The 71,384-nt window shown below is 43.6% G+C and overlaps 4 protein-coding genes and 1 pseudogene across 6 annotated transcripts; 3 read left to right on the plus strand and 2 right to left on the minus strand.

Annotated features, from left to right (window-relative positions):
- The first annotated feature begins 504 nt into the window (after positions 1-504).
- Positions 505-9,981, plus strand: smarcc2 (SWI/SNF related BAF chromatin remodeling complex subunit C2). 2 transcript variants are annotated; one of them, XM_084173714.1, is made up of 25 exons: positions 505-627; positions 1,477-1,596; positions 1,690-1,775; positions 2,000-2,081; positions 2,177-2,269; positions 2,475-2,544; positions 2,727-2,796; positions 3,494-3,569; positions 3,993-4,240; positions 4,442-4,566; positions 4,803-4,862; positions 5,013-5,181; positions 5,252-5,323; positions 5,477-5,590; positions 5,702-5,855; positions 5,949-6,068; positions 6,176-6,238; positions 6,452-6,710; positions 6,939-7,100; positions 7,253-7,314; positions 7,471-7,597; positions 7,725-7,879; positions 8,548-8,682; positions 8,807-9,191; positions 9,357-9,981. In XM_084173714.1, exons 1-25 carry the CDS (start codon positions 517-519, stop codon positions 9,419-9,421), a joined length of 3,183 nt encoding a protein of 1,060 aa, XP_084029840.1. In that variant the 5' UTR covers positions 505-516; the 3' UTR covers positions 9,422-9,981. The 2 variants fall into 2 exon arrangements, with proteins under 2 accessions (XP_084029840.1, XP_084029839.1); XM_084173713.1 differs by having other exon boundaries at positions 515-627; positions 5,702-6,068.
- Positions 9,982-15,881: 5,900 nt separating this feature from the next.
- LOC311138983 (myosin light polypeptide 6) lies at positions 15,882-23,464 on the minus strand. The gene is made up of 6 exons (XM_084173797.1): positions 23,195-23,464; positions 22,893-22,920; positions 21,283-21,426; positions 20,158-20,331; positions 18,458-18,535; positions 15,882-16,462 (listed from the first exon to the last, which is right to left on the minus strand). The coding sequence occupies exons 1-6, from the start codon at positions 23,195-23,197 to the stop codon at positions 16,434-16,436; spliced, it is 456 nt and encodes a 151-aa protein (XP_084029923.1). The 5' UTR covers positions 23,198-23,464; the 3' UTR covers positions 15,882-16,433.
- Positions 23,465-23,667: 203 nt separating this feature from the next.
- On the minus strand, positions 23,668-26,092 carry tsfm (Ts translation elongation factor, mitochondrial). The gene is made up of 6 exons (XM_084172443.1): positions 25,936-26,092; positions 25,433-25,585; positions 25,006-25,134; positions 24,685-24,807; positions 24,506-24,587; positions 23,668-24,296 (listed from the first exon to the last, which is right to left on the minus strand). The coding sequence occupies exons 1-6, from the start codon at positions 25,981-25,983 to the stop codon at positions 23,902-23,904; spliced, it is 930 nt and encodes a 309-aa protein (XP_084028569.1). The 5' UTR covers positions 25,984-26,092; the 3' UTR covers positions 23,668-23,901.
- Positions 26,093-48,537: 22,445 nt separating this feature from the next.
- Positions 48,538-53,194, plus strand: LOC311138801 (uridylate-specific endoribonuclease-like; annotated as a pseudogene). Its single transcript has 7 exons — positions 48,538-48,595; positions 49,332-49,454; positions 50,023-50,132; positions 50,525-50,687; positions 50,830-51,035; positions 52,866-53,013; positions 53,080-53,194. The product of its transcript is annotated as a uridylate-specific endoribonuclease-like (transcript).
- An 8,125-nt stretch (positions 53,195-61,319) lies between these two features.
- Positions 61,320-62,312, plus strand: LOC311137843 (neurogenic differentiation factor 4-like; the record flags this gene model as incomplete). The annotated part of the gene is made up of 1 exon (XM_084172444.1): positions 61,320-62,312. The coding sequence occupies one exon, from the start codon at positions 61,320-61,322 to the stop codon at positions 62,310-62,312; it is 993 nt and encodes a 330-aa protein (XP_084028570.1).
- Positions 62,313-71,384: the final 9,072 nt, after the last annotated feature.

Raw genomic sequence — 71,384 nt, forward strand, 5'->3', positions numbered from 1 at the left:
CCTGCTTGTCCCTCTAGTCCAGGGGTCTCCAACAGGTCGATCACGAGCTACCAGTAGCTCGCAGCCCACCTATGAGTAGCTCACCAAACAATTCTGAAAGTACATGCAATTTTCTATGGGCTAAAAAACCTAAATAAAAAAACTTTAGCTGTATTGAGCTAGTTGATCTGGACATTTCTGACAAGTTATAAATAGCTCTCTAAGGTATACAATGACTAACATGACAAGAGGAACTGATGATGACTAACCAATTTCGAAATTGCACCTTGTGCATTCTAGTATTACAACTTTCAGGAGTAAGTATAAAGCAGGACTGAGTTCAACCACTGTCCCTCTAGTCCAGTGGTTCCCAAACTGCTTTGCTGTCTAAAAGCCCTTTACACTGTACTTTCTTTATACAACGACACCACTTGCTGTACATTTACTGCAACTACAGCGGTATTAATGGGCCCATCGACTGCAAAGTCATATTTCCACCACGAGGCGGCGGTCGAAGTCGACATTCTGCAGACAAAGATGGCGGTGCGGAAGAAAGACGGCGGCCCGAATGTAAAATATTTCGAAGCGTCTGATACCGTCTCGCAGTTCGACAATGTCCGCGTTTGGTTGGGCAAGAATTATAAAAAGGTACTGCTGTTTTTTGTTAACGTAATGAATAAACTCATTCATATGATCATAAATGAAAGAGGGCAATCTTAACAGTTGAAGGAGTGGGCAGGCGAGGGAGGGTGTGATGAGATGGGTTGCAGGATAGTCCAGCTGTTTAACACACACATTCACGAGACGAAAACAAAAAGATGCTGAGAAACGTCTTGGCAAGTGCCGCGTTGCAAATTATTGACATTTGATATGTTTCAAGTGCATGTTTCTACACCCATTTAGTAGAGGGAATGAATGGCCTGTGTTGCGGGTTGTTGTTCGGAAGGGGGGGGGGGGGAACCTAAGCTAGCTAGCTAGCTAACGGTAATTTCATGGATTGCAGATGACTACTCCGGCCAGCGCAAATCCAGATGTTGGGCTGTCTTTTACTGGCGCTTTCGGTTTTCTCTTTCACCCCATTGCACTCCATGGTCTTTTAGGGCAATATATGGGCCTTGAGTTTCATGTACCGGCCCCTTTTACCCCCTCCCAGATGGTGTGCAGGATTTTATAGTGTTGCCAAAAAGGCCATGTCTATTGTCTCAGAGCAAGCGCTCAACCCCACCATTCTCAACCTGGGCCAGAGAAAGAATACAAAGATTCACATAGAGGAACCTGTAGTTTCTTTCACCATCAAATTACCTCTATTTTTGTTAATTGTACTATTCAAACTATCAAAGATCTATCTAAGATCCACTCACTCACTCACACTATACTTGCATATTTGGGACAATATCCAAATAATAATACCAGAATAATGATGATGTGCATGTCAACTTAGTTACAATGTATATTTATCCTGATATTTTCATGTAAATCCTCTCTCTCGTCCCTCAGTACATCCAGGCAGAGCCCCCCACCAACAAGTCTCTATCTAGCCTGGTGGTCCAGCTGCTGCAGTTTCAGGAGGAGGTGTTCGGACGACATGTCAGCAACCCACCTCTCACCAGGCTGCTGGTGAGAAAACGCGCGCACGCACACAATTTGCTATTGTGCTTCCCCTATTACACTATTCTAATAGTGTATCTAACCCTATGTCTTTCTGTTCAGATGAAGAGTTTCCTGGACTTTAAGTCTGGCGGGGCTCTCTGCCACATTCTGGCTGCAGCCTACAAGTTTAAGAGCGATCAGGGCTGGTAAGAGTTTCATTCTAACCTGCAGATTTTTGTTTGGCTCACTACACTTACACTCCCATCAAATGAATTTAACCCACAAAGTTGTATGGTTGAGAAGTTCTGATTTAAGATTAAACAAAATAGATTGATCCTTGAGACGTTTTCATTTTCACAATGATGCATTTTTATTGAAATATTTGATGAGGTTCTGTGAGATTTTTGACTCCTGTCTGTCTTCATGGCAGGCGCAGGTTTGACTTTCAGAATCCTTCTCGGATGGACCGCAATGTGGAGATGTTCATGACTATCGAGAAATCTCTGGTACAGGTCCGTCTGCCCTTGTCTTCTTTGGAGAACTATTGTCTTTGTCTGTGTCGCTCTCTTTCTTATTTACCCTCTCTTTCTCTCCATCTGTCCATCAGAACAACTGTCTGAGTCGACCAGTGATCTACCTGAGCTCTGACATTGAGGCCAAGCTGCTGGGGAAACTGAAGGACATCATCAAAAGGCACCAGGTAGGCTTGTCTTCACTGACCTAATGATGAAACTATATGAGGAGTACACAATACAGTACAGCTTCATACAAAACAATACAGCACAATACAGTACAGCACAATACAATTCAATACAGTACAGCACAATACAATTCAATACAGTACAGCACAATATAATACAATACAATACAACACAGTTAAGCAGAGTGTTTGCTGTCTCCTGCAGGGCTCAGTGACTGAAGACAAGACATCCAGCTCCCATGTGGTGGTTCCCATCCCTGCCAGTCTGGAGGAGGGTTAGTCAGTCTAACATTATGGATCAAACATTATCTAGTGGCCAGAATGTCTGTTCTGAATTTATACCTGTAAAGTGAATTGGTCTAGTAGCTAACTAGACTAATGGATTGATCATAGACAAAAAAAATCTCTCTCTCTCTCTCTCTCCCCCCCCCCCCCCCTCCCCTCCCGGTTGGTTCAGAGGAGTGGGTGCGTCCGGTAATGAAGAGAGACAAGCAGGTGCTGCTCCACTGGGGATACTATCCTGACAGGTAGGTACTGTCCATACTGGGGCCTCAGCCTGACACAGTCAACACAACCTTTGGATAAAGCCTTGTGCAGAACAGGGTGCTCTAACACCATGGACACTCAGAATAATAATAATGATTGATTGGATTTATATAGCGCCTTTCTACATTGGTACTGAAAGCGCTTTACATAATAAGGGGGAAATACACCTCGTCCACCACAAATGTTTGCCAGGACACCCCTACTCTTGCGATAAGTGCCATGGGACCTTTAATGACCACAAAGAGTCAGGACACCCATTATCCCATCCGAAAGACGTCACTCTACGCAGGGCCATGTCCCTTTCACTTTCCTGGGGCATTGGGATTCGATCTTAAGAGTAGAGAGAAGTGTGCCTCCTACTGGCCCTCCAACACCACTTCCAGCAGCATCTGGTCTCCCATCCAGGACTGACCCTGCTTAGCTTCAGAGGCAAGCCATCAGTGGGATGCAGGGTGGTATGCTGCTGGCCGAATGGCACCATGTGTCTCAAATGGCACCATTTGGGGTGCAGACACATTGAAAGTACACTAACATGGTCTCTAACCCATACCCACATCTCATTTAACATTGAGTTCCACACTGTTTTCTCAGCCTGTGTTATAGCACCATGTTTTGACATGTAGTGCACTAGACACATTAGTCTAGTCTAACCTCTGACCTCTGTCCCCTGCTGCTCAGCTATGACACCTGGATCTCAGCCAGTGAGGTGGAGGCTGCTGTGGAAGAACCGCCTAGCCCAGAGAAACCCAGGAAGGTCAGCACACACATCCTTCCTTGTTCTCTTTCTGTGTCTTTCTGTGTGAGCTGATAATCAGATAAGGGGACGGCGCTGTACCATAATGAACAAATGGCGGGAAACAACGCAATTGTGCATTAGATGACACATTGTCAGTATGGGTGAGCCTAGTATGTTGATATTTGTTGCTTACTGCATACATTTTTACTAAACAGTACGTTCTAAATAGTATGTAGTACATTGAGTACACAGAATGTCGTTTTAGTAAGTAGTAGGCAAGACAGATTTCGGACACGTCCTCTCTCGCTCTCCTCCCCTCACTTTCTTTAAGTCTCTATCTTTCTCTCGCTCTTTCTCCCTCTCTCCTCTCTTTGTGTTTCATATAGCCAACATATAACATTTTACTACATTAAATTAACATCATATAAACTGTGTCTTCAGGTCCATGCCAAGTGGATCCTGGACCTGGACCAGTTTAATGAGTGGATGAATGAGGAGGACTATGAGGTGGGGGAGGGGGCCCCCAAGAGGAAGAGGATCTCAGCCAAGACCCTGACTGATGAGGTCACCACCCCAGGGGACGAGCGCCGTGACAAGAAGCCCGGCAGCGCCAAGAAGAGGAAGCGCTCGCCCTCCCCCTCGCCCACCCCACCACCCCAGGAGACCAAGAAGAAGAACACAAAGAAAGGGTGTGTTACCCTTTGTTTACTACTGTATAATGCCCTTTGTAAAAGGTGTCATTGGGAAATCTGTAGATTGCTGACACACGCCATGATTAAGAAATATAAGCCTTAAGATGCTATACACAGTATGACTAACTTTGTGTGTGTGTGTGTGTGCCTGTGCGTTTGCGTGTGTGCGTACGTGTTTGTGTATGTGTGCGTGTGTAGGCCCACCACCCCGTACACTAAGTCTAAGCGAGGCCAAAGAGAGGAGGAGTCGGAGGATCTGACTAAAGATCTGGATGAACCATTACCTGTACCTGCAGTGGAGGAGGTCACCCTACCTAAGACAGGTACACACATTCACACACATATATGTACTGTATATATACACTTTATTATCTAAGATTTAGACTCAGCCCATTGGCTTATCCTCCTGATATTTACATTGGTTGAAACATTAGTATTCATCATCATTGTGACTGAAAGTCAGGGGTTGAACTAAAGTGTTGTGTCACAGGAAATGCAACTCTCTCCCCCCACACCCCTCTTTCTCTCTCTCTCTTTCTCTTTCCATCTCTCTCTGTAGCCAACACTAAGAAAGACTCTGAGTCGACACCAGTGAAGGGAGGTACCATGACAGACCTGGGTGAGTTCCCTGAACAACTTAATCAATAACTTCTCAGTGTATACACTGTCTGCAGGATGAGGTCACTACTCACTATATTTTAGCTTACTCCATCCTTTATCTGTCCCCTGATCTGTATTTTCATTCTCTCCTCTTTTATCTCTTGAACAGATGAGCAAGAGGATGAATCCATGGAAACTGCAGGAAAGGAGGAGGAGGAGGGCTCTCCGAGTGTGAAGGGAGAGCCGGTGAAAGGGTCGGACCTCCATGAGGACAACGTGACCGAGCAGACCCACCACATCATCATCCCCAGCTATGCTGCCTGGTTCGACTACAACAGGTAGGCTACAGATCTACACGTCTCTCCCGACGATCAATGATGTATGTTAACCTCTTTCTATGTTTTCCAGTGTCCATGCTATCGAGCGTAGAGCCCTCCCAGAGTTTTTCAACGGCAAGAACAAATCCAAAACCCCTGAGATGTGAGTAAACACATGCTACCATTAGATCATTACACATACCTAGCGTAATACACATGTACACTCCTCTGTGTTATACAGAGACCAACAGCTTTGGAGTTTGGAGTAACCTAACTGCATATTCACTGACAAGAATCTCTCTCTTTCTCTTCACAGTTACCTGGCCTACAGGAACTTCATGATTGACACTTATAGACTGAACCCGCAGGAGTACCTCACCTCCACCGCCTGTCGTAGGAACCTGGCCGGAGATGTGTGCGCCATCATGAGGTCAGGAGGACTCAATGCACACAGGACATTTACAACAGTCGCATTTTCATCTACTTCATGCAGTAATATTTACCTCCTCCATTTATCCCTTTCTCCTCCTCCTCTCCTCAGGGTGCATGCGTTCCTTGAGCAGTGGGGTCTGATCAACTACCAGGTGGACTCAGAGAGCCGGCCCACCCCCATGGGCCCCCCGCCCACCTCCCACTTCCACGTCCTGGCTGACACCCCCTCCAGCCTGGTGCCCCTTCAGCCCAAGGCCTCCCAGGTACACACAGATTGTATCTATATTTTGGTTCTAGATGTCACTCTTTTTGACTGCAGCTTCACTCCACTTATGTTCTCTCTCTGTCCCCTCCAGACTCCGGCCGCCCAGCAGATTCTGTCCTTCCCAGACAAGGTGAAGGAGAAGCAGCCAGCCGACCTGCAGAACTTTGGCCTTAGGACAGACATGTACAGCAAGAAGACTGGGCCTCCTAAGGTATGGATCACAACACTGCATGACTGATGAGGATCATAGTGCACTGTATAGCTAACTATTAAGAGTAGTGAGGTGTGTTACGGGGATGCTACTTCTTCTGTCTGCAGAGTAAGAGTGCTGCCAGCGCCATGCGAGACTGGACCGAACAGGAGACACTACTGCTGCTAGAGGTAACTTACAGCACAACTCTGTCTCATCCACTTTATTACCATTCAACAGAAAGCCCTTTAAATCCAAATAAACTTGAAACTTTAACTTGAAACAGTGTTGAGAGGATCGACAACAAAAACACACAAAGCACTTATCTGGAAATGTAACCTAGGGCTTAATATAACACCCTTATTAATATCAATCATCAAATCATCCCTCCCCTTTCCTCTCAGGGTCTAGAGATGTACAAGGATGACTGGAACAAGGTGTCGGAGCACGTGGGCTCACGTACCCAGGACGAGTGTATCCTGCACTTCCTGCGTCTGCCCATTGAGGACCCCTACCTGGAGGACACGTCCTCGTCCCTGGGCCCCCTGGCCTACCAGCCCGTCCCCTTCAGCCAGGCAGGCAACCCTGTCATGAGCACCGTGGCCTTCCTGGCCTCCGTGGTGGACCCTCGCGTGGCCTCCGCAGCCGCCAAGTCTGCCCTGGGTGAGAGGTCAACTCACTAACTAACCGTCGGTCAGATCACACAGAGTACAGGCTGGTCTGATTTGTGTCAGAGAGCTTTATAGTTAACCTTCATTTACCAGGAAGTGTCTTGAAGTTTGGATATTATTTTCTCGAGATACTTTTTAGAGGTGGCGTGTGTATTTTTTTCTCCTCCATTCATTAACTCTCTTTTCCTTCCTCCCTCCCCCCTCTCGCTCTCCCTCTCAGAGGAGTTTTCCCGTATGAAGGAGGAGGTCCCAGCAGCACTGGTAGAGGCCCATGTGAGGAGGGTGGAAGAGGCGGCGCGGGCCAGTGGCAGACAAGACCCCCTCTACGGCCTGGAGGGCAGCGGCATCGCAGGCACCAGCCTGGAGGAGGGAGAAAAACCTGGTACTGCTTCCATCTACTATTATCTAAAACTATAGTTGTCTTTGGTCATATTTCCATGTACTGTATGTCAATAAAGAGAAATTAGTTGCCGGTGGGGTACACATAAAACACTAGGCTTGCTGACAATTCACCTGTCTTTTCTCTGCCTCCAGAAGAGAGCAGTGAGGAGAGTAAAAGTGACAGCCAATCCAGTGAGGAGAAGAGGGAGACCAAGGTATGGTGTCTGTTTGGACTTCTACTGTACATGTGTTTGTGTGGTCGAGTCTTCTGGCAAACCAGTTACGGTCTAGGTCTGAATGGTCTAGGTTGTGATGATTTATACTCAAGTATTGGTAAGAAGCTGACCATGTTGTCCACATGGTGATAACAGGAGAACAAAGAGGGAGCCATGGAAGAGGGGGAGAAGCAAGGAGAAAATGGGAAGAAGGAGGAGGAGAGAGGGAGAGATGGAGAAGGAGAGGGAGAACAAGAGGCTGAGAAGACCGACTCGGAGATGGGTAATGTTTATGTCTATGACTGAATTTGAATGCATCTCTGTGAACTTTGTAAAATAGTCAAGTCTGTCTCTCTTGTCTTTTACAGACACTTAATTATGTGACTTCTATGTTTCCCTCTCTGCATTAGGTGATGGAGAGAAGGGGAAGGAGGGCTTGGAGGAGGGCCAGAGAGAAGGCGAGAGCGAGGGAGAGAGGAAGGCTAAGGTGGAACGGGATATGGGAGAGGGGAACCTGGCTACTGCTGCTGCCTCCGCCCTGGCTGCTGCTGCCGTCAAAGCCAAGGTCTGACCTCTGACCCTTGTTTAGCATGATCCCCCTAACCACAGATCTAGGATGAAGGGCTGTATGTATCAAGCTTCTCAGAGTAGGAGTGCTGATCTACAGGTGTAGGATCTTAATTTGATCACTCTTGTGTTGCTGAGGATTTTATTGCACAGCACTGTGTTTGAGGTTTAAAAAAGCATCTAAAGTTTGTAATTTCCACTTGAAAATGTAAGACTTGATTTGCCTTAAAGAAAAATACACCAACCCCTACAAAAAAGGTCAATTAATTATAATCGCATTTCCTGTTGCTGCAGGATTATTTTCCTGCTGTAGCAAACTGGCTCAAATTAAGATCCTATATCTGTAGGATCAGTTTTGCCTTTGGGATCATAATGAATAAGATTACATTAGGATGCACCTGATTCTAGATCAGCTATCCTAGCCAACCCCCAGGGGTTAAAACATATCTGACCCTGTATCAGTGTTTAGGGACAACTTCTATTATCTCAGTTTCTCATACTGATTATCAACCAGGGATTGTTCAATATGTCTGTGCCATTTCACATAAAAAGATGACACATCCATACTTCTCTCTTTCTCTATCTCCCCTATACATTTTCTCTTCCTCTCCGTCTCCATTTCTATCTCCCCTCTCGCTCCATCCTTCTCTCTCTTTCTCTCCATAGCACCTGGCTGCAGTGGAGGAGAGGAAGATCAAGTCTTTGGTGGCTCTGCTGGTGGAGACTCAGATGAAGAAGCTGGAGATCAAACTGAGACACTTTGAAGAGCTGGAGACCATCATGGACCGAGAGAGGGAGGCTGTGAGTCAGGGAGAAGTGAAGGATTATGGGGGATGTAATTTAAGTAGACTTGTTGGTTTTGCTTTGTTGGTTGGAGTGTGCATATACATGTTCTTACCCTTTCTGTGTGTGTGTGTGTGTGTAGTTGGAGTACCAGAGGCAGCAGCTGCTGGCAGACCGTCAGTCATTCCACATGGAGCAGCTGAAGTATGCAGAGATGAGGGCGCGTCAGCAGCACTTCCAACAGATCCAGCACCAGCAGCACAACCAGACTGGAGGCCCACACCCCGCCCCGGCCCCCACGGGCCCCCCACCCCCACCCCAGGGCCCCTCAGCCACCCAGTCCCAGCCGGTCCCCAGTACCCCTGCACCACAGCCAGCTCCCAGCCCAGCACCCCCTACCACCTCCATCCCCTCCTCTGCCCAGCCCGCTGAGCCCCAGCCGCCCCCCAGTGGTCCTCACACCTCTCCTCCCCGCCCGCCAGGCCAGCCCCCCACGGCCCACTCCAGCGCCACCCCAACACTCCACGGTGAGTCACACTTTGTGTTATCCAACTGTGAATTCAGTATTTAGCTAATACTGTACAAAAGTAATCATGTGAGCCACTGGAATTAACTTCAACTTTACTGTGAAATGTTTTTGCAGTATGTGTGTGTTTTACACATCTTATACTCTTCTCTTTTCTTGAACCCAGAGCCTAGCGCCCCTCTACCTGGGGATACACTCCACTCCTCAGCCCCAGTTCCCCCTCCACAGTGAAAAGAAAGAAAGGGAGGGAGGGAGGGAGGGAGAGGAGAGAGAGAAAGGGTCCTGGCAAACTGAATGACATTGACCACTTTGCACCTATGAATCCTGCCTGTGTCATTAAAAATGAAGAAGTCAAACTGAAGGACATATAAGAAACTTTGATCATGTTTAACATTTGGACGATTTACATGAGAAAGAAAAGCAAAACGAAAACATCTTACCTTACCAGAGTGAATATAAAGAACTCCCTCAACTAAACAAGAAAATACCAATTAAGAACTTTGTCGGTTTTCAAACTAACAGTCCCCCAGTCATTCTTTCAGACATAAGTTGCTTAATTACTTTCACCTTTCACATCAGAGCCCAAGGTTAAATCAAGAGAGTATGGTCATGTAAATACGCCACTTGACCTGAGGATATAAAGAGAACTAAAGGACTCTTGTCTGAGCAGTCCTTTGACCAGTGGTGCTTTCGTTTCCTGCTATAGTTTCTGAAGTCAGATGTCCTACCATGTTCCCAGAGGTACCTACCTACCTACCTATTCACCCAAGGTACCCCTGGTAGGAATTTATAAAAGAGAAAAAAAGATTTGCACTATGAAAATATGTTTCCATGGCGGCCATATCTAGAGATATGAAGCATTATTAATGGCTCTTTTCAATCCGTATCGCGGAAGTTCAGCGTTACAGCGTGATTGAAATTTAAAGGCAATGTTCCCGCGTTAGCGGAGACTGCATTCACAGTAAATGCTGCATATGTCGGCTCAATCAGAAATTACCTTTATATTTCTATCGCGCAATCTGTAACGCTTCAGCTTTACAGATTGAATAGAGCCCTAACTCAATTGACCTGAAGCACTTGGCTGCTCTCTTGTTTTGAACTTTTACTACGATGTCATAGTTTCCAAATATGACATTCTCAATTCTAAGTCACCTTATTTAATTTGATTGGATGCTTGTTGCTCTATGTGTGTGAATGTGCTGTTACAGAGCGTTGGGGTTGGTCTGTTGGTTAGACGTATCCTAAACTAAAAAAGTATGTGTTAGGGCAATGAAAACGGATGAACGAATGGTATTACTCTTTTGTAAGGATATGTATTCCACTTGGAAACCGTCTCATCTTGCCCTACTGCCATTTGTTATTAAGACTATGTACTGTAAACTGGATTTTCTGTTACAAATGTTTCACTCCAATTTGAACAGAATAATCCCTCTATGACTGAGCATTAGAAACCACTTAAAGTATTTATGAAGGGCCACACCCCCAGAGTCAGAGTGCCCTCCAGGACCCAAAAGGACCAGGTCACAATGTCCTAAAAGGCCTTATTTTAACTGTATTTTGGGCTCTATTCAATCCGTATAGCAGAAGTTTAGCGTTACAGCGTGATGTAAATGTAAAGGCAATGTTCCAGCGTTAGCGGAGACTGCATTCACGGTAAACACTGCATATGTCAGCTCAATCGGAAATTACCTTACATTTCTATCGCGCAATTCTTTAACGCTTCAGCGATACAGATTGAATAGAGCCCTTTGTTTTTTAACATTAAGATCTGAAGCACTTATGAAACAGTTGGGCATGCTCAGAGCAGAGCATAATCATAAGCCTAGCAGTAACTGCACAAATAAGATGGTGTTTGTCAGCATGTCCAGTATGGCTAGTCAGTATCGGTGAATCATACCATTGTAGAGATTATACTCTAAAGAAATGACTGGAAATAGCTCCAGAAGAACCTTATTGGCAACTTCAAAGATAACAGACATCACCATCACAACTCTGATCATTGATCAACCAAAATATTTTTCTTTTTATATTTGTAATTTTCTCCATATTAGTTAATGGGGTGAAACCAGAGGTGTGGACATTTGGAAATCCAGATTTTTATAGTTTGTTTGTGTTTTCCAATGACAGGTCCAACTCGCATGAAGCTGTTAGTATGTGATGGAAGTGGCTTTAATGTTACAAAATAACTGTATAAGTCAAGGGATCTCAAAAGTCCGTTCAGCTTACAGAGGAGAATTCTGTAACAATATCTTCTCTATGTATCCTATCTATTTTTATATTTTTTGACTGTCAGGTTTTCCATTTTTGTTTCTTTGATATTACTGTTTGCATTTTATTGCTGTATTTTATTATCTTTGTAACCTCTAATCCCCTCCCTCATTGTCATGTGCATGATCCTGATAGGCCTCCATGACCTGTCAATCAGTGCGTCTGTGAGCATGGGTGTGTTTTCCCCAGTGTTCCTTCAGTTCAGTTCCATCTAACCCCCCTGTGCCATTGTTTTGAGTTGTTACAAAGGCTGAGGAATTGGGATGCTCATTGTTCTCATACAGAAGTACAAAATGATGACACAGCAGCACATCACACAAACTCACTCTTCCAACAGTGTCGTACATATACTCAGATAATGAAACTTGTGTCCAGATAGCCAGTGTTAGAAACTTCACTACAGTCGTGACCATGGATGGACTGCTTTGGTCTCTGTGTTATTACATTGTGTGGATTTTGTGATATGAAATATGTGTGTCTGTTCAGTTTCTTGTTTTTGTTTGTTTTTCATGATTGCTAACGATAGCAATGATTGCATTGATTATACAGTAGAAATGAACCTTTCCTCAGTCAAACTGTTGCCAAATTAGTGTCAACAGTTGCTCTGCAGTTTGTATTGAATGAAAAAAAAAAAAAATATGCGAAGGTTTTACTTACAATTTTTTTGGGAAAGTCAAATAAATGAAGATGATGTGATGTGTATAGTTTGGTCATTGTTGCTACAGTGGGGTTCGCAATTATTGTCACCCTGGATAAAGATGAGCAAAAATGACTATAAAATAAATAATTAAAACTGAGCTATATTGTATGCAATATATTTGTTTTTAATTATATTATTTTATACTAATACAATTGCTCAAAGAAAGAGATTTTGTTTAAAGGCCTGTGCAGTCAAAAATGTGATTTTCCTGTGTTTTATATTTCCACATTGAGGTTGGAAAAATACTGTAAAACTGTGGAAATGGTGATAATGCGTATTTTAGTCTAAGAGTGGTTTGAAAAGAGTGCCTGAAATTTCAGCCTGTTTTGGTTGGATGGAGTTTTGCACTGCCTGGTGACATCCCCAGGTGGTAAATGATTTAATAGACCAATAAGAAAGATTTCCAAACCTCTGTACCAATAACAGCTAGCTTTCAGTTTTTACCTCCCCACTCAGACCACTCCCAGACAGTCCTAGCGTAACAGGGTTGGTTATGTTTCCACTTGCCACTGCAGAACTATGTATTCAATGTTTATGTATTCCTATTGGTTGGTTGAATTTACATATCAATAAAGTGTTATGCCATTGGTTACACTTGCAGCTAGGGGGAGATAGATCACGAATGTCAATTCTTCCCAGTCTGATATTGACATGCAAGCGGTAGGTCACGTTCTGAAATAGTGCATTCTATTTTCATATTTACAATGTGTACGAGTTCACTATGTACATGTCCTGATGTGTATATACACTGAGTATACCAAACATTAGGAACATGCCCTCAAAACAGCCTAAATTCATCGAAAGCGTTCCACAGGGATGCTGGCCAATGTTGACTCCAATGCTTCCCACAGTTGTGTCAAGTTGGCTGGATGTCCTTTGGGTGGTGGACCATTCTTGATACGCATGGGAAACTGGCAGTGTGCAAAACCCAGCAGCGTTGCAGTTCTTGACACAAACCGGTGCGCCTGGCACCTACTACCATGCCCCGTTCAAAGGCACTTATGTCTCAAGGCTTAAAAATCCTTCTTTAACCTGTCTCCTCCCCTTCATCTACACTGATCGAAGTGGATTTAACAAGTGACATCAATAAGGGATCATAGCTTTCACCTGGTCAGTCTATGTCATGAAAAGAGAAGGTGTTCCTAATGTTTTGTATACTCAGTGTATATGTGTACGGTACCTGTTAGATATTGGGGGCATCATGGGGTGTGCTTTTGTATGTTATTGCTGTAAGAGTGAGTTAGCTAGCATGTTCTAATTCTAATGGTCACATTAGCTCCCTGCTAATTGACAGTTATTTCCATGCGAACAGATTAATCACGAATCTACAGCCATCAACGTACTGTTGTCTTGCACATCTAATGTGCTTCCCTTTGTCTATCGCCAGGCACTTTCATTTATTGTATTTTGTACTATTTTTGTCATTATTATGTTTAATTACAAAATACCCAGTGTTATATTGACATGCAAGCGACGAATCACGAATATACTGCCATCAACATACTGTTGTCCTGCACATCTAATGTGCTTCTACGTGTCAATCGTCAGAATAAACACCAATCAACTGGAATCGCTGGCTGGGCAGTCCTTTCTTAAAAACACAACGCAAGAGAGTTACGAAGTACTACCACATCTGTTACACTATCAAAATTCTTGCGTGAGAAATTGCTCTTAGCTAATAAGCTATTTTTGTTTATTTTTGACCATTTAATTGAAAGCAATCACAGTAAGGTACCTCATTGTTACCCAGAAATGATTTTATATTGAGATTTTAAAAAACTGTTTTCAATACCTCACCTGCAAGGATAACAGCGCTGAGCCTTTTTCTGAAATGTTTGGGATTGGAGAACACATTGGGAGAGATCTTAGACCATTCCTCTATACAGAATCTTTCCAGATCCTTGATATCTTCCGTCTGCGCTTATTCAAACCACAGGTTTTCAATGGGGTTCAAGTCCGGACTGTTGATTTTGTGGTCAATTAATTAATTGGTCTCAGTGGATTTTGAAGTGTGCTTGGTGTTATTGTCTTGCTGGAAGATCCACATATTGCCAAGTTTCAGCTTCCTGGCAGAGGCAACCAGGTTTTTGGCTAAAATGTCCTGGTACTGAGAAAAGTTCATGATGCCGTTGATCTTAACAAGGGCCCCTGGACCAGTGGATGCAAAATAGCCCCTTTTCTGCATATGCATCTTTCTTGCAACGCTAAACCCAGTACTGGTGTGCATGGCCAGAGAGTTCTATTCTCATGTCATCTGACCATAGCACTGGTTCCAATCCAAGTGACAATGTTGTTTAGGAAACTCCAGGTGTTTACATTTGTTGGATGACATGCTATTTGGCCACGCACACCAGTGGTGGGTTTTGTGTCGAAAGAAAGATGCATTTGCAGAAAATAACCCCATACCCTTTTGCAATGGCCATCTCAGTCTCCAGACATGAATCCCATTGAAAATCTGTGGTTTGAATCGGAAGGCAGTCCATAACCGCAGATGAAAAATATCAAGGATCTGGAAGGTTTCTGTATGGAGCAATGGTCTAATATCTCTCCCAGTGTTCTCCAAGCTCATAAAACATTTTAGAAAAAGGCTCAGTGCCGTTATCCCCGCAAGGTGAAGTATTGAAAGATATTGAAAAAAGGGGTTTCAATAATTTTGACCCCTACCTTTGAGAAAAAAAACAATTACTTCGTAATCAAAACCCCTTCTCTGAGCAATTGTATTACTATAAAATAAATATAATATAATTTTAGCATACAATTTAGCTCAGTATTTGAATTTGATGCAGTCATTCTTGCTCATCTTTATCAAGTGTCAATAATTTTGGAACTCACTGTATCTTGTCTGTTCCATTGCAATCTAGACATCTGACAATATTCTTCAGTCAGGCTGTAGTTCACCAACAGTATAATTTTTCGTAGTATGACTTAGGTCTCCATCTATTCCTTTACAGAACTTTTATATAAAGGAATAGATGAGGATCTTTCACTTTTTTTCTTGTGACATTAAGCCTATATGGAAATAATCCTACTGTCAGTGTCTGCTGCAGGCACCACTGTGTGTGTCATCTTCCTTACAGAACCCCCCCCCCATTTCAAATTTTCCATTGAACTATCACCTACTACTAAACAGACACTGCAGACTACAGAGACCACAAATGACCCAGTGGGAAAATATCTCACCTTACCATACAGGGCCTACTGCCTCAGAGCAAATAGACTCATACCTGCATTACCATACAAGGGCTGGTGTAAGTACTGGAACTACATCATAGAGAACCATACAGGGCCACTGCAATAGAAGAAACATACCCATCTTACCATAAAGGACTACTGCAAAAAAGATACTATGACAAAGTTGAATAGGCCTTACATTAAGCAAAGAATAAAGGCCCTATACAGCTCTGTTGAAAAATATTCAAATGACCTTTACATTTATGAGAGAAAGCTAGCACAGAGAAGCTTGTTCAGTTAAATTATCAAATGGATAAACTCTGCTATTTGAATACCACTTCCTAGATTTCATTACATGGTGTCAACTCATAACGCATGCATTCTCGTAGCCATCTCGGATGCGTAGCCAGAATGGCTAGGTATCCGGACAATCCCGGACACTAGGCCAAAATGGTCCAGTAAGTGATGTATCCATTTGTATATTACTGCACTGCTGCTTTATTAGAATCCCACTGACGTCTGTTAAACTAAATGAAGAATGGTGCTTCAAAACATCTCCGCCATTGTTTTATTAAAAAAGATTAAGAAGAAAAAAAAACATTACTTTTCAGAAACTGGGGATTTTTATTAAATACCATTCATTATAACATATACATGAGACAATAAATCTATAATTTCATGATTGGTTGGTTAGCCTGGTAAAACCCACATTACAGCTAGTCTCAGCCAATGAACATGCATCTCCCCCGTATAAAAACACAGCTATTGGGCAATGGGGCTGACACGGGTTGAGTGACAGGGTGGGCGATGGGAATGTATAATCAAGGGAATGTTATTGCCGATTCTGTCCACGAGCCAGACATGATAGCATGCGCCTCTGTGGCTGGATGATATTTTGAAGTGAAATGAAAAGGGGCGATTTCAACTCAGACACAGAAAAGGCACTTCTGAAAGAAAAACTTTTTTTTTTTATGACAAAACGATGGCAAACAAGAGTTGGTTGGGGAATGACACAGGGTGGATGGGGGCGAAACAGACATTACGTATATAATAGAAGAAAAAAACATTTGGGAATAAAATGAACTGGTTGTGTTCTTGAAATCTTCAACCACTCATCACCATCCGGACGAGTTCTGAGGGAGAGAAGAAAAAAAACATCAGCAGCATGCTTGGTCATCAGTGTCTGAGAAGAGCCTAGAGCAAACTCCACCTCCAGCATCTGCCAGCAGTACTACAGCCTCCCATCTCTCCCAAATAGCCTCAGACTCCCTATCAAGATTGAGGGCATTATTTTGACTTTATACTGTGACTCATTACTGAATGGTTCAATATGAATTGGCTTGTTTATCTGAGAAGAATCTACGGAGGGGCTTTACATGCAAAAAATTGATTTGACCAAAAGCCTTCCTAAGCATTATCCCACCAAGATGTCGTTGTCAAAACACACTCAGGATGTCACAGCCTACAGACACCTATACATTTAAAAATCACAATGAGACAAATTAAATGAATCATCAACAGAGAGGTAAGTACACTTAGTGACATGCTCCCACATGGTTCTCTAGGAGGTGTTTTCCTCCCCAACATGAGCACTGCTCTCAGCTGGATGCTGAAGCCTGAATCTGATCCACAGAGACTCCATGTGTCAATCAGACAGAAGAGAGAATCGGCATTAAAGTTTGAGCATTAGAGGCAGAAGCGAGGGATGAGAGAGAGAGAGGGTGAACTATAGAGGGAGGGACTCGGAGAGAAGCTCCATCTCCTAGAGAGCCAGAACAGCCAAGGATTTGCTCAGCCAGGCCTCAGGACCTGGAATGTGTTAGGATTAGCAACCCCCCTCCTTATTTGGGCTGTTCTAACAGAGGAAAACAAGGACAGGGGGAGGAAGGAGGAGGAGCGAAGGATCTGGCAGAAAGGGAGGAAAATAAACAAAAATCAAGGGTCTAGCACGCCTACAGTACCAGCTTCCATGGGGAGAAGGGAACAGAAGTCACCAGCCAAGGAAATGGAGCAACTCACTGCAATAGTAGGAAATCATTATAGTAGAGAGGACGATAGTTCAACCCTTGAGAAAGACTTATTGTACACCACTTTATCCAAACCACCCTCCCACCTACTCCTATACATTCAGAGTTGAACAGTCGCCCCTCTAGTCTAACTAACAGACCCCCTGTCAGTATCCTGCCCTCCTCCAGTTGGAGAGTCAGTGTCCATGGGGGTAATTTAGAGGAGCCACCTAGACACATGCAGAGACGCTACATGCAGGCTACAGCCAGGGGAGGGTGGGAGAGGCGAGGGAGCTGGGCAGGAGAAGGGCTCTGCAAGAGAGAAAGTTAAAGAGAACAGAGATCAAACCATAAATTCAAACCGCTGACTCCACCACAGGAACCCAGCAGCCTCTGACAACACCATCATGGCACAGAGAGATGTCCTACTCGATTAGTATCATAGCTTTTACTACGCATCTCTTCAGTAGCTCGCCATTTTTTAGGTGAGTGTGTTAGAGTAGGAGCACCCGGTCCCCCACACACAACCCGAACCAAGTATCATTTTAAAGAGTAAACTGCTAGTTATTACTCGCTTAAATACATCTGTGGTATCAGTAGCTAGGAGTAGGGGCATTCTGTGCAGTGATGGGCTGACGAGAGGGCCCCCTCCCCCCTACACACAAGTCCCCCAGAGCAGGTGAGAGCCCACTGCTGGGGCAGGTGCCGACAGAGAGAGAGAGGGGGGGCTTTAGGGGGTCTGCTCGTACCCTCCACTCAGCCGGACATGATGTGGCGGACAAAGACTGTGGGAGAGGAACAGGGAGGTCAGTGAAGGGACAACACAAGGGACACACACACCTGAAATCCAATAATACAACCTACACCCAGACATACACATAATCCTTATTAATAATCATAGGGCTTTGTGTTGACACAAAACATGAGTACATCCCATTCAAGACAATTGTTATTGTATTTTGTTACAATTCACGTCTTATCATTCACATGATTCTTCCATTATTCAAACACTATGGGAAATGGTAATTCCTCATGCATTGTAATATATTCTACAGTACAGGACGAGGTTCAGTGTTCTCCTTCACAGCCATCATATCCATCCAGTTCACCACGCTGCTTTACCTTCGTAGTTGATGCAGCCGTTGGCATCTTCGTGTCCCGCTAACAGAGTCTCCACCTCCTCTTCTGTCATTTTCTCACCTGCAACACAAATGAAATGCTCTTTTACATTCTCATAACAGATAGACAAAAATACACTGTATAGCAAGGGAATCCCATCTTTCCTATACCTTACATTCTACAATGGTAAAAGCCACTAGAGGGATTGACAAAGTCTGAAAGGCACTTGCCCATCGGGCAAGTCAGGAGTATTTTTTGGTCCCCCCCAATGGGGCAACCTCGGAGCAGGTTTAACTTTAACGACTGCTTAGTTCACTTGCAATAGGGCAACCCTTAATGTCAATCCCTACACTACCAAGCAGACATTCCCAGAGGGATACTGACACAGTTAACCAGGGAGACTCAATAAAGCCATGTCTTGTCACTTGTGTTGCCAAATCGTCTTACTGACAAGACCGATGTCCAGGATGCAAATGAAGTGCATCAATATGGATACAGTAGGGCATTGAGTCACTAGTTTAAGAGGTGATTACTGATTAGTGACAATGAAGACCTTTGGTACCACAGTCAGGTGTGGTTGATAAGGAGAAGAGGTAAAACTATCAGGACTGTGTGGATCAAACGTTTATTTTGATCCAAATTAAATTCTTCATGTAAAACCTTCAAGAGCTGAACGTCAACAGTTTGTCTCCAACATCATCACAAGGCAGGTTGCAGTACTGTTTGTCTGGAGTGTTAAAGGGCGAATGTACTTCCTGATTAGGCCTCGTTTTAGATTTGGTTCATTAAGAAATGCTATGACTGAATTCAAACAGGAGTTGGTTTCAGGGTGCGGGTTTGATGTGTGTGTCTCGTGTGCGTGTTTGCAGGTGGGAAGAGTTAGCCAAATTATTTCGCCAATTAGCTTCAGCCAGCTGGTGTGCAAAATTAGTTTGACTTTGGATAGCCCATCTCCGGGGCTAGCTAGGGACCGTCAATAAATTACACAATGTAAATGACACTATTTTCATGTTGCACACCTTTTAGGTTCTCATTAAATGCTTTCAATATTTGTCTATGAATTTCTACAATTTATAGTTGGTTTGAGGTTAAGTCATTGAAATTTGGAGCTATTAGAATTTTAACATATTGTCCCATGTACATTGTGTAATTTACAGAAGGTTCTTAACTAGCCCCGTTGGGATATCCAAAGTAAACCCAAATTTACCACAGGCATTATGATCGGGTCCCATGCAGCTGCACTCCGAATTGATGATTACTTGTGTGCTGCCAGCTGTGGGCAGGATTGAAACAAACCCAACCTGCATTTAAGTTGTGACGCAGTCATGACCTCAAGTCTCACAAACTCTGTTTTGGACAAGACTGACTTTATGACCAAAATTATCCTATTTACAATTTGTAATCAATTTTGACAGAATAAATGTTTCTGACTCATATCAATGCCACATAGGATGTTTCTAAATGATAGTTATTTTTTAGTGGCAGTTTCTCTTTAAGCTGAAGTAGAGCTCTCAAGTACAAGAAAGAAACTGTTGGCTTATATACTGTAATATAAATCATTTGCTAATACAAGAGAGAAATAAACAGATGGTGCAGTTCTATGAAAATGAATAATCTTTTCATAAGGGGAGATGTAAACCAAGCCAGTGACAGCACTTACAAATGCTTCATGAAAGCTTTATAAGATCGTTCTGAGGTCTTACCGAGCGTTGTGAGGACGTGGCGCAGCTCAGCGCCCATCACTGTGCCGTTGCCCTCCTTGTCGAAGACGCGCAGACCCTCCACAAAGTCCTCAAAGGAGCCCTGGTCCTTGTTCTTAGCGATGGCCTGGAGCATGGGCAGGAACTGCTCAAAGTCCAGCATTTTGTGGTTCATCTCTGGGGAGGGAAACAAACATAAACATGTCTTACTCTGCTAGATACTATTACTTTGCTATAAAACAGACAGAATAACTTATATGAGATCTACATCTATGCCGTTAAAGTCTAGGCCCACATACTGAGAGTAAAATAACTCAAAATGGCTTGGAATGTATTTAACCAAAAAAAAGGAGAGCTCTCATAACCATTTTTTAAATCCCCAAAAAGACATAAACTACTGTACTCACTCCCACTATGTGTACCCTAACTTTTAGTTTGTGCGAGTGCTATAACACCTGCAAATGTGTGTACGAGAACAATACACTTTTGATTAGTTTTTTTGCAAAAAATCTGAACAAAACCTTATCAATTCCAAATTAGAGGAATGCTTGCGTTTCTCTATAAAATTGATCATCAGCTTTACATTATCAGATCCTGTTGACATGATCTGCATGATATGCATCTGTTGTGTGTGTAATTAACACATGTAAGAACAGGACCCCTCACAATGCTCCTGTTCCCAAGCTGATAAGTGACAGGCTGCGCAACCACAAGACAAAATCACCCTCGACAGGTTAGGACAAAGCCTGTGTGCATCTGTGGTACTTGACAATTTCAGATTACGCACAAGGATAAGTTCACACTCCATAGGATGTGAATTTCATACTCAGAAGAACATTCTGTTTCATCAGTTTTATCCTTGGATGCTTAAGCATATTAGCTGACATCTTACACCTGACCGGATACAAATTAGTCAAACTGGTTTGGTGAAGTTGTTGACTACAAACAGCAACAGGCCTAAAAACACACTTTGGAGGATCGGCCTAAATCTATCTGAACACAAGACGATGCCATGCCGGAATAAAATCGTACTAATGTTAACTGATGTGTGTAATACTTCTATACGTTTGATCCAGCCAATAGATACTAATGGTCAATGTTCAGTAAGCATCTAGAAGTAGGGCTGACCTTCTGACTTGGGGTTGCCCAGGACCTTGAGGACCTCAGCGTTGACGGGGTTCTGGCCGAGGGCCCGCATGACGTCACCACACTGGCTGTAGCTGATCTTCCCATCGCCCGTCCTGTCAAACAGCAGGAAGGCCTCCTTGAACTCTGAAAGACGGGGAGAAGAAAGGCGTTTAAAAAAGCACAGCACTGGATTGAGTGTGTGTGTGTTTTGGTTTCCCCCCCACACATAAAAATGGTCAAGAAAGAGAATCCAAAGATTTTTTGTTTTGTTTTTTGATTGTGTGTAATCTACAGAAAATGCGGTGGCCTCTCATGGAATGCTCTCTGACATCAGGGTCATTTCCCAGGGCTATTGTTATGGTGCTTGCATTGCATTGCTGCTATGCTGTGCATTCCAAGCTGGCCCGTCTGAAACTACACAGCAGCCACTAATTTACCCATATATGGCATTGACAGCAAGCGCTGGCCGAGTAATCTATCAACCAAACGAGCGCTAAGGAAATCTATCAACTGCGGAAAAAAACTCCTAAAAATGCCATTGATTGAGCAAGGGAAAAAGTCACAGGCAACCGATGAGTAGCCTACAGTAACACTATTTTGCTACATATATTCTTGGTAAATGGATACATTATGCTTCGCCAACTTCATTTCAAAGAACAGCATGTCTGAGGTTTAGTTCGGCCACGCCTTCGATCCGTACAACTCTTTAATAAGTTGTTTAGTCATTTCCTTTTGCTTACACAATGTCTATGAGTCAACACCAGTGAAGGACTGAGAACAAATTACAATATAGTGGCTTGATTTCGTCTATAATATATCTAGACATTTTATACAGTTCTGGGATCGGGAACTAATGAATTCACGTTCCAGAATTGAGAACTTCCGGTTTCCTCTACTATCTAAGTTAACCACGTAGCTAGGTAGCAGAACAAGACATCACACAATAAACGGAACAGATCAATAATACCAAAATTGGTTTTTACAAAAAAACGACTTTTAAAATGGAATAACTAAAAACGGCCAATCTTTCAAAGTACCTAGGCTTTTGAATACTCATAGGCCGTATAATGACTAGCCATAATGCCTTGACATATTGACGTCTGGCCTTTTATTAAAACATGCATAAAAATACCAGGCACAGAACTCAGTGCAAAATTAGTTGATGGTCAGTAACATTCAACACAAAACATTAACCTGATGAAACACCATTCAATCAAACCGCTATGTTGGGATCAAAGGAGGGGATTGACTGCACCAATAACAGACAATCGTGAATCAATATTTTAGTAATTGTATATATAATCATTCGTTGATGTGTGCATGTCGGACGACAATGGCAATATTAATGCAAGGTCTTACCAAGATGGTTAGCCAAAACACAAAACCTGGTCCATCAAAAAAAAAAAACTCACCATAGGCTTCAGTTTATATCAACTTGTCAGCAGGGAAACTGCTTATCACAACAAGGGGGACAGGAAAGAAGTAGTGCTATTCCACAATGAATGACAAGACATATGAAGCAAGGGGATAGACTAGCAGCTAGCTAACATTTTACAGTAGCTAGCTAGCCTTCAAATAACGTTACTGTCACAAAGCTGATTGAAACTCACCTATAATCTGGTCTTCTGAGAAGTCAGACTGGTTGAGAAGTACGGCAAGAATGAACATAGAGAAAACAAATTAATATGATTATCGAAGATGAAGAGAACAAGTAGTTAGCTAGATAACTACGTTAACCAGCCAACATTGGTCAGCCATGGTTTGATAACACAGCAGTGAAACGTCTTCGTTGGATTAGCTAGCTAACTGGCTTTGTCTACACGAATTTAAAACGACATTTTGCTAGGCTAACAGTCTCCACTGCACGTCACATACAAACATCTTTCAAACAGAACAAAACAAAGGCATTTACCATTTCTGGGCTTGGTTTGAGTCCTGTCTGCGGGCGGAGGTCAGGGGAATGTAGACCGACAGACGCGAACGTTGACAAGAAAAACTATGCTCATGACGTCATCCTTAATTCATGCACTATACAAACCAATCACATCTCGCAGGCGTTGGTTTTTCGGATTATTTACCGTAATTCTGGAAGATAGGTGCAACAAAACTGTCCAAAGGTGAATTTATTGGAATCCTGACTGTTCTTTAAAAGCGAATGAATAAATATTGGTGCATGTATGCTGTGGTGGTGGAAAAAACAGAATTTATGATAGCCAATGCCATTGAAGCTTTCATGTGGACGATTATTATGAGTCAGCCATATAAACCATATGTATGATTGAACAAGTGCGCCATCTTGTGGTACGAATATGCAAACTGTAGCTACAGTTAGGATCATATGACAAATTAGTGAGATATCATAGCTGTACAGAAGACATGGTCATCTAAAGTTTAAAATATCTTTATTGTTGGGGGGATTCAGTTCATTCATCCTGCAGCATATGTCATTTTGGTACACATATATTAGACTTATCACATACGGCATGAAAACATTGAAATTGGTTGAATGCATTTGCATGACATCGACTTGACTGTCTGCACTCTGGCCTAATTCAGAAACAAATAAAAGGCAGATAACAAAACATGACTTGTAAGGTCTCAGATGCTCTCCTCTACCCTTCACTGTGCCCCATCACTGCCCGCCTCCCCACACTGAAAGCGAACAAAGTCAAGAACTCGTGCCCCCTGCTCCGTCAGGTACTGGGCCACTGTCCTACTAGGGTCAGGGAGGAAAGATTGGGGCAGCAGGCGCGTCTCCGCGTCCCCACAGGGCAGGTCATCCATGTTGCCAAGGGATACGGGGGCCTCTCCCACTACGTGCTGCCCCAGCTTCCTCCCCAGGGTGTCCTGCGCCCCGTCCTTGCCCCCCTGGAACACCACGAGGGCACCGTATCGCCCCATGGCCATATCAGACTGGACCGCCACACCACCGTGGATGTAGGAGCCGATGTGCCAACCTGCAGGGACGCCCACCGTCACCGCCCGCCTCACTGACATGTTCTCACCCAGACGACCTGACAGGGGACGGGACAGGAAATTACTTCACTAACAGAGCAGTCTTCAATTTCCAAATGCTTCCTAGCAACAAGAAATGCTGCAGTTAGAGGTTATTAAAGCTCAAATTCAATGAGAGCATCTCAATAATGATAAGAGAGTCTACTAAATGACAAAAATGTAAATGTAATTTACAAATGTGTTTGGGCTATTTTTATTACTCATTCACCTATGGTAAGGGCCAGCTGATCAGCCAGAGAAGCACCTTCACCCAAGTTCAATTTAGAGAGGTCCTCTGCTGCCAGGAGACTCTGAAACCAAAAAAGATAAATGCAATTTTACGTATTCCAACAGGCATCCTAGGGTGATGTGGCTACTGAGTGGGGGTGGTGTGATGATGTGTCATACCTTCACATATCCAGTTTGGCCCTTGTTTTTACTGCTGTGGTAAGCCATGGTGGCGAACGCCACATCCTTCACCAGCTGCTGGAACTTCTCATTACGGGCAACAAAGTCTGTCTCACAGTTCACCTGCAACACACACAGACATGGAGGACATTGAGATACAAATACTTCTGACCATATTTAAGTTTTACACAAAAGCCTTTATCAAACTAAACAAATTAAGATGACTGTCATAGCAGGTATTATTCAACTTGAATATTGTATGCAGACTGCATCGAGGAGGATGAGTGATAGGATCTCATTGACTGAATGAGATCTGCTTACCTCTACCATGACTGCAGCTTTGTCTCCTACAAACAGACCGATCAGCCCCTCCTTGGCCCTCCTCCCCTCCAGCTTGCTGGCCTTGCTCCAGCCTTCTTTCTGGGCCTGCTCATGTAACCAGCTCTCTGCCTGGGTTGGAGAAAAACATTACACACACATATACACACTATCCTAAATATACACAACATTTAAGTCAGCGGTTGCCCAATCCTGATCCAGGATGCCTGCAATGTGTGCAGGCACTGCAGGGCATGCTTTTGTTCCAACCCAGCACTAACTCACCAGATTGAAAAGTACTAACACCATATTTGTTATTGTTGGGCTGGAACAAAATCCTGCACATTTGGCACCTCTCCAGGGCCAAGTTTGGACATCCATCCCTGCCCTGCTCAGCAAGCAAAGCTGTGCTGAAAGAAGCAATGTTTACCTTTGTGATGTCATTTTCAAATTTCTCCAACGCTTTCTTGCAGTTAATGAATGTGTAGCCAGTGCTTTTGCGTAGTTTCATAAGGAGAGCTTTCTCTGCAGCAAGAAGTGGATATCCTGTGTGTAAAGACTGTGCATGATGAACGGTGCAGACCTGGGGTGGACAAGAAAAGAGATTAGCTAACGTTGCATTTCAGTGAAGTCAGCATCATTGCTAACGGAGGTACAAATCAAATGTCCATGATGACCTCTGGTCCTAGGAAGATATTTCAATTCACTGTGATGTTGCCAACAACACTTAAAGGCTAGCTGCAGAATTTTGAATACTTTAACATTCTTGTCCCATACGTGGTTAGCTAGTTAGCTAGCTTGCCACTTTTGAATGTCTAGGCTAGCTACTGGAAGCTAGCTAACTTCAAATCAACAGCTGACAGCAGCTTCAGAAAGCACAACCAGAAATAGGATGCTGGGGTCTGGATGCCAGCGCACCCTTTTCTTGCCTACCTTTGAGAGCTCTGTTCTGATTGATCTGAAAACATACGTTAATGCCATTATTGGAGCTTTATATATATTCAAAGCTCAATATTTCTCCTTATGAAAGCCGAAATGTCATTGAACCTCGTTGGGTAAGGCAAATGAGCATGGACAAACTTCATTTTCCGTTGAGCGGGGAAATGTAGCAATAAACGTTTGTTTAGCGCCATCTAACGTACAGGAATGCCTACCACACTGAGCCCACACTAGTTCGGAGGGGCTTCACTTCGGTGTAGAACAGGGGTGTCAAACTCATTCCACAGAGGGCCGAGTGTCTGCGGGTTTTTGGTTTTTCCTTTCAATTAAGACAACCAGGTGAGGGGAGTTCCTTACTAATTAGTGACCTTAATTCATCAATCAAGTACAAGGGTGGAGCGAAAACCCGCACACACTGGGCCCTCCGTGGAATGAGTTTGACACATGTGGTGTAGAATGTATGTATAAAAATAAATACAAATCAGGGGCGCAACTTACACTGGGGACGGGGGTCATGTCCCCCCCACATTCTGAAATTAAATGTTTGTCCCCCCCAGTGTGTTGTTATGTGTTAATAACCTGAAGACTACGTTACCCAGCAGGCTATGCGAGAGGGGGAAGTTGAAGTATGCCTTGCATGGCTACACAAGGAGATTGCTAGCTGAAGTATCAGTTTATTAAAAGTAGTTCAACCTACGCCCCGGTTTGTCATTATGTAAAGGAACAAACATAACATGGTGTCAGATTGGTAGTCGCTATGACGAGACAGAGAAAAGAAAGGAGTAACTCTGCAAATTTCCTCCGCGAAAATGTAACATTCTACCACAAGTCAAGTGACGTGAGTAGTGGAAGATGCTAGCTTGCAAGAGTGATGCCAACGAGCCTCAGCAGCGAGAGCGAGGCTGCATTGGAATCTGTTGATGAGCAACCTACCGAAGTAAGAGACATTGAAACTGTACCCGTTTCCCGAGTGTTTCCTGTCATGGATAGGCTTAGTCCTCCTACTCCTATGCAGTTAACAGGCAATCTAGTTGACAATTGGAAACGTTTCAAGCAGAGATTCAATATCTACCTAGCAGCCAGTGGAGCAGGGGGAGATGATGACAAATTGAAAGCTTCTATTTTTCTGCATGTTATTGGAGAGGATGCATTGGACATTTACAATAGCTTTCAGCTAGACAAGGCAAACTTGACATTGACTGTGCTCATGGCTAAATTTGAGGAGTACTTTGTACCAAGCCAGAACGTCACGTTTGAGAGATACACGTTTTTCTCTCATGATCAGAAACAGGGAGTCAGTTTTGGCCAGTACTTGGCTGAGCTGAACACACTGAGCAAAACATGTGAATTTGAATATCTGAAAGACTCACTAGTGAAAGACAGGATAGTCTGTGGCATACTTGATAATGGACTCAAGGAGAGATTGCTGCGTGAGCAAGATTTAACTTTGGATAAAGCAGTGAATATGTGTGGAGCAGCTGAAACCACCAGAGCACAAGCTAAAGAGCTGCGCAGGGATGAGACGTCAGTGCAATAAAAAGAGAGGAGCAACACACACAACACTTTACAAAACAAAAACAAGCAAAAGAGAAAAATCAAAACACCGGAAAATGTGGAGTTATGCACAAGCCAGAAAATTGCCCTGCATATGGCAAAACGTGTAACAACTGTGGGAAAAAATAATCATTTATCAAAATGCTACAAAGCTGAGGCTACAAAGAAAAAATTTCACACAGTCAAAGAGGAGACTGAAGCATTCTTTGTTGATTCTGTGGAAATATGCAATGCAGTAAAAGCTGAATGGATTGTGCCATTGACTGTGAATGAAACTATAATACCATTCAAGCTCGATACTGGAGCTCAGGTAAACCTGTTGTCGCTGGATGACTACAAAACACTGAAAGTGAAGAGCAAAATACAGCCTGTGAAAATCAAGGTTATTGGTTATACTGGGGAGAACGTACCAGTTAAAGGAAGCTGCATAGTAACTTTACAGCACAAAGGAAAACAGTTCAAAGCACAGGTGCTGATCGTGGAAAAGAGTCTACAGCCTATTCTAGGAATCAGTGCATGTGAAAAGCTAAATTTGGTGAAAAGAGTGTATGTAGTGACATCACAGACTGAAAATGACCAAGAATCGCTACTGGCTGAGTATGAGGATGTGTTTGAGGGTCTCTGATGTTTACCTGGAGAACACAAAATATGTACTGATGACAAAATTACTCCAGTTGTGCATGCGTGCAGAAAAGTTCCATTTGAACTGAGGAAAAAGCTCAAGGAGGAACTCGGACGTGTGGAAAAGATGGATGTCATCACAAAAATGGATGAACCTACGGATTGGGTAGGCTCACTGGTTATTGTGGTGAAAAAGAACGGTGATCTCAGGATATGTCTAGACCCAAGAGATCTCAACAAAGCTATCAAGCGAGAGCATTTCAAGTTGCCAACCAGAGAAAATATAATGTCGCAGTTTGCTGGAGCAAAGTGGTTCAGTAAGCTTGATGCCTCATCAGGATTCTGGCAAATTAAGCTAGTTGATGCAAGCTCAAGGCTATGCACATTCAACATACCTGAGGGCAGGTACAGATTTCTTAGTCTACCATATGGGATTCTCTCAGCGCCAGAGGTCTACCACAAGACACATTCCAGGAGTAGAGACCATGATGGACAACATCATCATCTGGTGGTCCTCAAAAGAAGAACACGATGCAAGAGTGAGACAAGTGCTGGACCTGACACGGAAAATCAACCTGAAACCAAACAAGGACAAATGCGAGTTTGGTGTGAGAACACGTACAGTGAGGGAAAAAATGTATTTGATCCCCTGCTGATTTTGTACGTTTGCCCACTGACAAAGAAATGATCAGTCTATAGTTTTAATGGTAGGTTTATTTGAACAGTGAGAGACAGAATAACAAACAAAAAAATCCAGAAAAACGCATGTCAAAAATGTTATAAATTGATTTGCATTTTAATGAGGCAAATAAGTATTTGACCCCCTCCCAATCAGAAAGATTTCTGGCTCCCAGGTTTCTTTTATACAGGTAACGAGCTGAGATTAGGAGCACACTCTTAAAGGGAGACCAAAGAGCTCTCCAAGGATGTCAGGGACTAGATTGTAGACCTACACAAGGCTGGAATGGGCTACAAGACCATTGCCAAGCAGCTTGGTGAGAAGGTGACAACAGTTGGTGCGATTATTCGCAAATGGAAGAAACACAAAATAACTGTCAATCTCCCTCGGCCTGGGTCTCCATGCAAGATCTCACCTCGTGGAGTTGCAATGATCATGAGAACGGTGAGGAATCAGCCCAGAACTACACGGGAGGATCTTGTCAATGATCTCAAGGCAGCTGGGACCATAGTCACCAAGAAAACAATTGGTAACACACTACGCCGTGAAGGACTGAAATCCTGCAGCGCCCTCAAGGTCCCCCTGCTCAAGAAAGCACATATACAGGGCCGTCTGAAGTTTGCCAATGAACATCTGAATGATTCAGAGGAGAACTGGGTGAAAGTGTTGTGGTCAGATGAGACCAAAATGGAGTTCTTTGGCATCAACTCAACTCGCCATGTTTGGAGGAGGAGGAATGCTGCCTACATCGTCAAAGATGGAGGTGGAAACATTATGCTTTGGGGGTGTTTTCTGCTAAGGGGACAGGACAACTTCACCGCATCAAAGGGACGATGGACGGGGCCATGTACCGTCAAATCTTGGGTGAGAACCTCCTTCCCTCAGCCAGGGCATTGAAAATGGGTCGTGGATGGGTATTCCAGCATGACAATGACCCAAAACACACGGCCAAGGCAACAAAGGAGTGGCTCAAGAAGAAGCACATTAAGGTCCTGGAGTGGCCTAGCCAGTCTCCAGACCTTAATCCCATAGAAAATCTGTGGAGGGAGCTGAAGGTTTGAGTTGCCAAACGTCAGCCTCGAAACCTTAATGACTTGGAGAAGATCTGCAAAGAGGAGTGGAACAAAATCCCTCCTGAGATGTGTGCAAACCTGGTGGCCAACTACAAGAAATGTCTGACCTCTGTGATTGCCAACAAGGGTTTTGCCACCAAGGTACTAAGTCATGTTTTGCAGAGGGGTCAAATACTTATTTCCCTCATTAAAATGCAAATCAATTAATAACATTTTTGACATGCGTTTTTCTGGATTTCTTTGTTGTTATTCTGTCTCTCACTGTTCAAATAAACCTACCATTAAAATTATAGACTGATCATGTCTTTGTCAGTGGGCAAACATACAAAATCAGCAGGGGATCAAATACTTTTTTCCCTCACTGTACTTTCGTGGGAGGCGTACTTTCAGAGGATGGAGTCAAACCAGACCCGAGGAAAACATCAGCCATCAACAACATGGGCATGATCACCTACCTTGCAAAGTTCATAGCTCAACTGTCAGCACAGTCTGCTCCACTCAGATGTCTTCTGGAACAGAAAAAACGAATGGGAACGGTCCCATGAGCAGGAAAACTGCTTCAAAAACCTAAAGAAGACAATCACGGAAGAGCCAGTGCTCAGGTTCTATGATCCAGAGAAAAGCGCAAGGATTTCTGCAGATGCGTCACAGTTTGGCCTGGGAGCAGTTCTTCTGCAACAGCATGACGACACATGGCAACCCATTGCTTATGCGTCCAGAGCCTTGACAGTCGCAGAAACAAGGTATGCACAAATAGAGAAAGAACTACTGGGAAGCACATACGCGTGCGAAAGGTTTCACCAATACGTCTACGGACAAGCCTTCGAAGTAGAAACCGACCACAAACCATTGGTGTCAATCATGTCTAAGCCACTGAATGATTGTCCAATGAGAATGTCGATCAGACTGCAAAAGTATAATGTGAAGATGGTCTACACCCCGGGAAAGTTCATGTTCGCCGCCGACACTCTTTCTCGAGCAGTCGACAAGAAAGAGAGCACCGACACACAGAAAAACACTGAGATTCAGGCCTACATCGATTTGATCGTAGCATCACTTCCTGTGTCTTCTGAGAGAATTGCGCAGATCAAAAGAGAGACCGCAGCTGGCCAAACAATGACAGAGTTGAAAAAACAATACTGATAGGATGGCCTGCACAGAAAAACAACTGTCCAAGGAAAATACAGGATTACTGGATGTGCAGAGCAGAGCTCACTGTTGTGGATAACATAGTGTTCAAAGGCAACAAGATTGTCATTCCCATGGCACTACGCAAAGAAATGGTACAGAAAATACACGAGGGCCACTTGGGTGAGGAAAAATGCAAACGACGAGCACGAGAAGTAATTTACTGGCCAAGAATGAACCAGGAAATCAGCCAGACCACTGCTTCATGTGAACTGTGTTTGACCTACAGGCCAAACAGCAAGCAGAACCGCTAATGCCTCATCCAGTACCCAACCGACCCTACTACAAAGTTGGAGTTGACCTTTTTGACTGCAATGGCAAAAGTCACATTGTTGTTACCGACTACTACTCAAACTACCCTGAAGTAGCAACACTGCCAACTACCTCCAGCAAAGCTGTAATCACCTACCTGAAATCAGTCTTCGCAAGACATGGGGTTGTGTCTGAACTGTACTCGGACAATGGACAGTTCTGAATTCTGATCGTTCACTAACGACTGGGTATTCCGACACAACACCTCCAGCCTCAACTACTCAAGGTCCAACGGCTTAGCAGAAAGTTCAGTCAAAATTGTCAAAGGTCTGATGAAAACGGCACATGCTGGAAAGGAGGACTTTCACCTGCACAAATGTTGATGGGACATCGCATCAGAACCAACCTACCCATCCATGAGGACTTGCTAACACCCAGAGGTGCTCACAACGTCAAACTCGCAAAGGAAAAACAGAAAGACAAACAAAAACAGCGACACGACAAAAGTGCAAGACACTTACCTGAACTGAAACCTGGAGATCATGTACGACTCCGAGACATCACTACAGGAACCTGGATGCAGAAAGGGTGCGTGCAGAGAGAAGTTGCACCGTGATCCTATGAGATCCAAACGGAGCATGGATCACAACTGAGATGAAACAGAGTGGATCTAAGGCTTCAGCCATTCACTCAAGGGACTCGGGATCATCAGGAGGATACTGCTGAAGCGTCAAATGCCTTTACCAATGGACAATTCAGTCAGAACACCCTGACTGACAATTAACGCTGTCCAACTGCTTCAGGAAGCACTTCAGCAGAACGACCAAAAAGGACTGTCAGAGCCCCTGAAAGGCTTATTGAGAATTGCAAAAAAATATATATATACAGTGGGGAAAAAACGTATTTAGTCAGCCACCAATTGTGCAAGTTCTCCCACTTAAAAAGATGAGAGAGGCCTGTAATTTTCATCATAGGTACACGTCAACTATGACAGACAAATTTAGAGAAAAAAATCCAGAAAATCACATTGTAGGATTTTTAATGAATTTATTTGCAAATTATGGTGGAAAATAAGTATTTGGTCACCTACAAACAAGCAAGATTTCTGGCTCTCACAGACCTGTAACTTCTTCTTTAAGAGGCTCCTCTGTCCTCCACTCGTTACCTGTATTAATGGCACCTGTTTGAACTTGTTATCAGTATAAAAGACACCTGTCCACAACCTCAAACAGTCACACGCCAAACTCCACTATGGCCAAGACCAAAGAGCTGTCAAAGGACACCAGAAACAAAATTGTAGACCTGCACCAGGCTGGGAAGACTGAATCTGCAATAGGTAAGCAGCTTGGTTTGAAGAAATCAACTGTGGGAGCAATTATTAGGAAATGGAAGACATACAAGACCACTGATAATCTCCCTCGATCTGGGGCTCCACGCAAGATCTCACCCCGTGGGGTCAAAATGATCACAAGAACGATGAGCAAAAATCCCAGAACCACACAGGGGGACCTAGTGAATGACCTGCAGAGATCTGGGACCAAAGTAACAAAGCCTACCATCAGTAACACACTACGCCGCCAGGGACTTAAATCCTGCAGTGCCAGACGTGTCCCCCTGCTTAAGCCAGTACATGTCCAGGCCCGTCTGAAGTTTGCTAGAGTGCATTTGGATGATCCAGAAGAGGATTGGGAGAATGTCATATGGTCAGATGAAACCAAAATATAACTTTTTGGTAAAAACTCAACTCGTCGTGTTTGGAGGACAAAGAATGCTGAGTTGCATCCAAATAACACCATACCTACTGTGAAGCATGGGGGTGGAAACATCATGCTTTGGGGCTGTTTTTCTGCAAAGGGACCAGGACAACTGATCCGTGTAAAGGAAAGAATGAATGGGGCCATGTATCGTGAGATTTTGAGTGAAAACCTCCTTCCATCAGCAAGGGCAATCAAGATGAAACGTGGCTGGGTCTTTCAGCATGACAATGATCCCAAACACACCGCCCGGGCAACGAAGGAGTGGCTTCGTAAGAAGCATTTCAAGGTCCTGGAGTGGCCTAGCCAGTCTCCAGATCTCAACCCCATAGAACATCTTTGGAGGGAGTTGAAAGTCTGTGTTGCCCAGCGACAGCCCCAAAACATCACTGCTCTAGAGGAGATCTGCATGGAGGAATGGGCCAAAATACCAGCAACAGTGTGTGAAAACCTTGTGAAGACTTACAGAAAACGTTTGACCTGTGTCATTGCCAACAAAGGGTATATAACAAAGTATTGAGAAACTTTTGTTATTGACCAAATACTTATTTTCCACCATAATTTGCAAATCAATTCATTAAAAATCCTACAATGTGATTTTCTGGAATTTCTTTCCTCATTTTGTCTGTCATAGTTGACGTGTACCTATGATGAAAATTACAGGCCTCTCTCATCTTTTTAAGTGGGAGAACTTGCACAATTGGTGGCTGACTAAATACTTTTTTTCCCCACTGTATATATTTAAAAAAAAAAAAGGGGCACCTGGATTGGATGTTTTTGTTTATGTGAAAAGAAATAGAGCCACAATAGACTATTGTTGGACAGAGACTGCATTTAGTTGAGAAAAAAATGGGAAAGAAATGTGTGTTATTGAAAATGGCATGTTATGCAAGTTGAGTAAACAAATGAGATGTGACATGTTTAGTTACAGAGAAAAATTTGTTTTATTTTAAAGGAAGGAAGATGTGTTGTTATGTGTTAAGAACATGACGACTACGTTACGCTTATCATTGCAATGTGATACAAAAAGAGGCAACGTTGTGCTTTAGAACCATGCGGACGCCTCCAAGCGGTCAGGTAGGCTGTTTGGAGTGTTCAGCCAGCTGGATTTAGGACCCCATGGACATCACATAGCGGGCTGACAGGCTGTGTGAAGGCAAAGCTTCTGGAAGGCTGGCTGGACCAGCATGGGAGAGTTGAGCATAGTTCAGTGTGTATGTGCTGCGTTCTTTCACCGAGTTTTAAAAGCAAGCAGAGCAGAAACAGGCTACTCTTTAGTTGACTGATGTAGCTGGCAAGGTAACGGCTGTTTAACTTAACTGAAAAAAACTAAACTAGCGTTTATTCGCAGTGCTGAGCTAGTATTGTAAGTGACATGTAACGTTAGCTAATGTTTCATCCCCTCTCGACTGAGGTGAATTAGTTAGCTACGCTAGCTAGTAGTTAACACAGCCAGGTCAGCTCTAGCCTCTAGCTATCTGTGTGATAGCGATATGAGGTGGCTATTATTACTGTTTAACATCAGTTGTTTATATGGAAATGTTTTGAAGCCTTTGTTTTGTCCCATTTCAACAGAAGTAAATTAACTTTGCTAGCTTTCGCCAGTTCAGTTGATGTACAATACTGTTAGAGCGAGAGCTGGCCAAAAGTTGGCTAACGGTTAGCTATTATTTTTGCCTCAATTACACGACCTGAATCAAACGATGAAACCATCACCCAAATGATTAAAGATTGATATTCTGGCATTTTTCAATGCAATGTGAGTTTTATTAGTCAATATGGCAATGTAACGTTATTGATCTGTCAGTTTCCCTAGCTAATTCGCTACTTTTCACACTGACACAGTAATAAACAGCCCTTCCGTTACAGGCTTCACTGTCATGGTGCACAGTAGAGGTCTGCACAGGACCGATTTCTTCATCCCGCTCCCGCCCACATCCATCGGCAGCTTTTCATACCTCACTCCTCCAGCACCCGCTGGCTTTCTGCCCGACTCCCAACCGCTTTCTGTCCGACTCCCACCCGCTACTGCAAGAACTGGTCCCAAACCCAACCGCAGTCCTGCAATGTTATTTTAGGCGTATGTGATGCTGCTCACTTGCCAGCCATGGTCCCAGCAATTTTGCGCCCTAAAGGCAATATCAAATGCGCAAAAATAACTTAAGAAATAGTTAAAATTCCCAGAGATTCTCACATGGACCTTATATTAGGCTATCTGTATTACTGGGTTATATCAGCCAATATGCTAGAGGTAGTTTGAAGAGAGCAGAGTAGGAGAGACTTGCACTTTCTCTTGAGCTATTTTTATAGCCTACCTTTTAGGAGTGGGAATATTTTCAGACAGAGAAATATGGGTGATCAATATTTAGGGCTATTTCTATGCAATGTAGTAAACTATTTAGGAAGTACATTATCTTGGAAAGATAACTTCCCCGTGCTTCTCTGTCCATGCATAGGCTATAGCCTACTCTATTTAATTGAGACCACACGCGCACCTGATCTCGCAGGTATGGCTACTGAACTTGAAGCAGCAATAATGATGACAGCGACACTGGCTACGTTTTGCATAGGCCTGTAGGATATAGCCTACCTTTTAGGGGGACGATTTGCAGGCAGAAACAAATAAATGGGTAATCAATACTTATTGAAAATGAAATCGCAATGCTTGCTCACCATAGTAGCCTAACCTATGTGTGCATAGTGCCTTTTCCTTTTCAATGATGATAAAACATTTAGATTGCACTTCGACTCACGTTGGTTGAGCGCCCTCCACTTCTTTCCATTATCAATAGCCTATTTATTTACAGACACTGTTGTAAACTACAGTCTAATCATATTTAAGTTAATTTCATATTTAAGTTAACTGCCACGTGATTCTCCTTCCATGTATGCAGCCTACTCTATTTCCAACAAACAATATCACACTCAATTCGTGCAAATATGTAATTTAAAAAAATAAAAATACAAAAGAACATCGTAGGAAAATATATACATTTTTGTGCGACTTCATTCATAAGAAAATATATTTTGGGGGGGTAAACTTCGGAACAATCTTTTGAAAGTTATTGGAGCACTACACTGCCTTTTTTTGTGTCCCACATTTATTTATATATATTTTTTTTAAAACGTGTTAACATGCCAGATTGAAGTAAAAAGCTGTTTTTGTCTGTTTTTTTGTGTGGTATAGATGAAGGTATTTGAGTGGGCAATGGGGATACATTTTCGTAATGGGAAATTAATTCATCAATAAATGTGGATCCTCAAAGAACCTTTTGAATAACCTTTTGGGGTTCATTTTTGAACTACCCCCCTATTATTATTATTATTATTATTAATTATTATTATATATTTTTAATAATAATACGCATAACAATAAAACAGTATTTTAGTTCTCAGTGTTTATTATGATTTAAGTGGCAAAGCAGAATTAAAAAATCAAAATATGAGGTAAACTCCTGTAGTGTCGAGAAAACGATGCTGAGATGCTGTGAGAACAAGGAATCCGCTGACACTGTACTTTGATTATAAAGGTTTATTATATCAAAGGATTTCAGCGTCAATTTACAGACCTCTGCAGACATCTGGAGAATAACCGGCCCCAATCTCTAATATGTTATTCTCCCCTCCTTTGTCCCAAACCATAGTATATATATCCTATGTAACCTGATATGGGTGTTTTCCCCTACAGACCAATCCCAGGACTCCACCTAACAGACTTCCTCTGTTTTAGGGTGCCCCTATAGAAATTCTCTCCAGATGCTTCCTCAAACTGAGTCAATATCCTCTAAGACCATTTGCAACCGTCAGCAAAGTCATAAATTGTTCAGACACTACACTCCCAGCAGAGCCCCAAGTCCAGTGGGTATATCCTCTGGCGTGTTGATGTTAATGTGTTGATGTTCTCCGTATCCATAGCCAGAATGATTTCGCAGTGAATGGGGATCGAACAGGTTTCCTGTTATATTCATCAGAGGTGTAGGGAGGGTGACGTCTATGAATCCCAAAAATAGTAATTGTACAGATGATTAACAAAACATGCACATGACAAAATTCCTTGGTTTTTGTGGTGAATGTGAATGAAAAAAAAAACGGTTTTGATAATGGTTTTCATACACATACTTTGTCCATAGTGTACAGGCCTATGGGATATTCATTGAAGAGGTAAGGGAGGAGGATGGTAAATGTGATCAGCATAACATATCAACACCAATTGACATACAGTGAGGGAAAAAAGTATTTGATCTCCTGCTGATTTTGTACATTTGCCCACTGACAAAGACATGATCAGTCTAAAATTTTAATGGTAGGTTTATTTGAAAAGTGAGAGACAGAATAACAACAACAAAAAACAGAAAAACGCATGTCAAAAATGTTATAAATTGATTTGCATTTTAATGAGGGAAATAAGTATTTGACCCCTCTGCAAAACATGACTTAGTATTTGGTGGCAAAACCCTTGTTGACGTTTGTTGTAGTTGGCCACCAGGTTTGCACACATCTCAGGAGGGATTTTGTCCCACTCCTCTTTGCAGATCTTCTCCAAGTCATTAAGGTTTCGAGCCTGACGTTTGGCAACTCGAACCTTCAGCTCCCTCCACAGATGTTCTATGGGATTAAGGTCTGGAGACTGGCTAGGCCACTCCAGGACCTTAATGTGCTTCTTCTTGAGCCACTCCTTTGTTGCCTTGGCCGTGTGTTTTCGGTCATTGTCATACTGGAATACCCATCCACGACCCATTTTCAATGCCCTGGCTGAGGGAAGGTTTGACGGTACATGGCCCCGTCCATCGTCTCTTTGATGCGGTGAAGTTGTCCTGTCCCCTTAGCAGAAAACACCCCCAAAGCATAATGTTTCCACCTCCATCTTTGACGGTGGGGATGGTGTTCTTGGGGTCATAGGCAGCATTCTTCCTCCTCCAAACACGGCGAGTTGAGTTGATGCCAAAGAGCTCGATTTTGGTCTCATCTGACCACAACACTTTCACCCAGCTCTCCACTGAATCATTCAGATGTTCATTGGCAAACTTCAGACGGCCCTGTACATGTGCTTTCTTGAGCAGGGGGACCTTGAGGGCGTTGCAGGATTTCAGTCCTTCACGGCGTAGTGTGTTACCAATTGTTTTCTTGGTGACTATGGTCCCAGCTGCCTTGAGATCATTGACAAGATCCTCCCGTGTAGTTCTGGGCTGATTCCTCACCGTTCTCATGATCATTGCAACTCCATGAGGTGAGATCTTGCATGGAGCCCCAGGCCGAGGGAGATTGACAGTTATTTTGTGTTTCTTCCATTTGCGAATAATCGCACCAACTGTTGTCACCTTCTCACCAAGCTGCTTGGCGATGGTCTTGTAGCCCATTCCAGCCTTATGTAGGTCTACAATCTTGTCCCTGACATCCTTGGAGAGCTCTTTGGTCTTGGCCATGGTGGAGAGTTTGGAATCTGATTGATTGCTTCTGTGGACAGGTGTCTTTTATACAGGTAACAAGCTGAGATTAGGAGCACTCCCCTTAAGAATGTGCTCCTAATCTCAGCTCGTTACCTGTATAAAAGACACCTGGGAACCAGAAATCTTTCTGATTGAGAGGGGGTCAAATACTTATTTCCCTCATTAAAATGCAAATCAATTTATAACATTTTTGACATGCGTTTTTCTGGATTTTGTTGTTGTTATTCTGTCTCTCACTGTTCAAAACCTACCATTAAAATTATAGACTGATCATTTCTTTGTCAGTGGGCAAACTTACAAAATCAGCTGGGGATCAAATACTTTTTTCCCTCACTGTACCTTTGCATGCCTCCTCATCTGTATACCTGCAGACACAGATGCAAAAGTGAGCAGTTCAGTCATCTGCACCCAATACAGCTAGCCTTCAACATATTCCTACATATTCTTACCTCTTTGTTGATTGTTATCCATTGAATTGTGTCCATTTTCTGTTTTTAGAAAGATTTGCACAAAAATGAAAAGATAGAAGGTATCATCATAAAATAATATCAATTTAGATCATACAAGGGACAAACTTTATCTTAAATTGAGGAGATCCTTACATTTTTCAGTTAAGTGCCTGCACCTGCTGTCCTTTCAAATCGAAATGTTTTAGTTGGGCAGTTAGGTTCCTGCATGAACCCCCACCAACTAAGGAGGTTCCTCGATGAACCCCACCTCCTATGGGGTTCTTGGAAGAACCTTTTGGGGGCCATTTTCAGTGCCAAGAACCCTGTAAGGCTGACCACACTGCTCGCGTTGCGTGCAAAATAAATGTACACATACATGTTACTCAATCATTGCACCCACACTGCTCGCGCGCATTAACGAGCGTCTGCGTAGCCAGAGGCAAAATATAACTTGGTTCTATTTGTGACAGTTGACGCGCTGCAAGTCCCACCTCTCCCATCTCCTCATTGGTTTTTAGGCGCATATACCCCCGTGGGTGATTGAAAGATGAACTGAGGTCCACACTTCAGTCCAGCTGGTGGTGGTAATGCACCTTTATGTTGGTTGCCAACTGCCATATAAAGTCCAAAGAAGAACAAGAATCCTGAAGGAGGAGAGATTACTACAAAGAACTCGGTTTACCCTTTTATCTGTGGATTCATTGTTGGAGTAGAGGACCTTGTGCATTTCAGGTCAAATAACAACCCAATGTTTATATGCCAGGACAAATTAGCTAGAAACAGGTAGCTAGCTGAATTGCCATAAATATTTAATGCTTTTCGACCTGTCCCCAAATTAATTTAGTTGGTTCAGAGTTATTTTTGATATTTCAACCTGCGTGTCCTGATCGCGTCTGGTGTAGGTGGACAAAATCAACATGCAAGCGATGGCGCACGCGGACGCAAGTGCACGCCCGGTCTAGTCAGCATGTAAGGTTCTTCAAAGAACTTTGAGGATCTTAGAAGAACCCTTGCTGGTGGAAAGAATGGCGCTGGAGGAGATGGCTGCCGTTTTACAGGCTCCTAACCAATTGTGCTATTGTGTGTGTTTTTTTGCTTTATTTGTAACTAATTTTGTACGTAATGTTTCTGCCACCGTCTCTTATGACCAAAAAGAGCTTCTGGATATCAGGACAGCGATTACTCACCTCGTACTGGATGAAGATTTCTTCTTTAACGAGTCGGACGCAAAGGATTTTCTTCAGACACCCGACAAGGCCCAAATCCCTGTCATTCGCATGAGAAAGAGACAGAGATATCGGGGACGTAGGTCTTGGTGCCTTGTAAGGATCCGACGGAGAGTGGGTAATCTGCCTCTAACATCAGTCCTATTAGCCAACGTACAATAATTGGATAACGAAATAGACTAACTACGATCACGGGTATCCAACCAACGGGACATTAAAAACAGTAATTTCTTATGTTTAATCGAGTCGTGGCTGACGACATGGATAACATACAGCTGGCGGGATATACGCAGCATTGGCAAGATAGAACAGTTGCCTCCGGTAAGACAAGGGGTGGCGGTCTGTGTATATTTGTAAACAACAGCTGGTGCACGAAATCTAATATTAAGGAAGTCTCAAGGTTTTGCTCGCATGAGTTAGAGTATCTCATGACAAGCTGTAGACCACACTAAGAGAGTTTTCATCCATATTTTTCGTTGCTGTCTATCTACCACCACAAACCGATGCTGGCACTAAGACCGCACTCAATGAGCTGTATAAGGCCATAAGTAAACAGCTCATCCAGAGGCGGCGCTCCTAGTGGCCGGGGACTTTAATGCAGGGAAACTGAAATCCGTTCTACCAGCATGTTAAATGTGCAACCAGAGGGGAAAAAACTGTAGACCACCTTTCCTCCACACATAGAGACGCATACAACACTCTCCCTCGCCCTCCATTTGGCAAATCTGACCATAACTCTATCCACCTAATTCCTGATTACAAGCAAAAACTAACGCAAGAAGTACCAGTGACTCACTCAGTAAAGCAGTGGTCAGATGAAGCAGATGCTAAGATACAGGAATGTTTTGCTAGCGCAGACTGGAATATGTTCCGGGATTCTTCAGATGGCATTGAGGAGTACACCACATCAGTCACTGGCTTCATCAATAAGTGCATCGATGACGTCGTCCCCACAGTGACCGTACGTACATACCCCAACCAGAAGCCATGGATTACAGGCAACATCAGCACTGATCTAAAGGGTAGGGCTGCCGCTTTCAAGGAGCGGGACTCTAACCCGGATGCTTATAAGAAATCCCGCTATGCCCTCCGACAAACCATCCAACAGGCAAAGTATCAATACAGGACTAAGATCGAATCGTACTACAGCGGCTCCGACACTCGTCGGATGTGGCAGGGCTTGCAAACTACTACAGACTACAAAGGGAAGCACAGCTGCGAGCTGCCCAGTGACACGAGCGTACCAGACAAGTTAAATTACTTCTATGCTCGCTTCGAGGCATGCAACACTGAAGCATGCATGAGGGCTGTGTGATCACGAACTCCATAGCCGATGTGAGTAAGACCTTTAAACAGGTTAACATTCACAAGGCCGCATGGCCAGACGGATTACCAGGACGTGTACTCCGAGCATGCGCTGACCAACTGGCAAATGTCTTCACTGACATTTTCAAACTGTCCCTGACTGAGTCTGTAATACCAACATGTTTCAAGCAGACCACCATAGTCCCTGTGCCCAAGGACACTAAGGTAACCTGCCTAAATGACTACCGACCCGTAGCACTCACGTCTGTAGCCATAAAGTGCTTTGAAAGGCTGGTCATGGCTCACATCAACACCATTATCCCAGAAACCCTAGACCCACTCCAATTTGCATACCGCCCCAACAGATCCATAGATGATGCAATCTCTATTGCACTCCACATTGCCCTTTCCCACCTGGACAAAAGGAACACCTATGTGAGAATGCTACACAGCTCAGCGTTCAACACCATAGTGCCCTCAAAGCTCATCACTAAGCTTAGGACCCTGGGACTAAACCCCTCCCTCTGCAACTGGATCCTGGACTTCCTGCCGGGCCGCCCCCAGGTGGTAAGTGTAGGTAACAACACATCTGCCACACTGATCATCAACACCGGGGCCCCTCAGGGGTGCGTGCTCAGTCCTCTCATGTACTCCCTGTTCACCCATGACTGCATGGCCAGGCATGACTCCAACACCATCATTAAGTTTGCCGACGACACAAAAGTGGTAGGCCTGATCACTGACAACGATGAGACAGCCTATAGGGAGGAGGTCAGAGACCTGGCCGTGTGGTGCCAGGATAACAACCTCTCCCTCAACATGATCAAGACAAAGGAGATGATTGTGGACTACAGGAAAAAGAGGACAGAGCATGCCCCCATTCTCATCGACAGGGCTGTAGTGGATTAGGTTGAGAGCTTCAAGTTCCTTGGTGTCCACATCACCAACAAACTATCATGGTCCAAACACACCAAGACCGTCGTGAAGAGGGCACGACAAAGCTTATTCCTTCCTCAGGAGACTGAAAAGGTTTGGCATGGGTCCTCAGATCCTTATAAAGTTCTACAGCTGTACCATCGATAGCATCCTGACTGGTTGCATCATTGTCTGGTATGGCAACTGCTCGGCCTCCGACCGCAAGGCCCTACAGAGGGTAGTGCGTACGGCCCAGTACATTGGGGCCAAGCTTCCTGCCATCCAGGACCTCTATACCTGGCGGTGTCAGAGGAAGGCCCTAAAAATTGTCAAGGTCTCCAGACACCCTAGTCATAGACTGTTCTCTCTGCTACCGCACGGCAAGCGGTACCGGAGCACCAAGTCTAGGTCCAAAAGGCTTCTTAACAGCTTCTACCCCCAAGCCATAAGACTCCTGAACATCTAATCAAATGGCTACCCGAACTATTTGCATTGTCCCCCCCCCTCCCCACCCACTCTTTTACGCTGCTGCTACTCTCTGTTTATTATCTATCCATAGTCACTTGAACTCTACCTACATGTATGAAAAATGTATGCACTCACTAACTGTAAGTCGCTCTGGATAAGAGCGTCTGCTAAATGACAACAAAAAAGAGGGGAAAAAAAGAGAGAAAAAATACAAGAAAAAAAAAAGTACATATTCCCTCAATTACCTCGACTAACCTGTGCCCCCACACATTGACTCTGTACCTTTACCCCCTATAGCCTTGCTACTATTATTTTACTGCTGCTTTTAATACATTTTTTATATTTTAGTTATCTATTTTTTACTTAACACTTATTTTTCTTAACTGCATTGTTGGTTAAGGGCTTGGAAGTAAGCATTTCACTGTAAGTTCTACACCTGTTGTATTCGGCGCATGTGACATATAACATTTGATTTGATTTGAACCCCTAATGTTTTGAGTGTATACTTAGAATATTGTAAGAGGCATATGCCAGCATTGTAGGCCTACTGCCTCTGCCCAGAGGCCTACTAGGCTTTCATGGCAATGGCCGTTAGAGCTCACTTTGCCACTTATGAGCCCTTGTTAGAGTCCCTGTTGCAGCTTTCACTTTCTTCCGCTACATTGGTTACACTCCAGACCTCTAGTACGCCTCCAAGGTCCAGTATATCCTGCTCCGGTTCCACGCACTGGGTCACCAGTGCACCTCACCAGTCCTGTACGGCCCGTTCCTGCTCCTTGACCAGACCTGTGATGCGTGTCTCCAGTCCGGCCCGGCCCGTACCTGCTCCTCGCACCAGACCTGTGGTGCGTGTTCCCAGTCCGGTACGGCCCATGCCTGCTCCCCGCACCAAACCAGTGGTGCGTGTCACCAGCCCGGTACGCCCCGTACCTGTTCCTCGCACCAGGCCAGTGGTGCGTGTTCCCAGTCCGGTACGGCCCGTGCCTGCTCCCCGCACCAAGCCAGTGGTGCGTGTTGCCAGTCCGGCCCGGCCCATTCCTGCTCCTCGCACCAGACCAGTGGTGTGTGTTCCTAGTCCGGTCCGGCCCGTGCCTGCTCCTCGCACCAGACCAGTGGTGTGTGTCCCCAGTCCGGCCCGGCCCGTTCCTGCTCCTCGCACCAGACTAGTGGTGCGTGTTCCCAGTCCGGCCCGGCCCGTTCCTGCTCCTCGCACCAGCCCAGTGGTGCGTGTTCCTAGTCTGGTCCGGCCCGTGCCTGCTCCTCGCACCAGACCAGTGGTGCGTGTGTCCAGTCCGGCACGGCCCGTGCCCGTTCCAGCTGCTCCACTCCGGAGCCAGAGCAGTCCGCTCCACCGGTGCCTGATCCAGCTCCGGTCGGTTGCTCCACTCCGGAGCCAGAGCAGTCCGCTCCACCGGTGCCTAGTCCAGCTCCGGTCAGCTGCTCCACTCCGGAGCTAGAGCAGTCCGCTCCACCGGTGCCTAGTCCAGATCCGGTCAGCGGCTCCATTCCGGAGCCAGAGAAGTCCGTTCCACCGGGGTCCAGTCCAGCTCCGGTCAGCAGCTCCACTCCGGAGCCAGAGCAGTCCGCTCCACCGGGGTCCAGTCCAGCTCCGGTCAGCAGCTCCACTCCGGAGCCAGAGCAGTCCGCTCCACCGGTGCCCAGTCCAGCTCCGGTCAGCGGCTCCAGTCCAGACCCAGACGTCAGCCCCTTTCCAGGTTCGGGGTCTCCCACACCAGGGCCCAGACAGGGCTTGGTGCATCGTGGGAGGAAGGAGAGGGGAAGCAGCGCGCCGAGGTCCAGACCTGACCAGGGGCGCAACGCGGAGGCTGAGAGAATGTGGTCGTCACGCCCGGAGCCGGATCCGCCTCCGAGGCGGAATGCCCACCCGGACCCTACCCTGTTATGTCAGGTTTGTGCGGTCGGAGTCCGCACCTTTGGGGGGGGGGGTACTGTCACACCCTGATTTATGGGACTCTAGTATGTTGAGTCAGGGTGTGGAGATCTAGGTTGTATATTCTATGTTTAGTTCTAGTTGTTCTACTTCTATGTTTGGCCGGGTGTGATTCCCAATCAGAGGCATCTGTCGCTCGTTGTCTCTGATTGGGGATCATACTTAAGTAGCCTGTTTGTTATCATTAGTTGTGGGATCTTGTTCCGTGTAGAGGCTTGTACTGTGTTTAGCCTGAGGACTTCACGTTACGTTGTTTTGTTGTTTTTGTTAGTGTGTTTATCTTTATAATAAACATGTATGCATTTCACGCTGCGCCTTGGTCTGACCCGTCCTTCAACGAACGTGACATCTACGGCCTAGAATCAAGGCCTTTCCCAGTTATGAAGGACGAAGCTAGGCCCCTCTTGGTTCTCATTGGTGAAGACTGAACTCAAGTTAGGGGTTATATGTCAGACTTTCCTATACCACTTTGCCCAACATGTTATACCCCAGAGGCTGTAAAGAAACCCTTTTTAAGGTGATGTAACTTGTATCATTATTATGGGGCTGTAAAACCCATAGCCAAATATCTTCAGACTGAGCATTTCTCACTGGATATTGCTGCTGACATTGAACATAGCTTAGGGTTAGGGTATTTCATTCACTCCAGACTCTCCTATGCCACTTTGCCCAACATCTTATACCCCATAGGTTGTAAATAAACTATTTTTTTTAGGTGCTATAACTTGTATCATTATTATAGGGCTGTGAAACCCATAGCCGAATGGCTTCAGACTGAGCATTTCTCACCATTTTTTTACGGAGAGCAATTTCCATTTTATAACAGGTAGTGTCCATTTATTTACAGTAGTGTGTTGATTAATTATTGCTTTCTTCAGTGGATATGTATAAAAATGCCAAATATACCAAACGCTAAATCAAGCAGAAATGTATGACTATTTAACCATGTTAATCATTACTGAAACATGCAAACTACAAACATTTAACCAGTTAAAGATAATGAATACATGACAACTAGATACAAATATTTTATTAAAAATAATTCATACAAAAGTCAAGAGTGTGTGTGTGTATGTGTCTAAGTGTTTGTGTGCGTGTGTGTGAATTATGGTGTGTATTATAATTTCCCATCATGAAAATGTATCCCCATTCCCCAATCAAATACCTTCATCGATACCACAAAAAAAGAATTCATAGACTTCGACATAGCCTTGTCTGAAATGCATTATGAAAGAAAATAGTGTAATGTAGGCTCCACGAAATATGAAGAAAATGGTGTAGGCCTACTGTTGCCTACACGAAAAAAGGGCCTTTCTGACTACAAGTGCACCAGTATCCCAAAGTATTAAGCGAAAACAAGCATAGAAAACAGTATCGGCATTAATAAATAACAAAACAATGTAAGGATATTATAATATTATAATTATTTCGGTGACAACCTGGTTGATCAACAATATTGGGCTGTTAACATTTAAAAAAAAATAATATATAAATAAATGTGGGACACAAAAAAAAAGGCAGTGTAGAACACCATTGCCCATCATGAATTGTTCTAATAACTTTCAAAAGATTGTTCCGAAGTTTGCCCCTAAAAAATGTATTTTCCTATGAATGAAGTCGCACAAAATCTGCTGAAATACTTTTTGTACATATTTGCACAAATTGAGTTTGAGATTGTGTTGCCATTTCAATGAGACCACACATACTAGGCGCACTTGAACTCTAATGCCAAACTAGGAGAGGTAGGCTATTGAAGTTAAAGCAGCTAATTCTGAGTGTGTGAATAATGCAAAAAATATTTGCTTTTAATACAATATGTAGGCAGAAAGCAGAAAGAGGACAGTTTCCAAATAATCTTTGGGACAACAAAAATATTTGCATCCCAAAGTAATCTGTCTGACCAACCGCAGCATGAAAAATGCAGACCGCGCCGCATTGAAGACAGGGGTCTCAGCAGGGTCAGGCAGCCAGGGAAGACCAGTCTGTGACGGAGCTAAGGTGAATTTTTGCAGAAACAACACTTTATTCTCTCTGTGCAGTAAACACTTGAAAAGCCAGATGCTATTTTAAGGCAGTCTGACAAACCTCCCAAAGTTGATTTCCAAACTGTATCAAGGGTTGATAGAGGCTTTTCCTGATGACACAAAACATGTCAAACAAAAATGTGAGGAAGACCTGGTAGAAGCTATTGATGATGATGATGAATATATACAGACATGTTAGAATGCCCAGTCATGTTCATATAATCTCAGACATAAATTACTGCCGTTTAAGACCATCCATATAACGTACTATATTCCAGTGAAACTGAATTACATGCACTCAGAAATGTCATTCCTCTGCTGGAGGTGTAAAACACCAAAGGTGACATATTTGCATATGTTATGGTCTTGTGTAGACTGGCTGAATTCTGGCAAAGAGTATGTTCTTTTATCTCAGCATGTCTACAGATTCTCCCTTCTCCCTGTTTTTGTTTGCTTGGAAATGTTGATACTGGAGACTGTTATCTGAAGAAACTGTGTAACCAGGCATTTATAGCAGCTAAGAAATGCATTTCCATTAATTGGAAGGTTGGTTATCCTCCCACAATGTCAAGTTATGTATCACTAGGTTTGATTTATGACAAGATTAAGGGTATACTGGGCAACTTTCATAAGGTCTGGATGCCTTATATGGAATACAGTACGACTAATGGAGTCTGTTTTGAAAATATGCCCACGTCAAGGGAGATACAGTGGGGAGAACAAGTATTTGATACACTGGCGATTTTGCAGGTTTTCCTACTTACAAAGCATGTAGAGGTCTGTAATTTTTTATCATATGTACACTTCAACTGTGAGAGACGGAATCTAAAACAAAAATCCAGAAAATCACATTGTATGATTTTTAAGTAATTAATTTGCATTTTATTGCATGACATAAGTATTTGATCACCTACCAACCAGTAAGAATTCCGTCTCTCACAGACCTGTTAGTTTTTCTTTAAGAAGCCCTCCTGTTCTCCACTCATTACCTGTATTAACTGCACCTGTTTGAACTTGTTACCTGTATAAAAGACACCTGTCCACACACTCAATCAAACAGACTCCAACCTCTCCACAATGGCCAAGACCAGAGAGCTGTGTATGGACATCAGGGATACAATTGTAGACCTGCACAAGGCTGGGATGGGCTACAGGACAATAGGCAAGCAGCTTGGTGAGAAGGCAACAACTGTTGGCGCAATTATTAGAAAATGGAAGAAGTTCAAGATGACGGTCAATCACCCTCGGTCTGGGGCTCCATGCAAGATCTCACCTCGTGGGCATTTTTGCTTACTTTTTTATTCTAAATAGAAACAGCATATTGGATTGTGTAAAAAAGGCAGGAAATTAGCTTTAGATGCCCAAACAAATTCTGGGGGAGGACCCCCAAATCCCCCGCCAGGTTATGTCCCGACCACTTCTAAAAACAAAATGGCGCCCCTGATAAAAATACATCAATAACAAATGGGTTACAAAAGATGACACATTGGAAACACATTTGTGAACAGTATGTTCAAACTGGGTCTAACTAATACAAATTAAATCATAAATATGTAGTAGCTACCAATGCCATCCCCAGAGTACTATACCTAACATGACTGGAAGACTGACTACAGGGAGGCGCTTTCATGGATGCTGGAACCTCAATGGCTTGGTAAGCTTTCTATATAAGGATCATTGCTTGTCCATGATGAAGATCATTCTGCTTGTTACTCTGGGGGTTACCCTGTTCTGTCAGGGGTACAGCAGTAAGTATGGGACAAAGGATCATCTAGATAATAATAATTTGTACATTTAATTAGTATCACTTGAAATTAAATGTAATATACCTGTTCAAATATAATAGAACTTTGTAAGTATAATTGAAAGTACATCACATGGGTTAAGGGTAGGCCTATTATTTTGCCAATGTATGATCTATTCACAGATCTCTTCCCTTTGAGTAATATAACTTTTTTATTTTACTTCCTCTGTGAGTTTATCTCATGTAGATCAATATCATTCATCAGTGTGTAACAATTTGCACTGTGTGTGTATCCAGACACCCTGGACACCAGTGAGGGTCGCTGTTGCTGGGCAGACCCGAACAAAACCTGTCAGTGTAACACAGCCTGTGAGCGCTATGGAGACTGTTGCTCTGACTATGAAAGCCTCTGCAAAGGTGAGTGACAGTAAGCAACTCAGTCAGTGCAGGTGTTTTAATGACGGTAAAAACTGTCCTGAAATGTGTAATTGAATTATCAATAAAATAGGCAGTTAATAGGGAGTGTCCAACCCTATTCTAAGCACTTCACCTTGTTAGTCAGTTAGTAAGAATAGTTTATCATCTGTTAGAAAAGTATTGCTTTGTTTATTGGCTCTAAGCCTAGTTAAATTGTATACGCTATGAACTCCACCAAAATAGCCAAAAGCTTAGCACATCATCGTATTTTCATGTCAACAGAAGCAGGGTGTAAACTGTTCTTTCTTGTTCCTTTTCTCCAGCTTGCTCCACATCCTGAAAGGGCCGCTGTGACGAGAAGTACAACTCTCAGAACAAGTGCCACTGCAACTCCAAGTGCTCCCAGTATGACAACTGCTGCAGTGACTATGCAGCCCTCTTTAATGGTGAGAGGGGCCTGTGCCATTCTGATCTGGAGGCATGCAAACAAAACCATGTCCCTGAAACATATCACACAGTCTACTACACCTAGGCACAGTTAATTATTAATCTGTTATCAGTTTGAGCTGCCCTTTTTTCCATCCTAGGCAAGTAGCCACAACTCCTGGTGAAATTCACATAGTGGTCGAGGTCGATCACAGTGCACCATACAGATACTCCTGCATCATATGTGAAAGAGTCCTTACTACACAACCTTTGTGAACAAAATCAAAATGAACATATCGGCTCAATATTAGACCAGTCAGCTATTCACCTTGCTGTGGGCCACAGTGGCAGGATGGCTCACCAGTGGTTGAATCAGGGTGCATCAGTCTTTTTACAGCAGGAGAACGCATGTGTGTGTTTGGCCAGTAGGGGTCATTCTTGTCCAATGTAAATTGTCACTCATCATGCACATCACACCAATCTTCAATAGGCACCATACGTGAAACACAGGACTCTGCAGTTCATGCCACTTTTAGACATTAATGTTAAAATGTAATATTACGCTAAAACATAATAATTATGACTTAGCACCCGCTCCAGGATTGTCCTGCCAGGGCCGCTGTGGGGAGAAATACAACTCTCAGAATAAGTGCCACTGCAACACCAAGTGTGGAGCGACTACACCTCCCTCTGTGGAAGTGGGTTAACTGTTACTCAAATGTTACACCAAATGTCTTACAACCCATGTAATGTATTTGTCCTGTAGTACATTATAATGATTTAATGACCCACAACAACATTGAAATGACCTATGAAATGTTAAAACAATGCCATTACTTCTCTGTGCTACATTTTACATTTACATTTTAGTCATTTAGCAGACGCTCTTATCCAGAGCGACTTACAGTTAGTGCAACAGTACAATGATTGTTAATGTAAGCTGTTCCCCATGTTTCTGATACTGTATGTTCTATGGGTGGTAGTCTATTTTAGGTTCTATGGGTTCTATGTGTGTTAGGCTATTATAGGTTCTATGGGTTCTATGGGTGGCAGTCCCTGAAATAAAGTGTTCCTTCTCTGTGTCTGTTAGGCTCTGGTGGTGGAGATGGAGGCAGTGACATCACTGATGCTGAGATCCAGTCTGTCTGAGGCTCTGTACGCTCTGGACTCCAACAAGCTCTCTGCGTCAGAGCTAATCATTTACTCCCAGGCCAGAGTGCCTGACTCCCAGCCCAGCTCCCAGAACAACCTTTGTTCTCTTATTCCTCTTCCTCTGTCTCTTTCTCCCTCCCTATATCTTCATCCCTCTTTCTGTCACTGTCCAACCTCCCCCTTCTTTTTGCCCCTTGCTCTATCTCTTTCTCTCTCTCTGACCTATATCCTGACTGTGTTGTCTTCCATCCAAGCTGTTCCAGTTCCTGGACGAGGCATCTCTGTTCTCTAAGCAGTCATATGCTGCCTTCATGGCCCTGCTGGACAACTACGCGAGAAACACGGGCACCACAGAGGACTTTACCACCCAGCAGCTGGCTGAGCAGGACACCTTCCTCAGGGAGACCATGTCCGACTGAGCTGGGCAGAGAGCTCCCTCTTCACCAAGGGTATTTACAGTGCCTAATGAAAGTCTACACACCCCTTGCACAGTCTTCACATTTTGCTACCGATGTACACAACCTACTCCACATTTCCAAAGTCAAAGAGAAATTAGAGAACATTTTCCTAATTAATAAGAAATAACAAAACTAAAATGTCTTGATTGTGTATGTCTTCACACCCCAGAGTTAATACTTGGTGGAAGCACCTTTGGCAGCCATTAAAGCTGTAAAACACTTTGAATAAGATTATATCAACTTCGCACAACTGTTAGGGCAACATACAGTGCATTCGGAAATTATTCAGTCCCCTTGACTTTTTCCAAATTTTGTTGAGTTACAGCCTTAATCTAAAATGGATTCGATCGTTTTTTCCCCTCATCAATCTTCACACAATACCCCATAATGACAAAGCAAAAACAGGTTTTTAGACATTTTAGAAATTTTAAAAAACGGAAATATCAAATTTACATAAGTATTCAGACCCTTTGCTATGAGACTCGAAATTGAGCTCAGGTGCATCCTGTTTCCATTGCTCATCCTTGAGATGTGTCTGTAACTTGATTGGAGTCCACCTGTGGTAAATTCAATTCATTGGAAATTATTTGGAAAGGCACACACCTATCTATATAAGGTCCCACAGTTGACAGTGCATGTCAGAGCAAAAACCAAGCCATGAGGTCGAAGGAACTGTCCGTAGAACACCGAGACAGGATTGTGTCAAAGGCACAGATCTGGGGAAGGGTACCAAAAAATGTCTGCATTATTGAAGGTCCCCAAGAACACAGTGGCCTCCATCATTCTTAAATGGAAGAAGTTTGGAACCACCAAGACTCTTCCTAGAGCTGGCCGCTCGGCCAAACTGAGCAATCGGGGAAGAAGGGCCTTGGTCAGGGAGGTGACCAAGAACCCGATGGTCATGCTGACAGAGCTCCAGAGTTCCTCTGTGGGATGGGAGAACCTTCCAGAAGGACAACCATCTCTGCAGCACTCCACCAATCAGGCCTTTATGGTAGAGTGATCAGACAGAAGCCACTCCTCAGTAAAAGGCACATGACAGCCCGCTTGGAGTTTGCCAAAAGGCACCTAAAGGACTCTTAGACCATGTGAAACAAGATTCTCTGGTCTGATGAAACCAAGATTGAACTCTGTGGCGTGAATGCCAAGCGTCACGTCTGGAGGAAACCTGGCACCATCCATACAGTGAAGCATGGTGGTTGCAGCATCATGCTGTGGTGATGTTTTTCTGCGGCAGGGACTGGGAGACTAGTTAAGATCGAGGGCAAGATGAACGGAGCAAAGTACAAAGAGATCCTTGATGAAAACCTGCTCAAGAGCACTAAGGTCCTCATACTGGGGCGAAGGTTCCTCTTCCAACAGGACCACGACCCTAAGCACACAGCCAAGACAACGCAGGAGTGGCTTCGGGACAAGTCTCTGAATGTCCTTGAGTTGCCCAGCCAGAGCTCAAGGCTGTAATCGCTGCCAAAGGTGCTTCAGCAAAGTAGAGTAAAGCGTCTGAATACTTATGTAAATGTGATATTTCCGGGTTTAAAAATAAATAAATGTGCAAACATTTCTAAAAACCTGTTTTTGCTTTGTCATTATGGGGTATTGTGTGTAGATTGTTGAGGAAAAAACAATTTAATCCATTTTAGAATAAGGCTGTAACGTAAAAAAATGTGGAAAAAGTCACAGGGTCTGAATACTTTCCGACTGCATTGTTTTTGTCAAAATTGCTCAAGCTCAGTAAATTTGGTTGGGAGTCATTGATGGACAGCGATATTCAAACCTTGTCTCTGATTTACAAGCTGATTTAAGTCAGATTGGACCATTCAGGAACACTGAACACCTACCCTGATGTTCTGGGAATGCAGTTTATGTGGGATGGCTACTTCAAGCAGGTTGGTTCTGCCATCATTGGCTGCAGTTCTGAGTTCGACTTGGCCATCTATAGTCTTTGCTACATCACCAGTCCAGGGAGACAGTGAGCACTCTGTGTGTGTGCTTGTTGCCATTGAGTGTTATGTTTCATCTGGTTTTCTGTGTCCAGGTGTAAACTGAGCCTGGGAGGAAAGCAACTGGTGATCCAGACCTACACCTGGGACAACTCTTCATATGGGAATGGGAAGAAGTACATTGGCCCCGCCTTCCCTGCCACACCCTAGAACTGAAGCACAGAGCAGCCACTCAGCATTCCATAAGCTAGCAACAGTCTGCCAATCACATCCCGCATCATACTCAACAATGTCCAATCTTAGTCCTGATACATAGGAGCATTTCATTATTTATATTTGTAAATGGGTAAATTTTTTGGTAAATGGGACAATTAATGTATGAATGTTTTGCGCTCACTATAAATGTAGCTAGGTGTAAAACTCAGTTGGAATAAAGCGAAGGTGACATGCCATTCAATGTTGGGGCTCAAACCATTTCTGCTCATGACTATTTGTACAATTGTGATTATTTTAGGTAACAATGTAGTGATTTCTCAAAGAATGGAGGTGATGATTCTAATAAATCAGGTGAGCCCAGTAAGAGGTTTAGGTTGTAATGTTTTACAATCACAGTGGTCAAAACTTGTCCATTAAATGACCAAGAATAGTGCATTAGCTCTCCACTCCTGAAAATAAAACAAGTCCAACACCAAACAGTTAGGGCTCTATTCAATCTGTATCGCAGACATTCAGCATTAGAGCGTGATTTAAATTTAAAGGCACATTTCCAGCATCAGCGGAGACTGCATTTACAGTAAACACTGTATATGTCTGCTCAATCGGAAATTACCTTGACATTTCTATTGCGCAATCTATAGCTTCAGCAATACAGATTGAGTAGAGTCCTTAGTCAAGCAATGAAGAAATCTGCAGGGTATGAGAATCCCATGCACTCCTGAGGGCATGATCAAACTATGCCCAACGGGGCTGAAAATTGGCATTTACACGCTCCTAGAACGGGCACATGGTGACACCCCACCACGAAGAGCATGTGTGCATCTGACACAATCGCTTACTGTCTTACCCCCTAAAAAAAAGAAAGTAAAAAAATAAGCAGTCTCCTGCACCCCTCACCAACAAACGAATGTAAACGAATAGAAACAAAAACACATTTAGCGGATCCTATTCTGCTTGACCTACTCCAAACCGTACCCACTACCTAAACCTGTTCCTATCAGCTGTCCGTAAAGCCCTGTGTGTCCCACCCCAGCTGGGGTTTAGGATCTGCGTGTGTGTGAGGCTGCTTCCAGCTGGGATGGGGGGTCGAGTTTACCCTTTCACTCATCCAGGGTGACTAACGGGATAAACTCTGGGTCTGCCGACGGGACAGGGGGACACACTTGCAACCCTGTTTAAAGAAAGTATTAGAGGAGATGGATCTGCCTTAGATCCCATTGTCCCCCGGTATGTGTGCGTCCGTGCCAAGTGAGAACACAAGGCCAGTCACTTCATACAAAAACCACATCTTTCAGGAATTCATCTGATTTGGGCCTCAACAAATGGGCTGAGTCTCACATCGACCTGACAATAAAGATACGCTCTGTGAGTCATTTCCCCAGTTCAGTTTTGTCAGACCATATTACATTTTCTGGGCCGGCGACTCTGAAAATTAGAAGAGTAAATGTTCTCTCTTTCACACTCCCCTCTTTTTAAACCCGAAATGGAATCAAATTAAACCACAGTGGGGCGAGTGAGAGAAAAAGATTCAATTGTTCCTTTTGTCACTCTCACATTTCATAATCGAATTATAGCTGGCCACCCGCCAACCCCCCCACACATAGGTCCCCAAATGGGCTCCCCCTGGCAGATATAGTAGCCACCTGACTTTTGTTTTGTAATTATATTATCCCGCTCTCTTTAGCGTGTCGTGGCTAATGGCTGAGCGGGCCAGTCCAGCTGCACATGTAGAAACAAAGCTGCTTATGGGACCAGACAATAGGCTCGTGGAAAAGGGACGCCTGAAGGCGGTCGGCCAATGAGCACGCACTGCAGGGGGCCAACGGGGGGTTTAGGGAAGGGTTAAGGGGGTTTGGGGTGTAGCTGGGGGGTGTCTATTTTTGTGGCCCCGTGGAGTGGCCTCATCAATGGGATGGTTGGTAGAAGGACACATGGTCCAGATCACCAGAACGTTTAGGGCTTAGATTGGAGGGAGGTTCAAGTGTGGCTAAGTGTAACTTCCAAGCTGATGAGGGACCATGAAACTCAGAGTAACTTTCATTCTCTGGAGGTCTGTTTGTCTTTCTGAACGCTCTATAATAAACAATATGATGAGCCTATTGTCATCCCTATTCAAAACATCAATAGTGTTTGGAGAGAATTTAGGGGCCACAAGTATTACGTAAAGAGGTGAATGTGATCTGTTACTCAAATAAAATGTAAAAACACAACAACCAAAATACTATTGCACATAGCATAATTGTAATAGCATCATTTCTGATATGTGATATTGTGAATAAAAGTGTTTACAACTTGATTATAGTTGCACATGCAGTCTTTCCAGACCAATCGTGACACCCAACCCCCCGCCAACACATACACATACACACGTAAGTGCTCTCTCCTCATTCCCCACTAGGGTATCAAGATTTCTCATAGGACTCCCAGTCTGACAGATGGACGCAGCCCCCTCTCCCTACAGTAACTGAAAACAGGAGCACTGGGGATTCAGGAAGAGGTTGTGTGTGTGTGTGTGTGTGTGTGTGTGTGTGTGTGTGTGTGTGTGTGTGTGTGTGTGTGTGTGTGTGTGTGTGTGTGTGTGTGTGTGTGTGTGTGTGTGTGTGTGTGTGGCATTGTGTTCTGCTTTCTGCAGCTAAAGCTGCTGCCCTCTCAAGCAAACATACAAACATACCTACACAAGGTGAGGAGGGAGAGTCCTTAGGGGTCAATGTTAGGTCAGGTGAGAATACAAGTGCATCTGAGCCGCTAGCAGATAGTTACTGAACGAGAAAAAAGGGGGGAGAGGAAGGAAGTATGAGCCATCTGTCAGAGAAGTTCATAGTGCATGACCAACACCAAGGGGACCAGGGGACATGACAGCAATCATAGCTACCTCTTTACCACTTGTGGAATAGGGATATTTCTCCCCCTTTAATGTTGCTCCATCTATATTTTACTCCAGATAAATTGAAATGTGTGAAAATGTATGACAACAAAAAAATGTGTGAATGGAATGTGAGAAAAGTGGCAGCTTGTCTTGATATCTAAATGGGATCTGTTTATTTTGTCTTATTTTGTGTCACCCATGGTTTGCTTATGTGTCTGCCAAAGTGCGGCTATTCCCACTCTGGGGAAGAGCGAGGCCTGGCTCAGTTATTCCCATTCTGGGCTGCAGGTGTGGAGTAGGACAGGCAGGGACCCAGGGGGAGAGGAGGGGGAGGGGGATGGGGGAGGGGGGGTCGGCTGGGGATTGTGAGGGTAGTGTGAGACACATCCTTTGGGTGCACAGACAGTCCCCCCATCCAACCCCTCACTCACCTCTCCCTCCAACATGAGCACATGTGATTCTTTCTCTCATGGGACAGTAGCACTTCCCTCCATCTCTCATTATCTGTCCCTCACACAATCACACACACAGTGTATCTATTGAAGGTAAAGTCTATACAGAGATGAACATACATTTAAAAAGTATGATTGTAAAATAATTCACAGAATAAGTAAATAAAATGCTCTGTATAACCCACATAACTAGAATCATTCTATTTCTATGGTATAACCTAACTTGCTACACAAGTAATAGCCCACTTGTAGCTAGATGGCCTATGTCTCCATTCGCTTAGTTTGCTCTGTCTTTCACCTCAGGACTTCACTATGCAGGCGCCGCGCCTGTCCCGTCTCGTGAGGGGTGTCTCTGGAACCCTATTTAATTAGCGTAATTGGGTGCAATGAGTGCACGCCGGAGGCCAATATCTGTTCAGCATACGCGGAAGTATGAATGGACCGGGGAATGGCGCGAACACCTGCTCACGCGCAACGCAAGCTGTCACAATCGGTTAAGATCGACAGACCATTTCAGTCTATGCTAAAGTTGCGCTGCTTATTTGTTGACAGAGACTGCTAATACAAATTGTAAAAAATAAAAAATAAACTATCGCAACTATGAACATTTTCTAATGTAGTGCCGCAATAATGTCATGAGCCATAAGAGCTTAGGCCTGCAGGCTATCAGTCTAATCAAAACGATTTTGTTTCACACACACGCACACACACACACACACACACACACACACACAAAACTAGTGAACTGTTTTTGTTCATGACATTGGCCACGGGCCGGGCCACGCGCGCGCTCGAGCGCAGATTAATTGGATGCGAGAGGATGAGAGAGTGGGAGGAGGAGCCTGTCTGTAGGTCGGACGCTAAAACCCGGGGCCCCTGCGGAGTGAACCGCAGAGAGGCGTCACTCTGGGATGGAACACTGACAACAACTGCGAAGGAGACGCAGGGGAGAAAGTTAAAGATTGAGTGCTTTAGGCTAGTTGAGAAAGTAACCTGTAGTCTAAGCCCGCTCAACAGCCAATAACATCTCACAGGAGGTCCTTGGGAGCGTTATTTCAAATATCAGGTAGACCAACCTCATCTTTCTCATTTCGAATTAATGTCAATGTTTCTTTCTCAATGGATAATAGTATATTTCTAATAGCATAGGCCTATTGACTATTCTAACATTTTAATAATATTTATGTGAAGTTGAATGTGAAAAGTGAAATTTTGACCATTTATAAATTGGAAGGGTAGCCTAATAGGTTATTATTTGACATTTTCGAAATGTTGGGTTAGGCCCATAGGTTATTCGGCTAAATAACAGGAATGAGGCATATGCTACATGTACAGCTGCAACCGTGTTAAGGTATTAGATAGGCTACAGACAGATTAATAAATAGTTATCATCAATTTAGGATTCTTAAGAACTGTGACATGATTATTAGTCACTAGGCTACTGTTCTTAAATTATGCCTAGCATAATCTTAACGGGAGAACGTTAACAGGTGTAAGCCTACTTAAAGTGGCAATCAGCAGTTGACACAATAACAAAGCATAGTCCACTCCCCTGTTTCTGTAAAAAGCTGAAGGATGGGGCTGGAGAAATGTAACCAATCTCAAATTCATAGACAGAGCTATGCATGCAAGGAATGCCCATCCAAGATATCCAAATGATAGTTTTAACCATGTTTTTAGGCTATATAGTGTTTGTTTACATTTACTTTGTTTACAAACATTGGAGTAAAACAACCTTATATGTTGGGTTCTGATGGGGTATGAGTTGAACTAAGCTCATGAGGCATTTATAAGTTATATTCTTCAAGAATCAGTGTCATTAATTTATAAGTCCAAAAATGGATGTGGCAACTGCAGATTGTCCCTTTAAATCACAACAGAGGTTATTTATCCAAAGACAACCTAAACCTGGGTTACCCCACCAGCTCAGCCTGCTTCAAAATCACATTGGTCATCAGCTTGTTGCTATAATCGTCATAATCATTGCTGACATAGCTGGGAAAAATCTCAATAAAGAAACAACATATTTATGATATTAGGCTAATAATTGTACGAAAGTAGCCTACGCTATACGTTATCATTCATCAAACTAATTTATTGTGTGGAATACAAATCTATGACACACAAAAATGTGGACAAATCAGTTAAAACCTAGTTTCAAATAAGCCTATATATAGAGCAGGGATCAGCAACAGGCGTTTTTCTCCCAAAAAGTTATTTGTAAAATAAATAAATAATAATAATAATAATAAAAAAATACAATTTTAGTTTTTGGTCTGTACAATCACCAGGAATTCAGCTAAAAATTAGTTTAATTTAGGAAATCTGTTCCCAAGTATTCCCACAAATAAACACAGAGATGTGATCGTATCTCAATGTAATGAAGGTAATTATTGTTATTTTCAAATATATATACTACCAAACAAAAGTTTTGCTTTGCACACGCTTGGCATTCTCTCAACCAGCTTCATGAGGTAGTCACCTGGAATGCATTTCAATTAACAGGTGTGCCTTCTTAAAAGTTAATTTGTGGAATTTCTTTCCTTCTTAATGTGTTTGAGCCAATCAGTTGTGTTGTGACAAGGTAGGGGGATATACAGAAGATAGCCCTATTTGGTAAAATACCAAGTCCATATTATGGCAATTTCAAGAACTTTGAATGTTTCTTCAAGTGCAGTTGCAAAAACCATCAAGCGCTATGATGAAACTGGCTCTCATGAGGACCACCACAGGAATAGAAGACCCAGAGTTACCTCTGCTGCAGAGGATAAGTTCATTAGAGTTACCAGCCTCAGAAAATGCAGCCCAAATAAATACTTCACAGAGTTCAAGTAACAGACACATCTCAACATCAACTGTTCAGAGGGGACTCTGTGAATCAGGCCTTCATGGTCGAATTGCTGCAAAGAAACCACTACTAAAGGACACCAACAAGAAGAAGAGACCTTCTTGGGCCAAGAAACACGAGCAATGGACATTAGACCGGTGGAAATTTGTCCTTTGGTCTGGAGTCCAAATTTGAGCCTTTTGGTTCCAACCGCCATGGCTTTGTGAGACGCGTTGTGGGTGAACAGATGATCTCCGCGTGTGTAGTTCCCACTGTAAAGCATGGAGGAGGAGGTGTTATGGTGTGGGGGTGCTTTGCTGGTGACACTGTCTGTGATTTATTTAGAATTCAAGTCACACTTAACCAGCATGACTACCACAGCATTCTGCAGCGATACGCCATCCCATCTGGTTTGGGCTTAGTGGGACTATCATTTGTTTTTCAACAGGACAATGACCCAACACACCAGGCTGTGTAAAGGGCTATTTTACCAAGAAGGAGAGTGATGGAGTGCTGCATCAGATGACCTGGCCTCCACAATCCCCCGACCTCAACCCAATTGAGATGGTTTGGGATGAGTCCGACGGCAGAGTGAAGGAACAGCAGCCAACAAGTGCTCAGCATATGTGGGAACTCCTTCAAGACTGTTGGAAAAGCATTCCAGGTGAAGCTGGTTGAGAGAATGCCAAGAGTGTGTAAAGCTGTCATCAAGGCAAAGGGTGGCTATTTGAAGAATCTGAAATATAACATATATTTTGATTTGTTTAACACTTTTTTGGTTACTACATGATTCCATATGTGTTATTTCATAGTTTTGATGTCTTCACTATTATTATATAATGTAGAAAATAGTAAAAATAAAGAAAACCCTTGAATGAGTAGGTGTGTCCAAACTTTTGACTGGTACTGTATATATATTATTTTGGTCAATTTGCAGTGTACAAATTATTATAATTATTTTCCGGGCCCCACGACCATCCACCCTGACAAAAAATCGGCCCGCGGCCGAATCTAGTTGCCTACCCCTGCTATAGAGGATCTAATAGGCTAAATAAATATAATTTTCTAGAACGCTCAAAATAGATAACCTATGGGAAAACCTACAGTGAAAACTCACCATAATCATAAGCACCATTTGTTGCAGAGTTATAAATTGATTTTTCTGAGTTCCCTGTTACTGATCCTGGAATGTAGTCTAACCTTGAGTTAATCCCATGTTGCCACTTCATCCATGGAGGGAGCAAATCCCGCAATGGCCCAGATTGAGAGTGCATCCCGGTGCCCGCAGTGACCTAAAAGCGTGGAATTACAGAGTTTTGAAGTCCCCCAAAATCAAGTCTCCCCTCGGATTAAAATAATCACTGTTTGCACACTGTTTGCAGACAAATAAATGACATATGACAACAGCATGTTTCATGAGATTCTTAAAACAAAAAATTCCTAAAATATTAAAAGAACCCCATAAGTACTGTAACAAACCGGTAATCAAAGGCCTTAGCTTAGACAACTGATTGTGGGCCTAAGTAGATTGTAGAGTAAGCAGGCTAAGGCTAGTCTTGACCTAATCTCTCATGGACAGACAACATAAACATAAAACGAAATTATGTGAGATTTTTGTTCTGGGTTCAGTCATGATCTAGCGCTCACTTTGAGGCTACTACAGTAGGCCACACAAGGTCATTAAAACCCATTAGGCTGTGGGATAAAACTGCTACAAATAGACTTGTCTGCTCTTCAAGACCAGCTAGGGTCAATGTCCCAGCATCAGATGCTAGGGTCAATGTCCCAGCATATGTAGGTGTATCAGTAGAAAACTTACTCTCAATTCACATCAGCTTTGGACAGGATAAACAAAACATGTCAAAGGGTAAAGTTGTGGTGAGCCTCGTTTTCTTAGTATAAAATATTTTATAAAAAGTTTATATGTTAAGGTCAGAACTGTTGCTAATGTTGGTGTTTTGTTTCCAGGAGACCATGATGGCCAATTCGTACGGAAGGCCCAGCGAGGGGGCAGAGCTAGTCAGCTCTCTGGAATGGATGGATGATGACGTGAGCTCCCCAGACAGAGACAAGCCAATCAAAACGCACCGCTACAGACCAGGTGGAATGGGCCACCTGGGCAGGGAGCTGGGCAGCGAGGATGTGGAGGAGGATGAGGAGGAGGAGGAAGAGGAGGGCCAAGGGGATGGGAACGCTCCCAAACGCAGAGGGCCCAAGAGGAAAAGGATGACCAAGGCCCGGCAGGAGCGCTTCAAGGCGCGACGTGTGAAGGCTAACGCCCGGGAGCGCTCGAGGATGCACGGGCTGAACGACGCGCTGGAGAACCTGCGCAGCATCATGCCCTGCCACTCCAAGACTCAGAAACTGTCCAAGATTGAGACCCTGCGGCTGGCCCGCAACTACATCTGTGCCCTGTCTGAAGCCCTGGAGGGGGACCAGTCCACGGAGAGCAGGGCCTTCATGGAGACCCTGTGTGAAGGCCTCTCCCAGCCCACCAGCAACCTGGTGGCTGGCTGTCTGCAGCTCGGGACTGGGGGTTTTGTTGAGGAGAGGCCTGAGGACAGGCATGGGGGGAGAGGAGGGCCCACAGTCCTGGGAGGGGTGGGGATGACCGTTAGACCAATCAGCTACTCCTCCCCCGGCCTGCCCAGCCCGCCCTATGGCACATTGGACTCTGACCACCTGCTCCACCTGAGGGGGATGAAGGGAGGGGCTTATGAGAGCCACTCCCCTAATGACTGTAACACCCCTCCCTACGACGGCCCCCCCACACCCCCTCTCAGCATCGGCAGTAACCTGGTGCCCAAGCAGTCCTCGCCCCACTACCTCCTTCCTCACCACTACCCCCCCTCCTCCATGGGCCTGTACCAGAGCGCCCGCTACGAGCTGCCCCTGGAGATGCCCTATGACTTGTACCACCCTCCTCACATGGCACCCCCACAGATGGGCACCGTCTATGGGGATTAAGGGCCAGAGAGGACAGATGGGGCAGATGTTACTCTCCCCAACAACACAACAGTCACCCTGCCCCAACTGGCTCCATCTAAACCTATGACTGAGGTGTTGGGAGAAATCAGACTTTGACATGAGAGACCCATCTTGGTACTAAACACTGTGAAACCAGCCCATCGTTGTGAACAACTGGGTAGTTACTTAGTAGAAAGTGGAATGTTGTTTACATTTGTGTACTGTAAAAGTTAGTGCTCAACACGGTGATCCTCTGTAGCTCAGCTGGTAGAGCACGGCGCTTGTAACGCCAAGTTAGTGGGTTCGATCCCCGGGACCACCCATACACAAAAATGTATGCACGCATGACTGTAAGTCGCTTTGGATAAAAGCGTCTGCTAAATGGCATATTATTATTATATTATTATTATTACTGTCAAAGTCAGCTCATGATTGACTTTAAACCACTTGTTTGCAGTGGTTGTTTCTTAACGCCAATTAGGCTAAAAGGCACCCCACTACTTGACCACTTACAAGGGGTTCACAATAGGAGTAGTTCCTATAGGTGGAAAGGCTGACTTGAAGAAAGACTTCAGCTTGACCACTATGACCACTTTATCAAATCAAAATCAAATCAAATGTTATTGGTCACATACATGTGTTTTGTAGATGTTATTGCGGGTGTAGCGAAATGTGTGTGTTTCTAGCTCCAACAGAAACACTTCTGACCAGCACTCGTCACATGAAACAGATAATTCACATTAATGCATAATACATTTATTTATTATCTTATTTAATATTTATATGAACTGCTGTTAGTAATGCTGTGTTTATCCTTTTTATATGTGTTTGGTCTTGGCCTTCTCTATTTGTGCTGTCCTTGTTACATTGTTGACTGACTCTGACAGTGTATCTGTTTTCTCTCTGTGTCCATTTCTCCTTTGTTGTGTGTTCTTTCCTGTTTCACACACCGAACATATATTCTCATATAATATTGCTAGTGTGATGTAGCTGATGATGTCTGCTGTTGTAATGAATGTCTGCTGTTGTAATGAATAGAACAAATATAAATTTCAAAATCGGATTAAAGTTAACTCTCAGCCAGGTGTAACTTGTTATTGGAGATATTATCGAAAATTAATCACAACTGAAATTATGCCATTTTATTAATGGACATTCCTAAATCAAATACAGTGGGGAAAAAAAGTATTTAGTCAGCCACTAATTGTGCAAGTTCTCCCACTTAAAAAGATGAGAGAGGCCTGTAATTTTCATCATAGGTACACGTCAACTATGACAGACAAAATGAGAAAAAAAATCCAGAAAATCACATTGTAGGATTTTTAATGAATTTATTTGCAAATTATGGTGGAAAATAAGTATTTGGTCAATAACAAAAGTTTCTCAATACTTTGTTATATACCCTTTGTTGGCAATGACACAGGTCAAACGTTTTCTGTAAGTCTTCACAAGGTTTTCACACACTGTTGCTGGTATTTTGGCCCATTCCTCCATGCAGATCTCCTCTAGAGCAGTGATGTTTTGGGGCTGTCGCTGGGCAACACAGACTTTCAACTCCCTCCAAAGATTTTCTATGGGGTTGAGACTGGCTAGGCCACACCAGGACCTTGAAATGCTTCTTACGAAGCCACTCCTTCGTTGCCCGGGCGGTGTGTTTGGGATCATTGTCATGCTGAAAGACCCAGCCACGTTTCATCTTCAATGCCCTTGCTGATGGAAGGAGGTTTTCACTCAAAATCTCACGATACATGGCCCCATTTATTCTTTCCTTTACACGGATCAGTCATCCTGGTCCCTTTGCAGAAAAACAGCCCCAAAGCATGATGTTTTCACCCCCATGCTTCACAGTAGTTATGGTGTTCTTTGGATGCAACTCAGCATTCTTTGTCCTCCAAACACGACGAGTTGAGTTTTTACCAAAAAGTTATATTTTGGTTTCATCTGACCATATGACATTCTCCCAATCCTCTTCTGGATCATCCAAATGCACTCTAGCAAACTTCAGACGGGCCTGGACATGTACTGGCTTAAGCAGGGGGACACGTCTGGCACTGCAGGATTTGAGTCCCTGGCGGCGTAGTGTGTTACTGATGGTAGGCTTTGTTACTTTGGTCCCAGCTCTCTGCAGGTCATTCACTAGGTCCCCCCGTGTGGGTCTGGGATTTTTGCTCACCGTTCTTGTGATCATTTTGACCCCACGGGGTGAGATCTTGCGTGGAGCCCCAGATCGAGGGAGATTATCAGTGGTCTTGTATGTCTTCCATTTCCTAATAATTGCTCCCACAGTTGATTTCTTCAAAACAAGCTGCTTACCTATTGCAGATTCAGTCTTCCCAGCCTGGTGCAGGTCTACAATTTTGTTTCTGGTGTCCTTTGACAGCTCTTTGGTCTTGGCCATAGTGGAGTTTGGAGTGTGACTGTTTGAGGTTGTGGACAGGTGTCTTTTATACTGATAACAAGTTCAAACAGGTGCCATTAATACAGGTAACGAGTGGAGGACAGAGGAGCCTCTTAAAGAAGAAGTTACAGGTCTGTGAGAGCCAGAAAACTTGCTTGTTTGTAGGTGACCAAATACTTATTTTCCACCATAATTTTCAAATAAATTCATAAAAAATCCTACAATGTGATTTTCTGGAGAAAAAAAATCTCAATTTGTAGTCATAGTTGACGTGTACCTATGATGAAAATTACAGGCCTCTCTCATCTTTTTAAGTGGGAGAACTTGCACAATTGGTGGCTGACTAAATACTTTTTTCCCCACTGTATACTGTAAGTATTTTGTATAATCTTCTGTTTAGACACTTTCTCCATTGCCAAATATTTTTCTTTAAATGTACAAATGTTCCTCTAGCTGAAAACTTTTGGATTGTATTTTTTAACAAATATTTATTCATTAAAACTATTAAAACTAATTTTTCTGTGTGAAATTCTGAAAGTGGGTTTGCTTTGATGAAAAAACTGATGTAAGTCTTGTTATATCAAAAGACAGTCAAGGACCAACTGCAATCAGGGTGTTTGCAGGTAGTGGGCGGGAGTGATATGTGAGAGTATGGAGAGGTTGTGACACACAATGAGAGAGGTGAGAGGGAGCAGAGAAGATGACAGGAGGGGAGTATGTTTCTAATGAGAGTACTTCTGTGACCACTGTTATTATGCTACCACCCCCTAAGAAAATAATTTTCACACACACACACACCCCTAGGCCTACAGGTGGAGAGACAGAAAGGGAGTGAGAAACGAGTATGCAAGAGAGAGAGAAGGAGAGAGAGCGATAAAGAGAGAGCGAGAAAGAGAGAGACATGAAAAATGGAGATGAATAAAAGGGAGTTTTCCTGTTAAATGGCCACTGTGGGTCCATAGTAAACGCAGCCTGTTCTTTCTCTTGACCCCTGACCCTGCATTGTGCTGAGGTTGCTGGCTCTGGAGGGAAAGACAGCTGGGAGAAACAGAGGGGAGGGACATTTCTCTGACAGACAGCTAGGGGGGCCAAATGCAGGGGAGGGTGAGCTACACCCCCTCATAACCCCGCCTCCAAACAATCCCATTCCTCTTCATTCGGCATTGGAATGACCCATAACTTTACGCACACACACACATACATAGACAGGTGGAAGATGGTGATGCAACGAGTGTTTGTGCGAGTGTGTGTATTGGGTGTATGTTGCTGGGCAGACAATATTCAGAATCTGTCTGACATTTAACAATTGAAACCTCTAAAAAGATGTGCAGTTCTCAAGAAGACAGACAAGCCACGTTGCCCTCCGTTTTTTCTCTTTCACCTTTCAACCCCCTCCCACTCTTTCCCTCTCGACTCTTCCCACCCTCCTCCCTCTCTCCACTCAACTTCATCTCTCATCTCTCTCCATCTTTTGGTTTAGCTACACTAATCCATTGGCTGGCTCTTAATGAAAGAGTGGATGTGTGGAGGCTGGATTGCAGCAGGATAAAGTTTGGTGATTAAGATGGCTGGCCTCATAGGGCAGAGATGGAAGCTTTTGCTGTTGTAATAATCCTGTACTATTCAACTGGGCTCAGTTCTCTCGCACTCCCTCACACACACACACACACACACACACACACACACACACACACACACACACACACACACACACACACACACACACACAAGCAAGCACAAGCAAGAACACACACACATACACTAATACAAACTAACACACACACACACTGGGTGGGTGATGTAGCAGAGGGGTGGAGGGGGCACAACACAGGGATGAGACAGGAGGGGGCAGGGACGGTGTGCAGGGTGTGTGTGTGTGTGCATGTGTGGGGTGAGAGGGTTTAGGGGTTAAAGAGCTGTGAATGGGTTGTGGGAGCGGGGCGTGTTGACTCTGACCCTGGTGACCCCCTCCACCCCACAGTTCCTTCACTGTGGAGTTGACCGAAAGAGGAACAGGAGAGAAGGGACAGATGGGCTCTTTTACTGGAGGAACGCAATGGAGAGACATGAGAAGACCCGAGAGAGAGGGAGAGTTAACATGAACACATGAGCACTGTGGGGATGAGAAAAAGAGGGATGAGTAAAAGGGAGATAGGAGAAGAGAGACAAAGAGAGAGAATGTGAAAGCGAGAGAAAGAGAAAGAAAGAGTGGAATAGAGGGAAAGAGTCTATGTTCAGTCGCTAGTGAAAGTCTACACACCCCTTGTACAGTCTTCGCATTTTGCTGCCTTAAAATTGGGGCAACCAATTGGGGCAACCAAAATTAGGGCAACCCCCCCCCCCCCAGGTTTGCTGGATGTCCTTTGGGTAGTGGACCATTCTTGATACACAAGGGAAACTGTTGAGCGTGAAAACCCCAGCAGCGTTGCAGTTCTTGACACAAACCGGTGTGCCTGGCACCTAGTACCATACCCCATTCAAAGGCACTTCAATCTTTTGTCTTGCCCATTCACCCTCTGAATGGCACACATACACAATCCATGTCTCCATTTTCTCAAGTCTTACAAATCCTTCTTTAACCTGTCTCCTCCCTTTCATCTACACTGATTGAAGTGACATCGATAAGGGATCATAGCATTCACCTGGTCAGTCTACACTCTTTAAAAAAAAGGGTTCCAAAAGGGTTCTTCAGCTGTCCCCATAGGAGAACCGTTTTAACCAAAGTTACTGAGCTTGAGCAATTTTTACAAAAACAATGGATGTATGTTGCCCTAACAGTTGCAAAAAGTTGGTAGAATCGTATTCAAAATAATTCACAGCTGTAATGGCTGCCAAAGGTGCTTTGCTTTCACCAATAATTAACTCTGGGGTGTGAAGACAAATGCAATCAAGACATGTATTACAATACTTTTTTTTATTGATTTGGAAAATGTTCTATAATAGTTTTCTCTTTGAAAATGTGGAGTAGGTTTTGTAGATCTGTAGAAAATCCAATTTAATCCCTTTTGAGATCAAATTTGAAGGCAGCAAAATGTTTTGACAGAGCAAGGGGTGTGTAGACTTTCACTAGGCACTGTATTTCTATCTAAGAGGAGGCCCAGTGTTCTGTCTGTCTATCTGTCTATCCAACCTCTGTACTGGCCTGAGATGAGACCACCCACTGAGAGGTCAGTTTACTGTGGTTATTAGGTCATCTGGGGTCAGGGGTCAGGGGTGGGAGTGGTCTAAGAGCTTCTTGGTGGTCAGTTACATCACATCATCCACTTGAGTACTAACAATCTGTGCTGTTACACAATATTTACATCAAATGTGCACCCAGTCCAATATAGACGTCAGTTCAGTATTAGATCATGTTGAAGCAGAGGAGATATATTTGAAACCATAATCCTGATATAAACGGACATCCCATGCTTGGCTTGGGCGAAATATATTGCTTTGTTTTTACAAGGATTAACATAAGCCTCTCTGTGTGTGTGTGTGTGTGTGGGGGGGGGGGGGGGGGGGGGGGGGGTAAATGTGCTAGCTCTGATGCTTGTTCCTCTGAACTTCAAGCACAATGAAACACACATTCAGAGTCAACATTGACTACTGGTCACTCTGATCAAAGAGAGAGAGGCCGATCAGTCTATGAGAAAACAGGGGAAGAGGAGGGAGGAGTGATAGAGAGGTGAATGTGGGGGAATTAAGTTAGATTGGTGTAAACAGGGTCTTGGGGCAACAGATTGAGCAGGGCCATCGTGTTTAGAGGTTCTGTATTCATAAATCTCTGTGTGAAATATTGGCTGGTGACATCTGTCAGTTGTTGGGTATTTAAATTATATGATATGCAGGACCGGTTCCAGGCATAAGCGACATAAGCGGTCATTTAAGGCCCCCGGCCGCTAGGGGTCCCCTGACCCCCAAAATACTAACAATTATTATTGCAATGTCATAGTGTGAAAATACATATAAAACACAGGAAAATCACATTTCTTACTGCATTGGGCCTTTAAAACTGCAACATTTTCTCTATGACCCATGGTTAAATGTGTAGAATTGCAGGATTTTCTCTCTCCACCGTCAACAGGGGGGCCACTAAAATGTTTTGCTGCGAGGTGGGGGCCCCCCCAACCAAAACCCCGAAAAGGCTAGAGCCAGCCCTAATGATATGTCATGATGCCTCTGTACACAGGCTACTCTACATCTATGAGTGGGACACTACCGTACCACATGAGGATTGTATACAATTATAAACCTATACGTGTTACATGTACATACATTATGTTGTTTGGGGGGATAAAGCAGTATTAAGCAGCTGATCAGAGCTCAGTGTCCGAATCGCTGCATTACCACACTAATCCTGACAGAGGGAGGAGTGGTAGAGGAGGAAACTCCTCATCCTCTCTCATGAAGTACACTGCACTGTAACGTACTTACTCATTGTGCAATAATACAGCTTTGCACAATCCTCATCAAACACACACACACACCACAAATACCCTCATCGCGCCACAAATGCATGCACACTCTTCACTTATTTGTTCACCACAACAACAAAAAGCTTGAAAAATAGACAATACTACAAAGCCTGCAGATTAAGCCATTATAAACATTCCAAGTTCATACTGGTCTACATTCAGTGTTGGGGGGTAGTTAACTACATCTAACTACATTTTGCAGTAGCTTGGTGGTAGTTAAACTAAATCCAAATATTGGTAGTGTTTTCAGTAGTTAATTACTTTTTTGCCATGTAGAGGCGTAGATAACTACGGGAACTACACACCACTTTTTTTCCTCCAAAAAAACAGAAAATATGGGTGAAGTAGGCATCAGACCTGCCGAATTCTGACTTGAAACATAGTGTTTAGTATGCTAAATTACACATTCTGTTAACATCTGACTCCAGAGTGATCTGTTGTGGTCTATGAAATTTCAGATTTAGATACCAGAATTTATCACAAAGTAGTTTGGATGTAGTGAACTACTTTTCAAAGTAACTTCAGTTAAGTAAATTATATTTTTCTGAAGAGTAGCTTTAGTGTACCTTAACTTCATCCAGTGTGAAGTATTTGGTAGCTTCATAAACTATGTTTTCAGAGTAGCTTCACCAACACTGTCTACATCTAAACATCCCTGATGGTTACAGGATTCTACACTCATGGATTCTTCACACAAATTGTACTATAATCTAAAGTAACATTCACTTCCAATCTTGAGAAAATGCATTGCCAATAAATACAATGTCCAGTTCAAATATTGTCCCAGTACTGTATACCTAGAAGTTACAATAATAGAGTCACAGTGCCACCTAGCGTGAGACTGCAGTCCTACAATCTTTTTACTGCGTAGATTTCGGCTGAGGCTGTTCATCAGGCTAGCCACAAGTTGGCCATAGTAGTCTGATATTGATGGTGTTACTGGTGATCGTGAAACATATTTATTAGTGGAGACTCTCCTTGCATGATGTTACGTGTCCTCGAACGACATCGTTCAAGTTGATGATGAAATTAAGACAATAAGGCAATTCAAATACACAGACAATATGATAGGGTTATAACTTTTTGATACGACTATTTGATAAGGCGCAATCTAATGTGGTAGCAAAAGCATAACGACGTTGGTTTGCACTATGACTTAGGCATACCGTTTTTTTGTCCATCAAACACGGATCTATCATGTTATAAACATGACAGCCCATCTCTTCATGACAGAACACAACACAGCACAGCAGGACAACATGAGGAGGCATAGCCTACTGCAGAGTGATCTAGTGATTAATATTCACAACCACTTTCAAAGTTATTTTGCTGTGACCACGAGGAGCGAAAACAGTGGGAGTAGAGAGAGGGGGAACAGAGGAGGGAGTGGGAGGGAATCTCAGAATCTCATCCATTAGACATAAGACTACCGTACGTTCCCTACTGTAGGAGTGGAGCGTCTAACCCACTTGCATGTAGACTGAGTGATGAAGTGAGCTTCTTCTCTTATAGAATAATTAGGCTAATGAAGCTAGCTGGGGAATAGGCTCTAACAGAAATCTGCATACAGTCCTGCGCTATCATCAGAATCTATCCTTAATTACCGTGAAAAAGGATTCGTCACGAAATCTATGGAGGACTAAAAGTGCCACAATTAAATAAATAATCACACTGATTACATCTTCAAAGGAAACCTTGAAGGAAAAACGAGGGAGAGAGTATGGTAGATAGAGCTATATCTATCCTCCAGGACATGTTTGCACGCTTTACAGTTTACACAGAAATAGTTTCTGTTTAAAATGGACTATGGATATATAATTTTCACAAAACAGAAGCTTAGGTTTTGTGATAAAAAATCGCTGGGTCCTGAACATGTTTTGGACAAAATATTGGATTACATAGACCACCAAACTTGTTTTCCTGCATGTATGGTCATTTCCTGCCATAAGAATTACATTTACATTTACATCATTTAGCAGACGCTCTTATAATTACACTTCCAGTTACCAGTTTCGTTAGAAAGAAAAGGCTACTTCAAAATGCAAGAAATAACATCTTGGGCCTTTGGCATGTTGGTATGCTGATACCAATAGGTGGCATGCAGGGACATATAAAATACATGTTAAGGGACAAATACAGCTCAGTCAGAGAGAACTAAGACGTCCTTCGTTAAGTTGCCATATTTAATGGCCACCACTATTCTTGTAAACATTTTAT

The sequence above is a fragment of the Coregonus lavaretus genome (assembly GCF_964263955.1).
Source record: "Coregonus lavaretus genome assembly, chromosome: 12".
Taxonomy (NCBI): domain Eukaryota; kingdom Metazoa; phylum Chordata; class Actinopteri; order Salmoniformes; family Salmonidae; genus Coregonus; species Coregonus lavaretus.

Excerpts from the sequence above, each read along its gene's own strand:
- smarcc2 (XM_084173713.1), top strand. The coding sequence starts at position 517 with ATGGCGGTGCGGAAGAAAGACGGCGGCCCGAATGTAAAATATTTCGAA. Across the intron at positions 1,597-1,689 it reads CACCTCTCACCAGGCTGCTG|ATGAAGAGTTTCCTGGACTT; the intron begins GTGAGAAAACGC and ends CTTTCTGTTCAG. Across the intron at positions 2,545-2,726 it reads CCCTGCCAGTCTGGAGGAGG|AGGAGTGGGTGCGTCCGGTA; the intron begins GTTAGTCAGTCT and ends CGGTTGGTTCAG.
- LOC311138983 (XM_084173797.1), bottom strand. Across the intron at positions 21,427-22,892 it reads CTCAGAAGACCAGATTATAG|AGTTCAAGGAGGCCTTCCTG; the intron begins GTGAGTTTCAAT and ends CCCGTCTTTCAG. Across the intron at positions 16,463-18,457 it reads CGGCTGCATCAACTACGAAG|AACTCGTCCGGATGGTGATG; the intron begins GTAAAGCAGCGT and ends TCTCTCCCTCAG.
- tsfm (XM_084172443.1), bottom strand. The coding sequence starts at position 25,983 with ATGGCATTAACGTATGTTTTCAGATCAATCAGAACAGAGCTCTCAAAG. Across the intron at positions 25,586-25,935 it reads TCAGAACAGAGCTCTCAAAG|GTCTGCACCGTTCATCATGC; the intron begins GTAGGCAAGAAA and ends TGTCCACCCCAG. Across the intron at positions 24,588-24,684 it reads GCCAAACTGGATATGTGAAG|AGTCTCCTGGCAGCAGAGGA; the intron begins GTATGACACATC and ends TTTTGGTTTCAG.